Genomic DNA, 72,089 nt, shown 5'->3' with positions numbered 1-72,089 from the left:
GTTAGATTGTTTAATTATATATAATTCATTTGTGTGTGTGCATCCATGCACCAAAACTACATTCATTACTTTCTTTATTTAGTTGAGAGCGTGAGGTGAGTTGTAATGATAACAATGAGAAGCAAGGTTGTGGGTTCCCTATTGAATTTACGGGAAGAGATCAGAGAGTAGCTGAAAGTTAATTTCAAGAATTAACTAGAACGAACATCACGTTGAGAAATCAATGAACTGGAGCTTTGTTTCTGTTTCAAGAATTATTGAAAGATATCTTTGCAGTAACGTGCCCTTTTGTTTTTTCTTTCCCTTATCTCCAATAAAACTTACAAAATTAAAATATTTGATCAAACCAGTCAAGCTACCTCATTTTCAAATCCTTAACCATGGTTGTACCCTTCCCACCAAAAACCAGTCAAGCTAGCTAGCTGTTATGTTTTGCCTCCATATTTGTTTCTTATATGTATTAGTCAGCAGAAAGTAATCATCTGATACCAAAATAAGAAAGCGGGCACTGGTACTGGTAGCATTAGGCATGTATGTGGTATTATTAATTTGTCAAAAATAGATCTAAACTCAGAAATACAAAGTTGCATGCAGCAGGAGGAACCTCATTTACAACTCTAGCTAGCAAAGGTGGGGAAATCATTTTGGGGATCCCAATCCATCCTGAAATCCAGAAAACATTTCGGGAATCTCGAAATTTGGGAATACAGAAATTACAGTTTGGAATCGGTATTCGGATTCCCGTCCCGAAAATGATGGGTTTGGGATTTGGGATCCCATTTTCAGTTCGGGATCCCATACAGAACCAGCCCTACCAACAATGTACTTGCATGAACAAAAACAAAATTAAGTAGCGGAAGTGTTTCATGCACTCCAAAATCTGAAACAATACATGTTTAAAACTTGTATATTTGATAAAAGGATGCATTTTTGCTCACCCACGCTAATTATAGGGTATGCTCAATGATGTATATTTAAACTAACCTAAATAATAGAATTAATTTAAACCAAATTAAACTTGCAAGTCAATTGTAGTAATATATGCAAATACGAGGTCGATCCCACAGGAATTGCTTTAACACTAATTTAACCGATTAACCACGTTAGACTTCATTAAACGAACAAAGGATATATAGAATTGAATAATTGAGTAATTGATTAAGACTAAAAGTAACAAGAAAAAGAAAAGACAATTAACTAAAACAAACACACGACACAAGAAAGTCTAAGGTTATGAATCCACCAATAACAATCCCATTTACTTTTCCTAGAGCCAATTACTATCCAATTACCATGCCAATGTTAAAGGTTGTTCTTTCTAAGGTATGAATTAATCCGTGGTCAGGCATCAACTCTTGTATCTCTACATGATAATTATATCTTATTGGTTAGGCATACAATTAAACACATAAAAACCCATTAAGCGTAGAAGAATCATGTCAAACAAGTAGGACTAGCATGATATTGGTCATCCTCACTAGTTTGTCTACTCTTCTTAATCTTAGTTCCAATAAACCTAATTGATTGGTCATCCTCATAGATTTATCTAAATATCTAGATGCAAAATTCCTAAAGGTTATAGTCATTAGAAATTCAAACCTAGAATAAAATACCCACGAAGATTAAGAATCTAACATGGCATATAATCGGATAATAATTAACAAAGTACTTCACAAATATTCATGTCATGGCTTCATCATAAACCTTAGAAAATAACTTAGTTACACAAAGATATAAAAGTAAAAGAAAGATAGAACCCGGAGTCCATGGCAAAGCACATCCCTAAGCTCTTCTTCACTAATTGTGGAGATGGTGAACGGTAGTATGATGTGGGTGATATGAGGGATGCAGTGGTGGATGGATGATGGATCTTTTAGAGAGAACTTAGGGACCTTATTTATACTAGAAAAATCCTAAAAGGTCTGGGAGAAAGTCTTTGCACGCCAGTTTTGGGGTCGATTTATCTTTTGGAAAATTTTGTAAAAATATGGAAAATGTAGCTTTATCTCTTATCTTTCATCACTAGGAAAAATCGGGAAAGCCTTCAAATCTTTTTTCTCCTATAGCTGCGCAATTCTGACGGGAAAACAACTTCTGTGGGATTCATTTGTGAAACTGGAATGAATGGCTCCATGGAAAATTATGAAATTCGGACACAACGATCTTCAGCCTCTCAACTTCCTTCTCCAATTAGCCTTGCATCAAAACTCCTCCTGAAAGTTGAATTTATCACCAAAAACGTCCTAAGTGCCAAGAAGCAAAGTTCCTCCATCCACATCCATGGAGTCAAGGAGCAAAGAGACTAAGGAAAGACGACCCTCACATGGGTGAATATCCTTCACTAAGCAAAGAGATGCTTCAAAGGAATAAAAGTTTCTCAACTCTTCTCTTTAAGATTTGGGTTGAGTCATGGTTGATAGGAGCATATTCATGCTACTTAAATGGCTAGTTCTCGTGCATTTACGTTATGTTTCTTTAGTTATTTTAGTCCTTTATGCTTATTTTGTGTGTTTTCAGGTTCTAAGGGCTTAGGGAGCAAGAAAGTGCATTTTGAGGCTATTTGGAGCATTTTTGGGCATGGATTGGATAGCTTAATCATGGAGCAAAGAAGATGGACGAAATTGAAGCCTTGCATGCTCTTTAGGACATAAAACAAAGGGCCTAGCCCAATCAAACAATCCTTTGAGCCATGCAAAACCCCTAGCCCAATCAAACAATCCATCAATTCACATGCAAAACCACCATTCACACACATGCACCCAAACACTTCCTTGTTGCCGTGCCTTTCCCTTCCACTTTCCAACCTTTCCAAATGCAATTTCATCAACACATGCATTATTTATTCACTCTTCATCATTGCACTCATCACCAAAGAACTCCCCACCATTGCCGTGCATTCCCCCTAATTCCATCCATCCTCCACACCTTTCCAACCTAGCCACATCCTTTAATCATCCCCCCTTTAAGTTATGATTTTATTTCCTAACCCTACATGCATTATTTATTAACTCTTCATCATGCATCCACATTTTAAATCATCAAAAACTTCACCCTTTGCCGTGGCCTTCATTCCCATTTCAGCATTCACATGTTTTTCCAACTCATCCACAAGCCTTTGCCGTGGCCTTCATTCCTAGCATTTCCAGCTTTTCCCTTTACATTTCACATGCATTCACACACACTTCACACAAACAACATTCACATGCAAACACAAGCTTTAACCAACAAACAAAACAGCCAACACATGCACCAAAACACCCATGCCGTGCACTTCACATTGAAATTCCAGCATCTTCACATGCAATTCCAGCTTTCACATGTTGTCCTAGCTGTTTTTCCATCATTCCTCCACACAAACACCTTAAACAAACAGCCATATACACCTCCACTCCTCCTATAAATACCCTTGCATTCCCATTACCTAAAGACATTCCATTCACAACACAACACACAACACAAACACACATCCTTTGCCGTGCATCACCTTCCATTTCTGTGCAGTTTTTCTCCTCCATTGCAGCCACTATCCAACCACTTCCCATACCTCCAAAACACTTCACATAATCCCTAAACATCTCCTTAGACCTTGTGCTACATCAACGAGGAAGATAAGAGGGCCTAAACGTTCATACAATTCAAGTTTGAGTTGTTAGAATGTTTAGGTGTTTCTTTGATTTCAATGTTTAAATTCAATTCCCTTTTTCTTGTACGTATGAGGAACTAAACCCCCTTTAGCTAGGGGGTGATTCGAAACTATGTTTATGCTTTCAATATGAATTGATTACCTTTGGTTGGAATTTCATAAGTTATGAATTCAATTTGTTTAACCGTTTGATTGATAACTTATTTATGTATGTTTATTGAGAGTGCACGCTTAATCTTCATGCATGAATATGACGCTAGAATATAAGTGAGTTTCACCTAATCGTTACGAACTTATATTCACAAGTAGTGAAGGTTGCTTATAAACAATCGCGTTAAATGAATTCTTGGCACTAGTTTCATGCTCATCATAGTAACGAATGCCTCGTCAACACTTATAGTTTTCATGATGCTTAATGATCTTTGATTGTATCTTTATTGTGCTTTTCACGTAAAGGACTTTTGAAGAATGTTGTGAATTGCGTTGCGCAAACCCATCCAATTCATTAACTTAAGGAAAACTTGACGGTTAATTTAAGCGGACCTAATTAACCCGGAGTGTTGAGTTTCATAATTTATCGAAAGACCAACTGAAAATCATTTTGTATGCAAGTGTAACATGTGTGGAGAAGAACCCCTTGGCTATTCCATCATCCATATTTCCATCACATTCATATTTACGTTTTGCCCTTAATTATAATCTTTCCATTTAATTTGATCTTGCCCAAACACATTTCCCCCATATTTCGTTGAGTCTTAATCATTCGTATTTGTTTTATTTTTGTGTTTTAAGTATTTGGAGTCTTGTGTACTTGTTTTGAATTCTTGTTAAGTAAGTTAAGTGTTTTAAAAATTAGTTTTATTTATTTGAGTCAAGTGTTTAGCACCCCTAGTTAATCCCCGGTTAGAATGATCCCTACTTACATCATTACTACAATTGTCACAAATAGGGTTTAATTTGTGTACGTATAAATCTCGTATCAATGGTTCACCACAATTAGTAGGCCTTGAATTTCATGGGTAAAGTTTTGTTTTTGAGTGCATACAAGCATGATTCCGCCTTTTAATTGTTAATTGCATGCATAAATGTTGCTCAAATGAACTAGTTTTAACAAATATTTCCTTCACCAGCCAAACCATGGCCTCTGCCACCCCACCTACTCAGCCCATGCCGAGCCAACTCCTAGCCCCTACTAGTCGATGTGTCGCACCACCACGATGGCTGCCTTGGGGCAACACCACCCAAGAAGAAGACAAAGAAAATTAAGTTTTTCTTACCTTGGTGCATCGCTGAGAAGACAAAGAAATCAATGGAAAACGATTCTTTGCACAGGCAAGTGAAGAAGAATGCTACGGGATGGGGAACAAATATCCTCTAGGTTTCTCTTTCTTGTAGGGATAAATAATTGCCCTCCGAAGTTGATTTAATCCCCTACTTAAGGTAGGCCAAAATAGGCTCTAGTGGCGATTTATTTCTCATTCCTAGAAGAATCTAATTCCAAATCCAAGTGGGAATCTACATCAAAGTTAGAGATCTCTATACCTACTGTCCTTTCCTACGAACAGCCCAGCAAGTGTGGGGGCATCTGTGGAGCCAAAAATATCCCAAAAATTGTGGAGATGACATGTGAATTTTTGGACAAGAAGGACAAGATTACCCTCAAGGCACACCGAAATTCCCACGCGTATGCAACAAACAATAACGACTCAATCAAGGAAGAGTCAAAGGTGATCAATATGGAATTTATTTCATATTCCTCACATTACTCCTCATCAATCCCTTATTCATTTTAGTCACAAGGTAACTCCCAAAACTTAGGAGTAATTGCCAAGTTAATTGCAAGATATTATTTCACATAATAACTTACAATTATTCACCCATTATCACCAAATATGGTCGGCCACTCTCCACCCAAAGGGTCGGTCACCCTCCTATAAATACCCCACTTATCCCACTTAAATGCGAAGCCATTTTCTACCCATAAACTCCTAAACACATTTTTTTCATCCATTCTTGAGTTAGAGTCTGAATCTATAAAACGTCCATTTTTACTGGATCTCCTTAGGGAAGTTGTGTGGAAGTTAATCGAGTATGCCGGTTATCCACAATAGATATGTTGCACCATAAATTGGATTGTGATTCGTTGTTGTTGGACCTATTGAATTATGATGTAATATTTGGAATGGACTTGCTTAAATGATTTGAAGCTATTATTGATTGTGGAAAAAAATTGGTGACCATGACATCCCCAGACGGAAAAAAGTTTAGTTTTTATGTGATAAAGAGGTCTCAAAACCTGGTTCGATTTTGGATAAATGATTGTTGAAGGTATAAGTGAATCCAAAATTGAATCGATTCTAGTGGTGAGGGAATTCATTGATGTATTTCCCAAATACTTGCCAGGATCACCACCCATTTGGGAAATAGAATAGAATTTTCCTTTGAGATGTATCCAGGTACATCACCTATTTTCTACACCTCTATATTGTATGACACTAGCAAAATTGAAGGAACTCAAAAAGCAACTTCAAGAGCTTCAAGTGAAAGGTTTTAATCAACCTAGTACAACACCTTAGGGTGGTCTTGCCTTTTTTGTAAAGAAAAGTGATTTAACCCTTAGGTTGTGTATCGATTATCCTTTACTACATAGAATCATGATAAAGAATAAGTACCTTTTTCCTAGGCATGATGATTTATTTTGATCAATTGAAATGTGCTAGATAATTTTCGAAGATTGATCTTCGTTCTGGTTATCACTAACTTCGAGTCAAGGCAAAAGATATACCAAAGATTGCTTTCAGAACTCAATATGAACATTTTGAATTTTTGTCATGCTGTTTGGATTTAACGAATGCGCCAGCAGGATTCAGACTTAATGAATCGAGTTTTCCAGCCATATTTGGACCAGTTTGTTATTGTCTTCATTGATGACATTCTCATTGTAAACACGAATTTTCCTGAAACCCCAATCTCCTTTACAATTTGATCCTCTGGTGCTATCTTTGTAAGTGTAGATCTGTGGATGGGCTGTTGATCCAAAGGGCCGTCGGGGCTTGATCTTAGGATGGACGGTTGATGAACGAATCTTCAAGGGCTTTTGGGCTTGATTTTGAAGAATGGGTGTGTGGATTTGTTGATGTTGTTGATCCAAAGGGTCATTGGGGCTTGATCTTAGGATGAACGGATAATGAACGGATGATGAACGATGAACACTTTCTTCAAGGGCCATCGGGGCTTGATCTTGAAGGTTGAGGGAAGTTTCTTCAAGGGTCGTCGGGGCTTGATCTTGAAGGAGGATGTGACGAAGAACGAAGAGGGCTTTCTTGATCCTTCGGGATTTGCTTGAGAGCTTTAGAGTTTCAAAGCTTCAAGGTTTTGGTGTGATGTGAACTGGTCCAGTGAAATGAATGAAATTGGCTTCTATTTATAGACTTTTTCAAGGCCTAATTTTGAATATAATATTCAGATGAAATAAATCATTTCTGCCAGGTGTTGACACATGTCATATTTGATGACTTTTCTGATTTATAACGAAGATAATTAAAGACAATTAAATAGTTTAATTGTATATTGCAATGATTAATTAAAAGTTAATTAATCTAGAACGAAAGGTTCGTTTTAGGCCTTAAATTAGTTTTGGGTTTCGGGACACAAAAGCATTTTGGTCCACAAAGCATATAAGATTTAAGTTGTGTGACAACTAAAACAAAATGGGCAATTAACCCACTAACAATAGGGAGGCCGGCCATGCTTAGAAAGGGAGTGGGTTTTGGACTTATTATAAGTTTGTCACTCCAATGAAGGTAGGTATAAATGTAACTTTATAGCCTTTTCTTCATTAGGGTTTTCTTTGAGGAAAGATGAGAGACCTTTGGCTCTCTCTTTCTCTCTAGAGAGGTCAGCCACCATGGGGGAATTTACTAGCATCTAATTCTTCCATGGTCATTCATCTTCTTCCTCAACCATCCTTGGTGTCGGAACTTAGAAGTCTCCAACTTTGGGGACTTTTGGAGAAACCAATTCTTCCATCCACATCCAAGAAGACATGGAGCCAAGAAGCAAAGTTCCTTCATCCACATCCATGGAGCCAAGGAGCAAGGTGACAAAGGAAAGAAGGCCCTCACATGGGTGAATATCCTTTGCTAAGCAAAGAGGTGCTTTAAAGGTATAAAAGTTTCTCAACTCCTTTATTTAAGATTTGAGTTGAGTCTTGGTTCACCACAACTACTAGGCCTTGAATGTCATGGGTAAAGTTTTGTTTTTGAGTGCATACAAGCATGATTTCGCCTTTTAATTGTTAATTGCATGCATAGATGTTGCTCAAATGAACTAGTTTCACAAATAATTTCCTTCAATCTATTCTACTCTCCCGATCGAGCTCAATTGCTAGTTTGTACGCCCGCATTTGCAAGAAGGACGTATTTAGCTCATAGTTACTCGGCATGTGCGCCATGTAGGCTTTGTAATTTTTAGGATCAACAGTAACATAACACACGAAAGTTTTGTTAATGGTGTTACTAGTATTATGGTATAGTGATAATCCTTTTAACTTGTAAGTAAGAGCTCTTAGGTTAGACATTCATGGGTGATGAGCTTGATACAACATTACTATGACAAACTTATAATGTGGAATAGCCCAAATTTCTTTATAACTTAATGAAAAATATCGTTATGAAAGAAGAATTAAAAAACACTTTTCATTAAAGGTTTAAGACTACAGTAAAGTTCAATGGCATTCCTATTCATTTATAAGTAAGATGTTTTAAATTTGAATCTTGTAAAACACGTGTTGGATATATAGACTAAAAATGCTTTTTTTTTTTTTTTTGGCTAGAATGCCTTTTTGTTTTATGTATGGGAATAAAAGATCATTTTGGTGTGTGATGTATGCTTTTGGGTAGTCGTGGGCACGATCCGGTTCGACACGGCTCCATCTCAAATCAGATCCGAAAAATAACAACAATTCGGTTCAGTGTGGTTCTGCTCAAATTTATTTCTTATATTGTGCAGTTCGGTTCACGTCGGCTCTAAACCTGACCAAAAATGATTGAAAAGAAGAAGAGAAACAACCTTCTTTTTGAATCTGTAAGGCTTTTGTGATTCTTAGCTCAAATTGTTGACTCGAGGGGACACATATGACCGTTTCTTAGCCATGACTGTTGAATCTGTAAGGCTTTTGTGTAAGACTTTGTTTCTATAAGTCTTTTTTGTTTATAGTTATATGGATATTTGGATTGAGCTTTCGGTTTAATGAGATGAGTCTAATAGCAATGATTTGAGCTTAAGAAAAACAGGATGGACTCGGACTTGGAAAACAATGGGTAATTAAAGTTGGGCATAAAATGTAATAAATCATATAAATATCATCACGGTTCGGTTCAATTTGGAGAAATTAGAATCCACCGCTCCATTTTTACGATGTTTTGACTAAATATCTAGGGTATTTTTGTGACATCCCGTCCCGGGATTATTAACACGTACGCGTGGAATTACAATTTTGCCCCTAGTGTGCTTTTCGTCACGTTGTGGGGTTGTTTTGTGTGTTGTGGCATGTGTTGGGCCACACACACACCTGCACACTCTCTGCCCTTCCCTTTCCCTCTACCTCTCTCTCCCGTGTCTCTCTTTCTCTCCCCCGAGCTTCCACTTCCCCTGTAAACGTACGGACACAAACCAAGGACCATTAAACCGTAGCAGATCGAAGGAACCAACTACACCATTCGACTCGTGAGGTCGAGACGAGCTCAGCCATACCCTTTTCAGGTGAGAAACACTTCGTTTTCACGTCGTTTCATCAATGGCCGAATTGAGTACTGTTCATGCAAGATTTGTACATTGAGTTTTTGGGCTTTTGAAGCTTGTAGATGTGTTGGTGAGATCCCAAGGAGCCTCGGAGTGCTTCGTTGGACAAAATTGGACGTCGGGATCGTCCTGTTCGAAGTTGGCCGGTTTTGAAGATTTTGCACAGGTATAATCTCTTAGTTTTAGCCCTTAAAACTTGTTGGGACATGTTCTACTAGTCTAGGGCTTTCATTTGGTCCAAGAATCACGAAAAACGGATGAAAAATGAGCGAGAAAACCCAAGTTGCAGGTTTTCCCAGTTTCCGGCGCCGGCGACGTCGCCGGCGATCGAATGAGGAAGGCGACGGAATATTCCGTCAATTCTGACGGAATATTCCTAACGCCATTAACGGATCCGGTTAGTTTTGACGGAATATTCCGTCAGTTTAACGGAATATTCCTGACGGTGTCTGTTGACACCGTCAGTGTGCCTGGCACGTGGCCGCGCGTGGGGGCGCGTGGGTCCGTGCCTGTGCTGGCGCGTGGGGGCGCGTGCGGGGTCCAAAAATTATTTTAAAAATATGGTTGTGATCCTGAGGTTGTGTAGAGCACGTTGGTATATTCATTTGTCCATTTTGAGCAATGTATGAGAAGTTTTTACGAGAAACGGGTTATGTGCTTTAAAATTAACGTTTTTATAGTTGTTTCGCATTTAGGTGACACGTACCCCGAGGACGAGCGTGCACACGCGAGACAGGGGGGCTACGACCCTTCTACATACCAGTGAGTGGGCTTTTGTTTTCCGTATATACCTATATACATTTATATTCCCAGAAATTGATTTAAAAAGGGTTATTTACATTATGCCATGCACTTTATTATTATCGTTTACGCATCATTGCATGCATTATTGTGGCATACATATATATATGCATATTGGGTGCTGTGGACGCACAGGTAAGTGCCAGGTAAGTGGTATTCGCATTTACTTTCAGCAGTTGTTTGAGATGTTTAGAGAGCTCATAACCTGCACCCCCGGTGTTAGTGCTCCCGCCCTGAGCAGGGCACAGGCTTTCACGTGATGTTCACCTCTCGCACCTTAGGCTCAGCTTGGATCCAAGCTAGGTGCACAGGCCTGTCGTACAGACCACATTAGGTGGTTCCGACTTGTAGGTGACCCGCGATTATTCGCCCAGGCTTCACGTGATCGTAGCACTTATTTACACCCAGTCCTGTCGTACAGACCACTTTAGGTGGTTCCGACTCGTGGTCAGGTTCAGATATTGAGATTGAGATTAGAGCTCTATATGCAGCCGTACAGGTCACGTTAGGTGACTCCGGCTGCCAGATTACACGATGTTGATATGATTATACCTGAGCACTTGCATATCTTTATGAGATGTCGGCATGGCATATTATCGAGCATATGGCATATATTTGAGCATGCTTAGCACTTGTACTATGCGTATATATATTTTCTGGGAAGTATACAGGTTTTACGGCGAGGGGTTAGAAAGTATTTTATAAATGGTTTTCGAAAGCTTTGTTTTTGCCCACTCACGCTTTTGTTTTGCGCCCCTCCAGGTTCTAGTTGCTTAGCCGTTGCGGTGGTTTCCCCAGAGGGTTTTTCGGCGTTTCTGACAGACACTCACCATTGTAGGGTCGCCTTCGAGCGTACCACTATTGTCGTTTCATTTGGACTGCTATAGACCTGCTCTGAATTATTGTACCACACATACTAGCACTTATTCTAGTACTTTGTATGCTAGTTTTTAATTATTCGTACCTTTTATTACTACTTTATTAGCTTCCGCACGTGCACATGGCTACGTCACCTTCGTGTGACGGCCAGCACGCTCCGATCTCGGTCGGGGTGTGTCAATTTTAATTTTTTTATTAAAGTTTTTTAACTTTTGATTAAGGTGCTTTAATTTGAGGCCACATCAGTATAATTGAATTTAAGCTATTTACATGTCATTTTTATATATTTAAACTCATAATGCTATGTATTGGTTTCTTAATTTGCCCTTATGGAGCATTTTTTTTAGGCATTATCGGGAATAACTTATTATCAAAACCCATTGCCTTTATTATAGGAACCATCAAAACAAACTTTACACTTTTTATCTCTTTATTGATATGTTTAACTTTTGTTGTGGTTCTGGATTTCAAAATATGTTATTTATTTATTTATTTATGTTTACACTTCCTAGTTTTTCTATTGTGTAGTGTGGGTACGTTTATGGCTATGTTTGTTTGGGGAACTGCTGAAAGTTTACTAATGTTTGGTACATTTGACTAGTGAACACAATATTAATGGGTACAATTAATTATGTAGATATTATACTTGATTTGTTCAGTTTTCTTTTTGCTATTTAGGTATGTTTGTTGGTATGTTGTTGGTACGCTTAATATGAAACTAAACAAACTCAAAATTGTGGTATAACAAATTATTGGTACGTAAACATTGCAGGGATAAGTTTATCTGTATATAGTTGGTATGTTTGTTTGTACATAATTGCTATGTTTAAAATGAATGTAAACACTACCAAACTGAATTTGATTCCAATGAAGTATGATACCTTATATACAAACTATTGGTGCGTACCATTGGAGAGAAACATTTGCTTTTGCCAATTTTTTTATTTTTTTTTACAAAGGCTCGTACAAGTTTGTCAAGTTGGTAACAATCACTTTGGGGAATTCATAACGTACCATCACATTGGTATGTATCAAAATAAACATTTCATAGCCTACCAACATATATTATAGCTTACCAACATACTAGCAAGTCCCAAAATAAGCAGTTTATATGTAACAACCCGTCCCCAATTATTATGATTTTTATAATTTTAAAAAGTGAATTTATGAAAATACCCTTTGAGACAAAGTGTTGACTTTTGTTGACTACCGTGTCGTATCACGAAATGTTCATTTTCTTGGCGTATCCTCGTGGTACTCGTCGCTACAAATGTGTGGGCGCAAACAGATCGTGATTTGGAGTTATAACGAAGGAGATATTAATGTTTAAAGTTGGGGGCATTTTAGTAAATTGGTTATTTTCTAGAAAGCTCCAGATTTTTGGAGCATAATCTGGAGAGCCACATGTGTGGCCCAGATTTAAAGACAGAAAAGATGGGCGGTGGAGATGGAGTATAAAGGAGAGAAATGAGGGAGAAACCGGACCAATCAGGAAAAGAAAGATGAGAGGGTGACCAATCAGAGAAGAGAGAAAGGACGGAATGGAGGGAGGAGAAGAAGAAGGGGAACCGAATCGACAACCCTGCTCAACCTGGTTGGTTTTTTCAACGTAATTCATCAAATTTCCAATGAATTGAGAGAATCCACCCTCACCAATCATCATTACATTACTCCCTCTTCAGTTTTCCACCTAAATTTGAGAGGAATTGGCCCTGTTTCCCGACGGGCTTGCACCGAGGGTGTCCCGAGCCACGGCGGCGGAATCCGTCGTTTCTGTAAGCCCCTCCATCGACCACTACCATCCTCTAGCTCCTCTTGAGCCCAGTAGCAAGACCCAAACAAGATTTGGGACGTCGAAGCACTAGAGAGGAAGAATAGAGGTTCGCCCATTTTAGGAATCCGATGGGTTTTCGTGAAATTGGGGCTTTTCCTAACCAAATTGGCCTTAGTCACAGGTATGGAAGTTTCTCCACTCATTGAGATCTATATTTATGTAAAATTTGGTAATTTTTAGAAATAGTTGAATTTTCCGGCGAGTTGGGGCGGCCGTCGCCACCTGCGGCGGGGCGTGCAGTGATGCGTGGGCCGAGACATCCCCTGGCCTTTCTAGACTAAATTTGAGTACCCTGATTCCATGGGTGAAGTCCAATTGATGAATTTCTGTCATTTGAATGTAGTTCCCTTAAGGTCCGCTACTTGATTATTATATCAATCAACAATCCGACCGCTGGATCGTCACCAAACTTTGATACATTATAATACATAATATTTGAGGATATTAGAAACTTATAGATCAGAAATCCATGTACGGATCTTCCCGAATAGGATATGTAAGTTATATGTTATATTGATAAGAATTCTAAGACATGATTTGATAATTGTTCTAGGCGCCGATCGCTCGTGACGCCTTGATATTGTGCTAGGGAGTTGTAGCACGAACTCCAGGTGAGTGGGCTTTTGGTTTTCTATATATACGTATATATATGTTTTCCATTTTTCCCAAAAATTGTTTTAAATGGATTTACGTTTTAAGTGCCATGTCATGCTTGCATTTCATTTTATTATACGCATTGGTAGTATATGCATACTATTGTATGACGCTACAGAGGCCAAATAAGTTTCAGGTGAGTACTATATGATGTTAGTGGTTGCATTGGTTATGGTTATAAGTAGAGGTATGTAGAGCTCATTATCCTGCACCCCGATGTCAATGCTCTCACTCGTGGCCAGGGCAGTCTTTCACGTGATGTTCACTCCCTGCACCACACACTTACCTTGGATCCAAGTTTGATGCACAACCCTGTCATACAGACCACAATAGGTGTACTTATTTACAACCAACCCTGACGTACAGACCACAATAAGTGGTTCCGACTCATGTGCAAGCATATTTAATGAGCTATAGGTTCAGCCATACAGGTCAAGTTAGGTGACTCCGGCTGGCATATCATTTTACATTGATTTATTTCACCTGGCTTACTTATTTTATTGCTAAGATACTTGACACAGCATATACTCGGTTTTCACTATTCTTGAGCATGATTTCTATATACGTACGTATTATTATTTTCTAGGAAATTATACGGGTTTTAGTGCGAGGGGTTATAACGTTTGCACATGGTTTTTATTAAAAACTTTATTTTTAGGCCCACTCACCCTTGTTTTTGCACCCTTCCAGGTTTTAGCTGTTGAAAGTTTGTATCGACGAGGATTTGTGACGAATCTCAGTATAGGTGGCTACCTCTAAGGGTATGATCCTTACCTACACTACTATACTTTACTTATGCTCTGACGTCGCGTGTGAAATGGGTTCATCCCCGCTCACAGCGCACTCTTGTCATCAGGCATTTTTAGGTTTAAATTTATTCACATTTTCCACATCATTAAACTTTATGGCTTCGTCACCTTCCAGGTGTCGCCCAGCACAGCTCGATTTGGAGTCCTAGTGGACATTCCGAGTCGGGGTGTGTCATTATATCATACTCAAGTTGGAAATGTATAACATATGAGTAGTTTGTAACACATCAAAATTAACGTTCTATAGCGTATCCAATTGAAAGGGATAAATTAGAATTAGATGCCTCATTTTAGATTTTTCTAAATTAAACATATGTTACTTTTCAACTTTTGATTAAAGTACTTTTACTTTTAATTAAACTTTATATTCCAAGTATATTCTTAATTTAAGTATTTTATAAATTCTTTTAAATCCATTTCTATGTAAAAAAATGCACTCAATAATATTCATTAATCTATTGCTATTTTTATGGAATCTCAACCCTTCCTCAATTTAAGGATTCAATTATATCTACTAGGGTTCAAGAGTAATTGGATGAAATATAGTTTTTCCAATTTCCAACTCAACATTTTATATAGATTATAAAAAAATAAGAGTCGTATATAATTAAAATTGAGATGTAGACTAGACTGCCTAATTTCATGCAACTGAAAATAAATTTGAATTTTTTAACAACTACTTATAGTAGAAACGTGAACTAAGAGTTTTCACATTTTTATTTTTATTTAAAATGTGACAGCCCGTTCCAGATTTTCGAACTGTAGGGGTGAAATGATGGTTTTGCCCCTAGTATGGTTCTTTCGTTGTGTGGTTGTTTTTTGAATTTTTGTTGGCAGGTTCTGGATCACACACACTCCCCCACACCTCCCTCACCCTTTCCCTGCCCTGCACCCCTGTCCCGAGCCCTTTCTATCTCCCATTTCCATCCCCATTTGTACGGACACACACCAAAACCCTCCAAATCTTCACAGATCGAGGAAACAAGGTACATATTCAGGCTTGTGAGGTCCATAGAAGTTCAACCATACCCATTTCAGGTAAGGATACCTTCGTTTTCACGTCAAACTCGGGATACCCCGATTTTGTCACTGTTCATGCACATGTTAATTGTTGTATTTTTGGGAATTTCAAGCTTGTAGGAAGCTTGGTGAGGTCCTTAGGAGGCTCGGGGTGGTTCGTTTGAAGGTTTTGGACGTCGGGATCGTGAGTTACAGGGTTGGCCGGAGTTGGTGGTGTTTTCTCGGCGAGTTTCCGTGTGTTTTAGCACTTGAAAGTGGTATGAATTTGCTCCTCTTGTTGTAAGCTTCATTTTGGTACCAATTTTGTGAAATTTGGTTGAAAAACGAAGAAGATATGAAGTTTTGAAATTTTCACGATTTTCCGACGTCGGCGACGGCGCCGGAGCCTCGCCAGAGAAGACGACGGAATATTCCATCAGTTTGGACGGAATATTCCTAACGGCGTTAACGGAATATTCCTGATGGTGTTAACTGATGCCGTCAGTGTGCCAGGCGCGTGTGGCCGTGCCTTGGCCGGCGCGTGGGGGCGCTTGCGGCGGTGGAAAATTTTTCTAAAAATATGGGGATGTTCCTAAGGTTGAGTAGATCATGTTGGTGTATTCATACACCCCATTTGAGCATTGTATGAGAAGTTATTTCATAAGGTTGGTTATGTGTTTTAAAATTAACGTTTTTATAGTTGTTTCGCATATAGGTGAGACCTATCCCGAGGACGAGCGCGGTCACTCGAGGCAAGGGGTTACGACCCTTCTACATACCAGTGAGTGGGCTTTTGGTTTTCCGTATATACCTATATACTTATGTTTTTCCCAGAAATTGATTTGAAACATTATACGTTTATATGCCATGCTTATTGTTTGCCATTTATTTACGCATTATGAGTCGCATATGTTTATATATGTTTGGTGCTGCGGACGCACAGGTAAGTGCCAGGTGAGTATGATTTATGTTTACGTTCAGTAGTGACTTGAGATGCATAGAGAGCTCATAACCTGCACCCGCGGTGTTAGTGCTCCCGCCCAGAGTTGGGCACAGTCCTTCACGTGATGTTCACCTCCCGCACCACACGCTCATCTTGGATCCAAGCTAGGTGCACAGTCCTGTCGTACAGACCACTTTAGGTGGTTCCCACTCGTAGGTGACCCGCGATTATTCGCCCAGCCTTCACGTGATCGTAGCACTTGAGCGTACTTATATTACACCCAGTCCTGTCGTACAGACCACTTTAGGTGGTTCCGACTCTTGTGCAGTTATAATTAGTGAGATGGAGATCTGAGCTCTAGATTCAGCCGTACAGGTCACGTTAGGTAACTCCGGCTGACAAATTACATGGCATTGATTTTGACATTACCTGAGCACTTGCTTTTATTCGAGGCATTTGGCATGGCATATTTTCCGAGCATGATTTATATATATATGTATATTATATTTTCTGGGAAATATACAGGTTTTACGGCGAGGGGTTAGAATCTTGTTTTTGTAATGGTTTTTGAAAAGCTTTGTTTTTGCCCACTCACACTTTTTGTTTTGCGCCCCTCCAGGTTCTAGTTGGCTTGCAATTTTGGTGGCTTCCCAAAGATTTTCCCCGGCATATCTGACAGATTATTACCAGTGTAGGGCCACCTTTGAGTGTGTTTATGTAGTATGCTTTCTCTCGGACTGCATTAGGTCTTCGTGCTTTGAACTTTGTTTTCACACTTACGCTTGCACATGTATGTTATTACCTCGTGTAAAGCTGGATTTTATTTATTCGTACTACTTTTATCATTATTTTTTTAGCTTCCGCACTGTGCACATGGTTACGTCACTTCCACGTGACGGCCAGCATGCCCTGATCTCGATCGGGGTGTGTCATAAAATGAGTCCTTATTCCAATAATTAATTATTAAGAGTTGACAAAATATTTTTTAGTGCAATGTTTTAATGTGAAAAGTTATCTTTTTTTTGGGTTACACAACTTACACATAACATACTATAAGTTTTGTAAGTATTAAAATAAGGATAATACAACGTACTAATAACTTGGTACGTACTAAATAAAGAATTGCATAACGTACCAAAAACAATATTTTATAACGTACCAAAATACTAATACGTACCTAGATTAAGTTTATATAACGTACCAATAATGTACCAAAGGATTGGTAAATTATATTTAATATATTTGTTTGGTACTTTATATTTAATATATGTGCATGCTATATTTCATAATTGTATGTTAATAGGATGTTTATGTGTTTTTAGAATTTAAAACAACAAATTATTTGAATAAGAAAAATTCATTTTAAACGAAGTATGATAAGATAAGATAGGATGTTTGTGGTGATTTAGAATATTTGTGATATTATTTTCTGAACTAGTTGGTTAATTAATACAATAAAAATCATAATTTTTAATTAAAAATTAGTAGAAGAATGTTTGATCAAAAGTTTAAAAGTTATAGATGTTTGATTAAAAAAATTCAAATTTGAGGCATCTATATCAAAATGCCCCAATTGAAAGTGTGACAGCCCGTCTCGAGAAATTTTAAAAACGTACGCGTGACATGACGAAATTGCCCTTAGTTCAATTTCTTTACGTTTATTGGTTGTTTTTGTGTTTTGTTGGCATGCTTTGAGCCACACACACTGACACACCCCGACCGAGATCAGGGCGTGCTGGCCGCCACGCGGAGGTGACGTAACCATGTGCACGTGCGGAAGCTAATAAAATAGTAATATAAAAAGTACGAATAAATAAAAACTAGCAACAAAGTAATAAAAACAAGTGCTAGCGTAAGTGAGACACAATTTCAGAGCGTAAGCCTACAGCAGTCCAAAAGAAAGTGATACGACAACAGTACACCCGAAGGTGACCCTACGCTGGTGAGTGTCTGTCAGAAATGCCGGGAAAGCCCTCTGGAAAACCACCGCTACCAGCTAGACAACTAGAACCTGGAGGGGCGCAAAACAAAAGCGTGAGTGGGCAAAAACAAAGCTTTTCGAAAACCATTTAGTAAAATACATTCTAACCCCTCGCCGTAAAACCTGTATACTTCCCAGAAAATAAACATATATACGTATGTATATAGATATGCCAATCATGCTCAAGAATATGCCATGTCGAAACCTCATAATGAAATGCAAGTGCTCAGGTATAAATCATATCAATAACAAATAATCTGGCAGCCGGAGTCACCGAACGTGACCTGTACGGCTGCATGTAGAGCTCAAATCTCAAACTCAATAACTGAACCTGCCCACGAGTCGGAACCACCTAAAGTGGTCTGTACGACAGGCCTGGGTGTAACATATATATACGCTCAAGTGCTATGATCATGTGAAGGCTATGCGAATACTCGCGGGTCACCTACGAGTCGGAACCACCTAATGTGGTCTGTACGACAGGACTGTGCACCTAACTTGGATCCAAGCTGAGCGTGTGGTGCGGGAGGTGAACATCACGTGAAGGACTGTGCCCTACTCTGGGCGGGAGCACTAACACCGGGGGTGCAGGTTATGAGCTCTCTAAGCATCTCGAATCGCTACTGAATGTAAACATGAATAACACTTACCTGGCACTCACATGTGCGTCCACAGCACCCAATATGCATATGTATATATATGCAACTAATAATGTACTAACAATGCACAACCAACGATAATATAAAGCATGGCATATAACTAATAAACATTTAAATCAATTCTGGGAAAATATAGTATATAGGTATATACGGAAAAACCAAAAGCCCACTCACTGGTATGTGAAAGGGTCGTAGCCCCCCTGCCTCGAGTGACCACGCTCGTCCTCGGGATACGTATCACCTATATGTGAAACAACTATAAAAACGTTAATTTTAAAGCACATAACCAACTTCTAGTAATAACTTCTCATATATTGCTTAAATTGGACAAATGAATATACCAACGTGCTCTACACAACCTCAGGATCACACCCAAATTTTTAGAAAAATTTTTCACCGCCGCACGCGCCCCCACGCGCCGACCAAGGCACGGCCACACGCGCCGACCACGCGCAGGCACGTGCCTGGCACGCTGACGGCGTCAACTGACGCCGTAGGGAATATTTCATTAGTTCTAACGGATTCCGTTAACGGCGTCAGGAATATTCCGTCGGATTTGACGGAATATTCCGTTGGATTTGACGGAATATTCCGTCTCCTTCTCCGGCGAGCCTCCGGCGCCGGAAAACTGGAAAAATTTCAAACGTTGATATCTCGTTCGTTTTTCACCCAAATTTGACAAAATTACTACCAATTTGAAGCTTAGACCTAGGAGAACACGAATATACCACTTTTCAGGGTTAAAAACCACGAGATCTCACCTGTCACCACACTCTAATTCCGGCCAACTTCGAATACGGCGATCCCGACGTCCAATTCCTTCAAACGAACTACTCCGAGACTCCTTGGGACCTCACCAAGCTACCTACAAGCTTCATTTTCCCTAAAACGTGAGAAATCACGTGTGCGTGAATAGTACCCCAAATCGGACTTCGTGAAATCGACGTGAAAACGGTGGTTTTCTTACCTGAAAATGGTACAGCTGCATTCCTCCCAGCCTCACGAGTTCGAATGTGTACTCAGTTCCTTCGATCTGTGGAGATTTAGTGTGCTTGTGTGTGTGTCCGTACGTTTTCGAAGGAAGAGGAAGGAATGGGGTTCTCGGGACAGTCACAGGGAAAGAGACAGAGGGGTAGGAAGAGTGAGAGTGTGAGTGTGTGGCCCAACACATGCCAACACCACACAAAACAACCAATAAACGTAAAAGAAGCGAACTAGGGGCAAAGTAGTCTTTTCACACGTACGTTTTTGATATTTTCGGGACGGGCTGTCACACACACCTTCCCACACACTCCACACCCTTCTGTCCCTTTCCCTGTGATTGTCCCGAGCCCCATTCCTCCCATTTCCTTTGAAAACGTACAGACACACTCACAAGCACACTAAACCTCCACAGATCGAACAAACCAAGCACATATTCGAACTCGTGAAGCTTGTAGGAGTCCAACCGTGCCATTTTCAGGTAAGAACATCATCGTTTTCACGTCGAATCCACGATGTCCGATTTCGAGTACTGTTCATGCACACGTGATTTCTCACGTTTTAGGGAATTTCAAGCTTGTAGGTAGCTTGGTGAGGTCCCTAGGAGGCTCGGGGTGGTTCGTTTGAAGGTTTTGGACGTCGGGATCACTAGTTTTGAAGTTGGCCGGAGTTGGGTGGTTTGTACAGGTGAGATTTCGTGGTTTTTAACCCTTGAAAGTAGTATAATTGTGTTCCTCTAGTTCCAAGCTTCATTTTGGTACCAATTTTGTGAAATTTGGGTGAAAAACGAAGAAGATACAAACGTTTGAAAATTTTCTAGTTTTCCGACGCCGGCGACGGCGTCGGAGGCTCGCCGGAGAAGGAGACGGAATATTCCGTCAAGTCTGACGGAATATTCCTGACGCCGTTAACGGAATCTGTCAAAACTGACGGAATATTCCCTACGGCGTGATGCGAGAATTATACGCGCACAAATTAAACCCTCTTTTTGTCAATTGTAGTAAGTACGTAAGTAGGGATCGTTCTGGACCGGGGATTAGGAGGGATTGTTAATCACTTGGATTTGACTCAAAAACGTAAAATAACAATATGAAACACTATACTAGACTCAAAGAATGCAAAACTAAACTTTAAAACACTAAAACAAACCAAAAGACTCAAAACAACACAAACATACTCAAATCTGCCTAAAAACCACTTTCTGGGCAGATTTGAGCTCAAACACAAATTTGGACGAAATTAAGTAATAACTTGACTCAAGACTCTTAAAAACACAAACTAAATGTATTTCTAACTAATCTAACACTTTAAAACACTAAAACAAACCAAAAGACTCAAACATCACCCAAAACACTCAAAACTGCCTTAAAATCACTTTCTGGGCAGTTTTGAGCACTTTGGTGAAATTTGGACGAAATTGGGAAATAAATTGAATCAAAACACTTTAAAACATAGACTAAACAAATTCTAAGCACTAAAGAACAAGAAAGTAAAGGGTTTTAAATTGACGAAAATTGAAATAACGAAACAAGTTAATAAACTAGACAGAATGTAAAGATGAATTTGATGGAATTGAATGGATGGGAACCTAGCTAAGGGGTTCATCTCCACATATGTTATACTTGCATAATAAAATGATTTCCAATTGCATTTCAATAAACCATGAATGCTCAACACCCCAAGTTAACCGTGATGCACTAATTAACCTTCAAATCTTCCTAACGTTATTGAATTGGATGGGTTAGCGCATACACAATTCAAAACATTCCCCACAAGTCCTCAACATGAATGCATAGAAGAGATACAAGCAAGAATCATTACGCTCTATGAAAATTATAAGTGTTGACGAGGCATTCGTTACTATGGATTGCATGAAACTTATGCCAAGAATTCATTTAACGCGATTGTTTATAAGCAACCTCCACTACTTGTGAATATAAGTTCGTAACTATTAGGTGAAACTTACTTATATTCTAGCATCATATTCATGCATGAAAATTAAGCGTGCACTCTCAATAAACATACATAAATAAGTTTTCAATCAAACGGTTAAACAAATTGAAATCACAACTTATGAAACGTAATTAGAAGTAATCAACATCAAAATGCAAGCATAAACATATATTTCGAATCACCCCCTAGCTAAAGGGGGGTTTATTTCCTCATAACTTTGAAATCAAAGAAACACCTAAACATTCCAACAACTCAAACTTGAATTGTATGAACGTTTAGGCACTCTTCTCTTCCATTCCTCATACGTACAAAACAAAGAGAATTGAATTTAAACATTGAAATCAAAGAAACACCTAAACATTCCAACAACTCAAACTTGAATTGTATGAACGTTTAGGCACTCTTCTCTTCCTCGTTGTTGTAGCACAAGGTCTAAGGTGAGGTTTGGTGGTGTGAATGGTTTGGGGAGTGGTGTTTGGATTAATAGGGAAAGGCACGGCAAGGGTGTTGTGGTTTGATGTCTACATTCTGAAAATGGAAGAGTTTGTGACTGAAATGTGTATGAATGAGAATATGGACGAATTTCTGCAATGGATGAGTTTCTGAAATGGAAGTGTGTATGAGAATGAATGAGAATGAATGCAATGGATGCTTATTTATAGGTGAAATGGGGGGGGGAACATGACAGCTAGGAGGGAATGTGGCTGCATGTTTGAATGATTAAAGGATGCATGTGGGTTGGAATTGCATGTGCAATGAATATGTGGCTGCATGTGCAAGGGGACAATCTGAAAATGCATGTGAAAGCATGTGTTGGCTGCAATGATGAAATGGATGGGAGTGCATGTGGCTTAATTAATTAAAGGGAGTGCATGTGCAATGTTTTAAAGGATGGAATGCATGTGAATATGATGGAAATCTGATGGGAATGGGAGATGCATGTGCTGATTTATGCATGTGATTAAAGGGAGAGAATGTGGTGTAATGATGAAATGGAATAAGTGCATGTGGATGTGGCTGATTTGATTTATGAAAGATGCATGTGCATTAAAGATGAGTGAATGATTATGGGTGCATGTGGATGAATGTGCATGTGCAAGGTTGTTGTTGTGATAAGTGATAAGTGTATGGTTATGATAAGTGTATGATATGATAAGTGAATGATATGATAAGTGAATGATAAGATAAGTGGTGATAAGATAAGTGGTGAATGATAAGTGGATGATAAGATAAGTGGTGAATGATAAGTGGATGATATGATAAGTGGTGATAAGATAAGTGGATGATATGATAAGTAATGGGAGCATGTGAGGGAATGAATAATGAATGCATGTGTATGGTTTTGGGAGAAAGGTGGAGATGCACAGCATAAGGGATTTGGAAAGGTTTAAATGTCCTAAAACTAAAGGGAGCAAGGTTCCAACACTTTGGTCTTCAATTAGGTCTTCAATTTCGTCCAACACTTTGGCGCCAAGCATAAGCTATCCATCCTTAGCCCAAAAGTGCTCCAAAAGTCTCCAAAATGCATCTTTTTGCTCCTTTAGCCCTTTGGACCTACAAACACACGAAAATAGCTTAAAGTACTAAAATAACTAAAGAAACATAAAGTAAATGCACGAGAACAAGCCATTTAAGTCGCATGAATATGCTCCTATCACGGCGTCAGTTGACGCCGTCAGCGTGCCAGGCATGTGCCTGCGCGTGGCCGGTGCGTGGGGGCGCGTGCGGCGATGGAAAATTTTTCTAAAAATTTGGGGATGTTCCTGAGGTTGAGTAGATCACGTTGGTATATTCATATACCCCATTTGAGCATTGTATGAGAAGTTATATCTAAAGGTTGGTTATGTGCTTTTAAAATTGACGTTTTTGTAGTTGTTTCGCATATAGGTGATACCTATCCCGAGGACGAGCGTGGTCACTCGAGGCAGGGGGGCTACGACCCTTCCACATACCAGTGAGTGGGCTTTTTGGTTTTCCGTATATACCTATATACTTATATTTTCCCAGAAAATGATTTAAATTGTTTATTCGCTATATGCCATATATTATATTGCCGTTGGTTATGCATGGTTACTGCATTTATATATGTATTGGTGCTGTGGACGCACAGGTAAGTGCCAGGTAGGTGTTATGCATGTTTACTTTCAGTAGTGTTTTGAGATGCTTAGAGAGCTCATAACCTGCACCCCCGGTGTTAGTGCTCCCGCCCAGAGTAGGGCACAATCCTTCACGTGATGTTCACCTCCCGCACCATACGCTCAGCTTGGATCCAAGTTAGGTGCACAGTCTTGTCGTACAGACCACTTTAGGTGGTTTCAACTCGTAGGTGACCTGCGATTATTCGCCCAGCCTTCACGTGATCGTATCACTAGAGCGTATATATGTATTACACCCAGGCCTGTCGTACAGACCATTTTAGGTGGTTCCGACTCGTGTGCAGGTTCAACTAGTGGGATTGAGATTTGAGCTCTAGATGCAGCCGTACAGGTCACGTTAGGTGACTCCGGCTGCCAGATTATATGTTATTGATATGAGTTATACCTGAGCACTCGCATTTCATTATGAGGTTTTGTCATGGCATATTCTTGAGCATGATTGGCATATATATACTATACGTATATCTATTTTCTGGGAAGTATACAGGTTTTACGGCGAGGGGTTAGAAAGTATTTGTAAATGGTTTTCGAAAGCTTTGTTTTTGCCCACTCACGCTTTTGTTTTGCGCCCCTCCAGGTTCTAGTTGAGTAGCAGGTTCGGTGGTTTCCCAGAGGGCTTCCCGGCATTTCTGACAGACCATCACCAGCGTAGGGCCACCTTCGGGTGTACTGTTGTCGCATCATTTTCATTTGGACTGCTTTAGGCTTGCTCTAAACTAGGCGTCGCACTTATTATTACTTATTGTAAAACCAGTTTTTATTTATTCGTATTACTATTTCCACTATTATTTTATTAGCTTCCGCATTGTGCACATGGCTACGTCACTTCCACATGACGGCCATCACGCCCTGGTCTCGATCGGGGTGTGTCAGAAAGTATATAATGTACCAATCGTTTATTACATACCAAAATTAGCATTCTATAGCGTACTTTAGAATTATATAACGCACCAAATTAGAGTTCTATAACGTACCTTGAAATTGTATAATGTATCAGTGGTTTGTCATAAAAGTTTGTTATGTACCAAAATTAGCATTCTATATCACACCTAAGTTATATAATGTACCAAAATTAGCATTCTAAGCATTGCAGAATTTGTATACAGACATTGAGCAATTTGCTTAACTTGAATGGCATTTGGATTGTGGCCTGATGTCCGATACTAGGAAGCCTCTCTTTGTACATGACACATCCCGACCCAGAAAGTCCACTTGGACCCTGAATCGAGCTGTGCTGGCCGACACCTGGAAGGTGACGAAGCCATAAAATGTGATAGTGTATAAAAAGTGAATAAATTTGAATCTAGAAGTGTCTAAGTACCAGAGTGCGCTACGAGTGGGAGCGAACCCATTTCACACGCGATGTCAGAGCATAAGTAAGGTACAATAGTGTGGGTAAGAATCATACCCTCAGAAATATCCATCAATACTAAGATTCGCCACAGATTCTTGTCGATACAAACTCAGCAGCTAAAACCTGGAGGGCACCAAACAGAAGGTGTGAGTAAGCAATAAAACCAAGCTTCCCAAAGTTATTACCTCTCTAAAAGTAATGCCCCTAAATGTAAAACCCGTATCGTTTTCCATAAGACAGTACAACATATATACATATATCCAAACCATACTCAGAAATGACCAAAACCACGGTTTGCCATCAACTCCGCCATACATTAATAAGTAGGCCAAATGAACTAAATCAATACAAAGTGATATATCAGTCAGAGTCATCTAAAATGACATGTACAACTTATCCATATCTTATCAATCATGGCTAGCATATAAGTCGGAGTCACCTATAGTGACCTGTACGACTTATCCATATCTCATCAATCATGGCTAGCATATAAGTCGGAGTCACCTATAGTGACCTGTACGACTTATCCATATCTCATCAATCTTGGCTAGCCAATAGCTCAATAAGTATACCTGCACAAGAGTCGGAACCACCTAAAGTGGTCTGTACGACAAGACTGGGTGTAAATAAATACGCTCAAGTGCTACAATCACGTGAAGACTGGGTGAATAATCGCGGGTCACCTACGAGTCGGAACCACCTAAAGTGGTCTGTACGACAGGACTGTGCACCTATCTTGAATCCAAGGTGAGCGTAAGGTACGGGAGGTGACCATCACGTGAAAGACTGTGCTCTGGCCACGGGCGGGAGCACTAACACCAGGGTGCAGGTTTATGAGCTCTCAATGCATCTCAATATAACATGTGGAACTCATGGCAACCAGTACGACAGTATCGAAGTTGCCTAACACATAACTGTAGTCATGCTATAACTCTATCGATTCAACTAATACCATAAACTCACCTGAACTTACCTGGGTGTCCTGAGTTCACCTTTGCACTTTAAAGTATTCCCAATAATTATATGCAAGTAATATACATATGGATATACCATGATGCAATCTAATACTCAACCATGTCGTAGCATTTTCAATTATAAACAATACAGTGAGAAGTGTACAATTAATAACGCCCTACTCCCAAACTACTTATTTTCAGGGATAATTATCCATGACAACCCAATTAACACTAATTTAACAAACTAATTCATAAAACTAAAACTTGCCTTTACCAATTTCCTTCGCATTACTCAATTTCCCAAGCAAGGCTTTTGTCTCAAATATTTTATGGCTGCATCTAACGTCTCGTTAGACTGCCTACGTACCCTAGACAGGGATCAAGCCATTCGTAGTTCATATAGGTACTTCAAGCATTCACAACAATTATACGAAGGTAATATACCTAATCAATTTAAAAGTGTCGATAGAACTCTCAACAATATGCACGATAAAAAGGAAAAGATCCACTCACCTGGAGTCCACGCTATGATTCTCTAGCACACACATCGAGGCGTCCTGAATGATTGGTCCCTGTGACCAATTATCAAATCACATCTCAGAACTCTTATCCGAAGAATACATAATTCACATAAAACACAACCTCAACGACATTCTAAAATAGTTTGAGACCCATTGACCACAAGTCAACCGTTGATCAAAGATCGACGGTAGGGTTTACAACCCTGTATAACTTGACTCGGAAGATCCGCATATCAGATTTCCAATCCGTAACTCCCAACGATCCACAATATGTTTCTAGAATAACATATTAAAATTTCATTACGATCCAACGGTCAGATCTCCGCCAATTGCCTAAAACAAGTGGCCGTGAACATTTATTTTACTAACTTACAAATCCAATTTAGGAAGATCCATAAGTCGGATTCCCGATCCATAAATTCCTATGATCTTTAAATATTACGTATTATAATGTATCCAATTTTGGTGACGATCCAACGGTCGAATCATCGATTCACATTTTTATCAAGTAACATATCGTAACGAATTTAGGTTCCAACTATCAACCTACGTCATTCAAATGACAAAACTGAATTCAAGACATTTGACATAGCCTAAAAATAGCATTGGCGGCCCACTGGCCACGCGTCGCCGTGGGTGGCGGTCGGCCGCCCCGACTCGCCGGAAAATTCAACTATTTTAAAAAATTCTCAAACTTCACAAAAATGAAGATCTAAGTGAGTGGAGCAACTTTCATACCTGCCACGAAGTCCAAAAGTGGACGGAAGATGGTCAATTTTGCCCACAAAGCCGGCCGGTGCCTAAAACTTCCCGACGTCGATTTGTCGTCTACGGTGGTCCAACGGGGTCAAGGTTGGTTGGGTTTTTCTCCTGGGATGATGGGCTACAAAGCCCAAGTGGTGGCATCGGCCATCGCTTTGCCGATTTGCCGATTTGCCAGAAAATCGAAAAGGGTGGCCAGAGCACCATTGATTTTTGTAGAGGGGAATGAGAGCTTCAAGATGGTGGTGGTGGCATCGAAAAACTCCACCGGAGTTGGCCGAAATCTACCTTGGAAAATGGACCCGTGGTGGGTGCGGGTGGACGGGAACCACTTCCTTTTCTTCTTTTTTTTTTTCCTCCCTCCATTTCTGATTGGGCTTCCCCCACAAAGTGGGGATTTAATTTAAATAAACACTAAACCTTGAATAACCAATTTCGAGCGTCCGTACCTATACCGTTATAATCCGGACTCGCAAACGGCTTTCGCCTATACGTTCGTACCAATGAGTACTAAGAGGATATGCTAAAAGAATAAGTCTCACATCTCTCAAGTCGATGGTCAACGGAAGTCAAAGTCCTTGCCTCTAGGGCAATTTCGTAAATTCACGCTTTTAAAATAAAATAAAAACGTAAAATTTGGAACGGGTTGTCACAGTACATACCAATTTGATTTTTTTTTCTCTTTTTTTTTTTTCAAAGAGATATGCAGTGCTAGCAATTGGAACCTTTTAACGAGTAAGGGTTTTTTTTTTTTTTTGGACGAACAAGCCAGGTTTTGTATTGACACACTGAGGTATATATCAATAGAAGAACATATCAAGTCTGCTAGGTTTTATAATTAAAGACTTTTTGCTGAAATTGAGTATTGGAATATATATATCTACTAAATTGTAGGAACATTGGATAATAATTTGAGAATTAATTGGTCCATTAAATATGATGGCAAATTATGTAATTTTGCATTAAAAATTGATTAGTTATAATATGCGTGGCACCTAAATAGTAAGGAAAAGATTAATAAAATTTCAAAAGTAATAAATGTTTAATCAAAGAAGTAGTTCAATAAGGCACTTAAATCAAAATGCCCCAAATCAAAACCAAACCGGAATCGATTTAGACGGTTCAGTCTGATTTTCAATTAATGTTTGACCGTTTTTGGTGAATTTTTTTACCCGGTTCGATTTAGTTGTTAACCGGTTTTTATGCCCCCCCCCTTTGTGGGTCGACGAGCAAGAGGTTGGGGGAATTAGAGATTCGATCTCATCCAATTATAAACCACTCCAAATATCTCTCTCACACTCCTTACTCCCTCACGCCTCCACTTCGATCTCACCGACCCCTCTCTCTCGTCTCTGACACCTAAATCTCAGCGGAGGCAAAGCCACAGAGCAGCAGTTCCTCCAGCTGAGGAGGAGGAGAAGGAGAAGAAGAAGATGGCGCCGCCAGTGGCAGCGGCAGCGGAAGGGCAAGTCCAAGGCGAACAGCAGCAAGGAAGAGGAGGAGGGTTTGGTCAGAGTATCACTGGAATCATACGGATGGCTGTGTTTTGGTACTTCGCTTCCAAATTCTTTTCTCCGAAGAAGGCTCCTTCTGACCCATCTCAGCTCAGCTCCAATCTCTTCCAGAAGGCTGAACCCTTGGTCTGTATCTCTGTCCATCTCTTTTGTTTTCACCCATCAATTCCAAGTTCCGGCCTTTGTTTCCTCAAGAAATTTACAAATTGAAGTTCATGTTTATTACTTGCCTGTTGGCTGAAAACATTTATAGCAGTTACGAGTTTATATATACATAAATATAATGTATGGATTGGAATATGGATGTTGAAGTGCAACTTTGTCGCGCTGCGGTTTAGCGTGTATGGTTTAAAACAAGAATTCCTTGTGAATAAGGAGCCTTTTTCTCGAAACTGATCATTCTTATGTGTCAAGGAAATGAACACATACATTAGGATTGTTATGGAAAAAAATAGCATTTCTGGTTTATATCTTTGTATTGGTATTCACGGTTAAAAGGGTTAAGTCAACACTGGTGCTAAGTGTTACTTTTTTCTAGAGTTAGCCTGATTTTGCTTTTAGTACTATTCTTTCCTTTCTTATTATTGGAGTTAAATTTATCCTGATTTATGTATTTTCTTCAGGATATGTGGCTGTATCTTTCCGAATGTGAAAAGTTCAGTGAATTCGGCAGTGAACGTGAACTTATATGGCATGAAACTAATATCCCGTATGCTGTCTGGAGGCCAGAGAGTACCCGGACTCTGTCTACGAAGTACTATCCATCTGAGGTATTACTTTTAAATTCCTGTGAATATGACACAATCCATGTGCTTCTCATGTACTATTATCCAGTAGGTTGCCAAATTCTAAGGTATAAGGAGAAATATTTCTTCTTTCAGGCATTAAAGCACAATGGAAGTCTCTATGCTCATGTGTTCTTTGCACGCTCTGGTTACCCTCCAGACCCATCTGATCCGGAGTATATCCCTCTTGCTGCATTTGGAAAGACACACTGTAAGATTGTCTCCTAGAGTTCATTTGTACATTTACTTTTCAATTCCTTCTCTCTCATCATGAATGCTGGAGTTAATTACTCTTTCCGTCGATGTCAGCTATTGTGACACACCTACCAAAGTTAAAAGCTGACAAAAAGAGGAGTTTGCTGGGGGACTCGACAGAGTCTGATGAGAAGGAACCACTTATTAAGGTATGTTCTTTTCTTTTCCATTTACTATTTACCAATGTTATAAAAAACTTGCCTCGGGGCGCACCTAGGCGCCCTTGGAGGCGGGGCTTCACCATTTTCGCCTCTGTTTTGTGGGAGTGGGCGAAATACTCGCCTAGGCTCATCGGGGCGCGTCTAGGCGCCTGAGGCGTCAACTGGGCGTCAACTGGGCGCCCCTTTTTCTTTTTTAGGTTGCAGAAATCTGGATTTCTTTTAGTTGTAGGGCTGTTTTTGAGTTGTTGACCAAGAAACTAGCAAAGGAGATGGAGATGGAGATGAAGACAGCGGCTAGGGTTTTTTAGGCTGAGTTTGTTTTTTAATTTGTCTTTAAATACCCTATAAATACTCCACTCAACTCTTTATTTTCGTCATTTATTTCATTTTAAATACCTTATAAATACTCCAGCCCATTTATTTCATTTTAAATACCCTATAAATACTCCACTCAACTCTTTATTTTCCTCAAATTCCCATAATTATTGCTTTATATCATTTTAAATACCCTATAACTACTTCACTCAGCCTTTATTTCCTTTTAAATTACTTATAATTGCAACATTAAGCCTTTATTTTGCTTGAAATTTTCCTATAATTGTGACCATTCATCCTTATTTTCTTTGAAGTTCTCTGTAATTGCTTACAATAAAATAAATAATTATAACATTTAAAGACTATATGACATAGTTTCCAAGTACAACTAGACTTGGTAATAAAGAAGATGATATTATCTTTGATTTAGTTATAGTGATATTTGTTTTTACAAAGTATTATATTGTTATAAATATACTTACATAAAATATATATTTAAATTTTAGGTTCCATGAGGCTTCGCCTCACGCCTAGGCCGGGCTTCCCCTCGGATGCCTTGCCCACGCCTCACGCTTTTAATACATTGCTATTTACAGAAATTGTTGAGATTACTACGTAGCACAGTTGCTTGTTTGCAGGCTTCTCTTTTGTTTTTTTGTTTTTGTTTTTTTTTTGTTTTCCCTGCAGTGGTCTTCTTGACCATTTCTTTATTTTTACTTTTTTGCTGTGTAGTGCTATTGTTTGTTAGCTATAAATTTTTCTGTATCTCAAATAAAAGAAAACAAAAGGATTACTATTTATAAGTGAACTTTGAAATTTGATTACTAGAAGCTCATATCTATATGTTTGGTCCTTTTTATTGGGAGAAGAAGCAGTGGTTTTATAAAGAACTACACCCTGAACAAGGGGTTGGGTGGACTAGAAGTCCACCTGAAAGATTGAAAGTGACTTTACTGAATTTTAATGGGAAATATGGATACCAATGTAGGAATGAACGATTGAGTTCTAGACTTAATGGACCTAGAAAGAGCTTCAACTGACTATGGAGGTTGGAATGTTGTGGACACGAGGGGAGTATTCAAGGCTAGAAGGCTGGTGATATTCGATCAGGGAGTCGGATACTGTGGCTGTTGCTGGGGTGATTGGAAGAATGAAGAATAGCCTAATTTGTTTCTGAGCTCTTGCAATTACTTCAAGTTTGGAGTTGTTTGACTAGTCAAGAGAATTGCCTAAGGTGCATGGGTTCCTTTTTTTTTTTTTTTTTTTTTTCATTTTGTTTTTGTTTGTTCAGAGGATACAGGTCACCAATGGTTTCTACAATGTCAATATGTTCGTCCTCAGTAATAACACAGTGATTTGTCAATATTGAGATATTAGAACATCAGTTTTGAGGATCTTTGTGATGGAGTTCGGTTTTCATTAGCTCTTTGGGCATCTGTTTCCAACTTTCCAGAGAGTTTATAGGAATTTCACTCTCCGTAATTTCTCTAGATTGGAAGGGGGCTATTTTCAAATTTGTCTTAGTTTCTTTTGTCAGCTATATAGAACTGTTTGTTTTTTCTGAGCATTTGGTGTGTTTTATTTGCTCAGGTTGGTCTCCTTGACCAACTTCTTTGTAGCTTTGTCTTGGTTTTCAATATATTTGTATGTGTTTAAAAAAAAGATATATGAATGGTAACTTCAAATTGTCATAATAAAAAACGGCAATTTCAAAGTGCTATGGTTATTTATCCTAATGAAATTCATGTTGGTTACTCTAGGTAGTTGATGATACTCAAGGTGATTCTGAAGATGATGGTCCTCTGGAGTGGGTATCATATTGGAAACCAAATATTACTATTAATTTGGTTGATGATTTTACACGGTATGCTTTCTGAGTATGATGCAACTGTAAGGTTTTGCATGTACTTGACAAAATACTTTATATTGCGGAACTTGTTTCTTAATTCAAAAGTAAGATATTGTAGGTTAATTTCAATGGTATTCCATTTTGCTAGTTCCTAAGATAAACTATTTATAAAATACGCTTATTCCATTTTGGCAGCATTTCTTTCTCCCACGTACAAGCATATTATTCTCTAATGAATTTTCCATTTCTTGACTTTATTTTTTCCTCTGCAGGTACCCTCATAATGCTGTTCCACCTAATGTTGCCCCTTGTATCCTTCTAACATGCCATGCTGTCTTTCACAGCCATACTTTATGGTTTTCTATGAAATTTGTTGGGTGAGTATTTTCTGTATAGGAATGCTTGTTAATGCAACAGTTCCTTGCATTACATGTTTCTGTGGCATATACTAATTTGACCATGAAGTATGTTGAAGTGTCCTTTTTTGTCTGCGTGCATGGACATGTACAGACACCAATTACTATTGGCATATCAGAGAATGTACACTTCCCATGTTAATTTGGTTGCTGGTGATGGGGATCGATTGGACCACACCAACAACAACAAAGCCTTATCCCACTAAGTGGATAACCACATGCTGCAACAAAGTTATGCCTGCAAGTTAACAAATACCAGTTAAAACATCTTAATTTTCTGCCACTGCACACAAACTAGACATGTGCCAACATTATCATTTTATTCTGTTTTTATGACGAATTACAGCTACCAATATGTATGGAATCCTTGCTGGGGGATGAGGGTTGTGGCTGAGAGATAAAAATTATATTCTTGGTGGTTATATGCATATGTATGGGTCTTTTCAGGAAAAAAAATAATTGGGAATTTGTATTTTCATTGTTAGCTTTATCGGTTGAAAATATGTGATCTTCAATATGCTTGTTCATAAGTTCTTCGATTTGTGTTTATCACCTTTGTCTTTTGGATGTATCAAGCATTAACTTGACTCAAATGTGGGGTGTCTGAGGTAAAACATCCTAAGACTGGAGCTTTGGGTTTCTTAACTTTAGATTTGCAGACTTGAATGTTGAGCCTAGTTCTGGGGACTACTTTCCAACTATTTTCTTCAATGAATTTTGGCTACTTCGAGATAAGATGATACCAATTAATGAGACGGTGAAAGATTTGCCTCTAAATCTGGAGATAGATCCCATAAGCATGACCAAGTGGCAACTATTCTTGCAGATTGATCAGTCTTTCCAGATTCACCGTAGTTATGGAAGCATGCTTGAGGGTGAGGCTGATGAACTGAAGGTATTACTTATTTTGGTTCCTGTAGGAGATTTCTAGCGTTTGCCTTTAATAAATGCAGTTATCAGATTTTGATATACTTCCTACAGTGCTAATTTGCAGTTGAAATTTGTTGCATTATTCCACACTCCCCCCCCCCCCCCAAAAAAAAAAACAAAAAAAAATCCCATCGCAAAGCAAGGGGCCCCTTGTTGGCTTGCGGTCGCCCTTGAGATTTTTTTTTTGTGGTTGATAAAAAATATTGGGGAGCGTTTTTTAAAAAAAAAAAAAAAAGATACGTATTTATTGTATTATAAGCATTGTAGGATGATTGGATGAGAATGTTAAGATTCCAATCTTATGATTAGGGGTAAAAGTGGCTGCCCATGGATATCAATTCTCTCTGGTGAGGTTTTCGGAGTAGTGTTCATTTTGGAAAACTGCTTTCTCCCATTCTTTTTCCTTAGGTTGTACAGTTTATCACTATCCGACACCACTTCCATTGGTAGTATGTGTCTTCATCCTCTTTCCTATGCACTGATGTGGAGTTTTGGGTTTCACTTTCACATGGATCTTAATGATGAGGCAATGGGAGATTTGCTTTGTTCTTATCACAATGTAGTGTTTCACTGCATCGTTCTTGCAATCTCAGAACTGGAAGTTGGATTATTCAGGGACATTTTCTTGTAAATCTTACTTATGAAGGTTCTTTTTATTGGGAGCAGTGTTTTAAAAGACGTGCCTCGGGGCGCACCTAGGCGGCCTTGGAGGTGGGGCTTCGGCAATTTCGCCTTTTTTTTCTTGGATTGGGCAGAAACTTGCCTAGGCTTGGTCGGGATGCGCCTAGGCGGCTGAGGCGTTGACTGGGTGTTCCCGTCGTCCAAAATCTTGCTTGAAATCAGAAATTTTCTGGAAAACTCTGCTTTGTAATTTTGTTGCAGCGGCGTCTTCACGAAGAAGACGACCACGCGAGGAAGAAGAAAGGTTTTTTATTTTTTATGAAGACTTGGCCCAAAACGACGTCATTTTGGCCAAGTCTTTTAATTCTTTTTAAATGACTTGGCCCAAAACAACGTCGTTTTAGCCAAGTCTAATTTTTTATTTTTTATTTTTTTAAAATAACTGCAGTCCTTCTCTGCCAATTCTCTGCTATTTTCACCACCCAATATCCCATTTTCGCTGTATATTTCACCAACCAATACCCAATTCTCCCCGCTATATTTCACCCCATGCCCAATTCCACAATTCCCCAATTCCTCAAACCCTAAATTCTCAATCCCAATCCTATATTTCAATTTTACTCCAAGCTGGTACCTCAATTTGTTTCAAAATTCTCCAAACCACCATAATTTGTTTCAAAATTCAAGTTTTTTAGTATTCTAATCTCAATATATAATTATATATACAATATATATTAAATTATTTAGGTCCCGTGAGGCTTCGCCTCACTCCTAGGCAGGGCTATCCATGGAACGCCTCTGCCTTTTAATACATTGATTGGGAGGGTGCTGAGAGTGAAGATAATCTGTTTCTGCACTGCCTTGACTGTTTTGTGCCTATGGTTTAGGCGGTTTCGGTAGCCAAGAGCTGGGTTGTTCCAGGATTGTGTGGCTTTGTAATGCAAGATGCATAAGTTATTTTAGAGGGAGGGTTGTGGTTATGGGGATATGTGCTGTAGTGTCATTGTTTTTCATGAATCTTGCTACTTGAGGACCAATGTACACAAATGAATATTTTATTGGTTTTCTTGTCTTTTCAAATGCTGATTGATTTATTATGCTTTCCAGAGAGTATTCTTGGAAGGAAATCCTTACCTCCTTGGAATCACAATGGTTGTTTCTTTGCTTCATTCAGTGTTTGACTTCTTGGCATTCAAGAATGGTAAATATTCTCTTTTGTTTTGCTTACTTAGAAACATTTTGAGGGTATGTGATGGCTTTTTAGTCTAATATTTCTTTCTGCAGATATTCAATTTTGGAACAAAAACAAATCTATGGAAGGACTGTCTGCAAAGTCTGTTATCGTGAGCTTTGTATGTCAGCTCATTGTCTTCCTCTATCTACTTGATAATGATACATCGTGGATGATACTTGCAAGTTCTGGAATTGGCTGCTGCATTGAGTTTTGGAAAATTGGGAAGGCCATGCACATAGAGGTATCAGATTAAATTTGCATAATGTCACAAAAGTATTAGGGCAAACAAATTACCTCACTTTGTCTTTCATATTGTCCCCTCGTATTTTCTTCTGGACATTGTAGCAACTGTTTGGGAGTTATGCTCATGAGTTAGGAAAGAGTGAGTAGAATGTTTGTTTGCATCTTCTTTGAAAAATCATTTCTGCAAAAGATCAAGAATCCCCTGTCCGTTTGATTATCATTTATTGTAGAACAATTAGATAAACACAATAATATGTGGATATTGATAATAAAATGGAATGTGTGTACTTAAATAACGGACAAACGCAATGCTGGTAAACACAGAACTGATGGTGACGGTAATCCACTGGAATACATTTATGCATGTATGTAAAACATATTGTTTCAAGGTGTTTAACTATGTTCAAAGAGTGCTATTATCTGATACAAATATAGCTCGTAGAAGTATCTGTGCTAGAAAAAGAGGTTTTATGTGAGTGTCTAAGTTGACATATTTTATTTTGTGTCGATTCCCCAATGTCTGATTTTCACTTATAAGGCTATAGCACACATTACGTTATGCTGTTATCTACTAATGTTTGAAACTCTGTACATTTGTAACTCAGTGACATAACAAGGCTATTTTAAATAATTATCCTGATCTTTAGCTCAGAAGATTAATGTATTTGTGCCCTTTCCATCTCCAGATTGATAGAACTGGGAGGATACCTATGCTGAGGTTCCGTGACCGTGAGTCATATGCAGGGAATAGGACAAAAGAATATGATGATATGGCGATGAAGTATTTGTCGTATCTGCTCTTCTTCCTTGTTGCATGCTCTGCGATTTACTCACTTAAGTACGAGCGTCACAAGAGCTGGTATTCTTGGATTCTCTCTTCGCTCACAAGCTGTGTCTACATGTTTGGTAAGTTCTTGGTTCCCGCCATTGTTTTGTTATGCTAATAATTGTCCCTAGTTTGTTACCGTAGTCGAAAATTGCACAAGTTGGTCATCATTTTAAACTATTTTAGTACTCTGTATGATTGTATCAAAGGCCATATTTGTTGAAAAAACCTGCACACTAGACCTTGTTCTTTAATGTAACCAACGACAATAGACTAAACTAGCAAATATTAGAAAACTTAGAAACACACACAAGAATTATACTGGTTGGGCAGAACTTTTGCCTACGTCCAGTTGTGATTTCTCTACCTAGAGAAATCACTGCTCCTTTGATTAATAATAGAGATTACAGAACTTATGCAAATGCTAGAACTAATCTCAAAACTCTTGGCTGTCTGGCTGTTTTCTCTCTCTAAAAATCAGCCTTGCCACTCTATTTATAGGCATAGGGTAGGCTTACATGTCCTAAGGCTGATTGAATTCCTATTTCTAAGTCGATTAGGAAATTACACTTATCCAAAACCAAATAGACTTCTAGAAATTCAAACCTAAATTGAATAAGGAAACTGAAATTCTTTTCTAATCCCTCTAGGACAAGAATCAGTATACCTCTAGGTTTCCTAAAACAATCCTAAACCAACTAGGACATATTTGACAAGCCAAAATCCTAACAATCTCCACCTTGGTGAGTCAAACCAAGTGTTGATCGTTGCACCCCAGAGTATCTTTGAACCTTCTTGAAGCAGCTCTGGAAATCTTCAAGAGTCTTCACCTTGGCAATCTTCTTCTTGCCTGTTCGCACCTCAAGTGAGGAGTTGCTACACTTTAATCAATCAATGAGATTGATCAAGTTCAAGCAATGCTTGAACTTCTTGGCCGGCACTATCTTTGTAAGGAAATCTGCGGCATTGTCATCCGTATGAATATTTTCTATCCAAATTTCCTTAGACTCCACCCAATCTCTGATTTTGTGATACCTTGCTTCACTGTGTTTTGATTTTCCAGAAAAAACCTGATTCTTTGTCAAGTGAATGGCACTTTGACCATCACACTTAAGCTTCACACAATCTTGAGTGATTCCCATTTGACTTACCAAGCCACTAAGCCAAATCGCTGCCTTTCCAGCTTCAGCCAATGCAATATACTCTGCCTCTGTGGTCGACAAAGCTGTAATTGGTTGCAGTAGTGCCCTCCAACTGATTGGTCCTCTTGCGCATGTAAACACATAACCAAAGGTTGACCTTCTCTTGTCCAAGTCCCCTGCATAATCGGCATCCACATATCCTAACACCCCTGCATTTTCTTTTTGCTTCTCAAACATAATCCTTTGTCACCAAGAACCCTTCAAATAAAGCAAAATCCACTTGACTGCATCCCAATGTTGCTTTCCTGGATTTGCCATGTATCTGGAAATGACATTGATTGCTTGAGCTATGTCGGGACGTGTGCATACCATTGCATACATGAGGCAGCCCACGGCATTAGTATAAGGCACATTCTCCATTACTTGTTGCTCTTCCTCGGACTTAGGACATTGTTGCCCACTTAACCTGAAGTGAGCCGTCAAAGAAGTTGAAACTACCTTAGCTTCTTGCATGTTGAACTTCTCAAAAACCTTCTGAATATACTTGGCTTGTGATATACAAATTCTTCCAGCGATCCTATCTCTCTGAATTTCCATGCCAAGGATCTTCTGTGCAGCACCTAGATCCTTCATGTCAAACTCCTCGCTCAACATCTTCTTCAAGTCTTGAATTCTAGACATGTCTTGACAAGCAATTAGCATGTCATCCACATATAGCAATTAGCAATATGACCATCCCATCTTGGAACACATGATAGTACACACAACAGTCATATAAACACCTTCTAAAATTAATTTTTAGCATGAAGGAATCGAACCTCTTGTACCACTGTCTTGGAGACTGTTTTAGGCCATACAGGGACTTCTTTAGCTGACATACTAGGTTGTCTTTCCCATATTCAACAAACCCTTCTGGTTAAGCCATGAGTATCGTCTCCCCTGGATCCCCATGAAGAAACGCTGTCTTCACATCCATCTGCTCAATCTCCAAGCTGCCATTGCTAAAAGCAATCTAATAGAAGTATGCTTGACTACAGGAGAAAAGATCTCATCATAATCCACCCCTTCCTTTTTTGAGTACCCCTTAGCCACGAGCCTTGCTTTGAATCTCACGGCATGTTGTTCATGTAGTCCTTCCTTTTTCCTAAATACCCACTTGCATCCAACTAGCTTTCTGTCTTTGGGCTTAGGAACCAACTCCCTAATAGAGTTCTTGTAAAGAGACTTCATTTCTTCTGTCATAGCACTTGTCCAACTATCTCGCTCATCACTTGCTAGAGCTTCTCGATAAATAGTCGGATCTCCTTGACTAATTTTAAGAGCATAATTAACTTCGTCTCGGTCAAACCCAAACCTGTCAGGTTTCTTCTTGTTCCGCTTAGGTTTGTCCAGTGCTATGCATCTCTGGAATGCAGGTGGATTGTTGGTTGGAGTTTGAGCCCTTTGGGATATCTGACGGATTGGAGTGCCTTCAATCTGTCCTTTTTCTTGCTCCACCTGATTCCTAACTGGTGAACGATGCTAATGCTCTTCTTGTTCCTCAAAACCATCAGATTCGGCCTCTTGCTCAATTTGCTCCACCTGAGCTTCTTCTTCATCTGAATTGATTATCGGAATCTTTGTTGCTTCAATTTCAACATCGTCCTTCTTCTCCCTACTGCTCGACTTTATTCTGAGGCATGGTTGTCTCATCAAAGACAACATCTCGGCTGACAACCTTTTTCCTGTTGTGAATATCCCAAAGCTTGAAACCCTTGACTCCTTTCTCAAAACCTAAGAATATGCAATGCATAGACTTTGGTTTGAGCTTGGACCTTTCATGGAATATGTGCATAAGCACTACAGTCGAACACCCTGAGGTTGGAATAGTCCACCGGCTTCTCAGACCATACCTCTTCTGCACTCTTAAAACCGAGAACTGTAGATGGTTATCTGTTAATCAAATAACTTGCATGATTAACAGCCTCTGCCCAAAAACTATCAGGCAATCCTGCATGAAATCGCATGCTCCTCTCTCTCTCCATGAGAGTTCGGTTCATCCTCTCAGCAGCTCCATTGTGTTGGGGATTCTTCTTTATTGTGAAGTGCCTAATGATGCCTTCCATCTTGCAGTAATCGGTAAACTCATTACTTGTATATTCACCTCCATTGTCACTTCTCAAGTACTTGATCTTTCTTCCAGTTTGATTCTTGATTTCTGTTTTCCATTCTTTGAACTTTGCAAAAACCTCAGATTTCTGCTTCATGAAATAAACCCAAACCTTCCTAGAAAAATCATCCATGAAAGTAACAAAATACCTAGCTCCACCATTTGATTTAGTTGGAGCAGGACCCCAAACATCTGAGTGAATATAGCTAAGTTGCTCCTTGCTTCGGGTATCTGCACTGCTACTTGCGAATGATACCTTTCTTTGCTTCCCAAGAACACAGTATTCACAGAAGTCCAATTTGCAAGATGACATGCCTTCCAACGGGCCTCGCTTGTGCAATTCTTGCAACCCCTTCTGGCTTATGTGCCTGAGCCTATGATGCCGGAGTTCAGTCTTGTCTTCTATACTCTGTTATATAGAAATAGCTGCTCCCCCGACTATAGTGGTCCCAATTAACTTATACAACTTATTGGGTTGTAGGTCACCCCGCATTACCACTAGCGATCCTTTGGTTACCCTGAGTCTTCCTTTTTTAGACTTGTACCCATAACCGGCCTCATCTAAAGTACCCAAGGAAATCAAATTTTTCCTTAGTCTAGGGACATACTTGACGTTCCCCAAAGCTCGTATCATCCCATCGAACATTCTAATTCGAACAGTGCCGATTCCTTTTACAAGACATGCAGAATTGTCCCCCATTAAAACTTCCCCACTGCTGACATCTTTGTGGGTATCAAACCATTCTCTTACTGCACACATGAAAAGTGCATCCGGTATCCAAAATCCAATTTGTGAAAGCCTTGGAGCCTGATGTTACTGAAAGAAGCTCCTCGTCACTCTCATGCTCGGTGACTGCACTAACTGAACCTGAGCTTCCTTCCATCATGGCTTTCTTCTCTTTCCAAATCTTGCAGTTCCTCTTCCAATGATAAGCTGAACCACATTTGAAGCAACCTTCCTTCTTTTCTTTTTTCTTCTTGGATTTTGACCAACCTCTGTTGCCTGTTTTCTCTTCCTTTGTCTTTTCCCGCCCCCTCCTTGCCTTTGGCATAAAGGCCTTGAGAGCTTTCGGTTATATCATCTAGTTTAGCATATGACTGAAGAGCTTGAATTACATCTTCAAGCTTCAGGGACTCTTTTCCAAACATTAGAGTTGTTCCAAGGTGCTTGAAAGACGAAGGTAGAGACCTCAGCAAGATGATAGCCATATCATCATCTTTGTAAGTTTCTTCGACCTTTTGAAGATTAGCTATGCAATTCTAGACCTGCATACGTGATCTTCAATATCACCTCCTTCTAGTCGAAGCCCAAATAGTTCATTCTTTAGAAAAAGTTTATTGGACACGGTTTTTCCCATATAAACATTCTCCAACTTTTCCCATGCTTCCTGGGCAGACATCTTTTCGGTGATGTGTGACCGAACTGATCTTGTGAGATGGATCTCGATGGAACTCTTGGCCTTCTTGAGAACCTTATTCCATGCTGCTTCTGTCATGCTTTCCAGCTTCTTACCATCGAGCGCATCATCCAAATCTTGCTGTATCAGTACATTCTTCATCATCCTTTGCTAGTCCGTGAAGTCATCCTTGCCGTCAAAGGGCTTTAACGCAGGTCCTTGATCCGCATTCATCTTCCCTTTTGACATCGTAGAACACCTTGATCCTAGCTCTTGATACCAATTGTTGAAAAAATCCGCACACTAGACCTTGTTCTTTAATGTAACCAACAACAATAGACTAAACTAGTAAATATTAGAAAACTTAGAAACACACACAAGAATTATACTGGTTCGGCAGAACTTTTGCCTACGTCCAATTGTGAATTCTCTACCTAGAGAAATCACCGCTCCTTTGATTAATAATAGAGATTACAGAACTTTTGCAAACGCTAGAACTAATCTCAAAACTCTTGGCTGTCTGGCTGTTTTCTTTCTCTCTAAAAATCAGCCTTGCCATGCCACACCCTATTTATAGGCATGGGGTAGGCTTACATGTCCGAAGGCTGATTGAATTCCCATCTCTAAGTGGATTAGGAAATTACACTTATCCAAAACCAAATACACTTCTAGAAATCCAAACCTAAATTGAATAAGGAAACTTAAATTCTTTTCTAATCCCTCTAGGACAAGAATCGGTATACCTCTAGGTTTCCTAAAACAATCCTAAACCAACTAGGACATATTTGAAGAGCCAAAATCCTAACAATATTAGGAGGGTAGGACCTCATACCGAGGCTGCACTAATCTTTACAACTGTATTTCAGGATAGCTTTATATGTTTCACTTTCTAGTGAGAATTAAGGTAGAACTACCATTTTCATTAATTTTGGTAACCCTGGTTTAATTGACTTTTAAGAAGTATGCCTGCATTCATCATAATGAGTTGACGTAAATGTCAACCTTCCGATACTGCATATGCTGGGTCGTTAATCTCATATGTGGTAAAAATTGATGACTGCTGGTGTGACTTGTTTTTAATACATTGTCACTGCAGGTTTTATTATGATGTGCCCTCAGTTGTTCATTAACTACAAGCTTAAGTCAGTGGCTCATATGCCGTGGAGGCAGATGACATACAAGTTCCTGAACACCATCATTGATGATCTATTTGCCTTCGTCATAAAAATGCCAATGTTACATCGCCTTTCCGTCTTCCGTGATGGTGAGATGTGGTTTGTTTTCTGCAATAGTCATGTACCAAACAATTTGTATTCTTTTTTGGTCCATAAATCTGTATGTTTGGGGTTACCTTGTTACCTCGTTGAAACTTGAGTGAGCTAGTAAACATTGGTGGCGGAATGCTGTTCAGTTTACCATCATGTTGATATTTTCAACCAGTGACATAGCTCATAAAAAAATAGTTCAGTCTTAAAAGCTATGTTGAACTGAAAACCCAAACAACCCATAATCTTCTTGTTTGGGAAGCAGTGTGGTGATACTTTAATTATGATAATTTGAAATGCTGTTAAGATTAATCTTTGGAGGGGATACTGTCGGTGATTTTTGTGTTTGTTCTGGGTTCTACTTTGGTAAAACAGTGTATTAAAGCTAGAAATTTGTGGCTAGTGTTTTTTCTTTCTCAAGTTCTCCCATTCTTGCACCTAGGCTAGCGTGTTACATTTAAGCAACTATATCTTATTCTGAAGGCTTACTTGAAACTAGTACTAGTAGCTTATTTTGTGTCTGTTTGAATGTTGGTTGGAGTTTGGTTCGTATATTTGTCTCCCCTTTTTACTGATTTTCGTTGTTGGTTGGCAGATGTCATATTTCTGATATACGTATACCAGAGATGGATCTACCCAGTGGACAAGAAGCGTGTTAATGAATTTGGTTTCAGCGGTGACGATGAGGTCACAGATGGGGCAGATAACACTGCTGTTGTTAAGGAAGAAGAGAAGAAAACCAAATAAGCTGTGATGTTTTATAGATGATTTTGAAGTAGTACAACACATTTTGAGTCTCAATTATGGTAAACATTATTCTCATAATCTTGTTTTCCTTTTGGTTTACGTATTTAAATTGGGTTTCTGTTCTAGTATATAGGTTTGGTTGCAGGCCATGCGACCTCTTCCGGAAAGCTTATATATAACCGAATGTTGTGGGTTTTTTGAAGGAGGTCAACATTTTTTTTGGTCTGGTTGGAGGGAGTGATCTAAGGTCGTTTGTTTCTTTTTAATGCACAGATTTTGATCATTTCTTCCTTTTTGTAATTTTCTCTCTTTGTTTATTTTATTTATTTATTTTTATTTTATTTATGTCACAGTTATCGTGGCTGGTTGCTTAGACTGGTAATGTTCCACGCGTTTGAACAATTTGAATTCAAATGTAAATTTCAATCCTTATTATCTAGGCGATGTTACACGTATTTGAAGACGCCGTGTAATTGAAAATTGGAATGTGTGGAATGACATTCCAATATTGGAAAGCTTGTTTCCGATTCGACCCCGGTTCCAATCCGAATCCGAATCCGAATGCTTGGTAGGGGTTCGAGTCGGGAACAATGGAATCTTGATTCAGAGTGTATCCATCCTTGACGATTAGGAGTTGTGAAAACCGTTTCAATCTTTCCTAGTTTACAACTTTCGTGTTTTGGAACGATTACCAGCACCTAATGAGCTAAACTTGAACAGTCAACTGGGCGGAATTGGACGCACACGGCAACATTTGAGGGTGTTACTAAGTGCAACATATTAGGGTGATGCAAAGCGCAGCGTTACATGTACTCTTATCTGAAATGTATATCGAAGAAATACACGAGCAAGTGCTCCATGGGCAACGGTTATGGCAAGCGGGTAATCATGGTTATTAATCAATAACCGTTTATATTCATACCCGTATAACCGTTAATGTTCATACCTGTATAACCGTTTACCTATTGGGTAATTACATAAACTGTTATACTTATACCCATAACTGTTTATAAACGGTTAACCATACTCATAACCGTGTACCCATTTAACCATAATCATTTAATCATTTAACCCGTTTTTGAACCCATTTATCCTTTTTTTACCCATTTACCCCTTTTTCATCCGTCTTCATGTATGTTTTTTTTAACAACTTGAAAATTACAAAAGAAAATTTTGTCATAATTTTTGTTTCTGATAATTAAACACCGTTATAGGTCCATTTTAGCATGTATTTCCTTATTTTAATCATTTAAGTCGTCATACAATTCCAATAATTGAAATAATAGTTTACGATCAATATTTTTCTGCTACACCCAAGCAAATCTTTAATTATAATCCATATGATTACAAAGTAAAGCTTCTAAAAACAAAAAGTAGTCATTATCTTGAATACTAGATGATTCAAAGCTCCAAAATATTCTGAAACTAAACACTTTCGAATACTAATGTTTTAGCACGTTCAATCACAAAGTCTCATTAACTCATTGTCACCAAAAGAAGCCTTCAAAAGAAATGTATAAATTGAATTAGTATCCCATTTAGGAACACCAACACCAGTTCGCATGAATCCAACATAAGTAAGTGATCCCAAGAGGTTTACATTGTACACTCAATTATTAGGGAAAAAAAAAAAAAAAGTGGAATACCAATCCAATTGAGTTAGTATCACCATTCATCAATATGCATAAACAAAAGGTTACATTCCATGATTTTCACACACCCATATGCATAAATTGAATTATTATCACCAATAACTCCAAAGTAAAAAACAAAAATAAATGGGTAAATGGATACCTGTTATAACCGCGGATAATACTCATAATTGATAGATACCCATTATAACCACGGGTAATACCCATAACCGTCCATTTAAATTTCATGGATAAACGGTTATACTCATAACCGTTTGTTCGTCTAAACGGTTACCCATAACCGTAACCTTGAACTTTAAATGGATGGGTAACCGCAGTTACCCAAACCTATGGGTATTTTGCCCATCCCTACCCCTGCAAGCTGCTACTGAGCAATCACATTTAGGCCCATTTAGTGGGTTGGATGAGATTGGGCCTTAGAAATGATATTGGTTTGGCATGAATTGGTTAGGCCGCATTTTCTAAGGTGAAGACCAAGTTTTGCTGTCCATTTGTGCGGACAAACTATAGTCCATTGGATTTAATCTCAACTTTTGTAAACCAACCAATCAAACAGAACTTACAGTGAAGCTAGTTCAAAAATGCACTGTCATTAGAACCCATTAGACAATTCGACAACAATATTTCTTTTTCAACTAAAAATGTCCCTCATTTCATAAATGTGTCATCTCCTCCGCCCAAAACTCCCCTACGAACAATTTCAAAAAAAAAAAAAAAATTATCAATGGACTTCCACACTCGTTTGAAACTTGTCGCAATTATTTAGTGTTTGTCATCTTTGGAGCTATGAAATCCCGTTTCTGGATTTCACTATTTAAATTTATGTATTTGGTGTTATTATTATCAATGCATTTATATTTGCAGAGCATGAATTTATTTTAGTAAAAGGGCGAAAACGCTCTTAATGGACTAAACGGAATTTTAAGGACGTATTTGAGGTGCATATATTTTCCTACTTTTCTTTACGTATTTGGATAATACTCATCAATACGAGCGCGTTAGTGCATACGGAATGTAATTTGCAATTATAACGAATAAAATATAAATGAACAAAGGCTAGGGGTAAAATGGTAATTTTAGTACCATTTGCTGGAAGGCTCCAGAAAATTTTTTCAAGAAGGGGAGGAGGAGGGGGGCTGTTCTTGTTTCCGTTTTGGCTCCCCAAAACACAAATCTTATACCTCTTTCATTTAATTACCGATTTTGACCAACCTTGTATCTAAACTCAAGTCCTCGTCGAGCCCATCACATTTGTCACCTCAATTTTGCCAAAAACCACCAAACAAGCCAGAAGTTCGTAGCTTTGTTCACAGGGAGACTTATCAGTGTTCCTCCATGGCAGCCCGAGCTGGTTCTTCTTCTGCTTAGGAAGACCCATTTCTAGAAAACAAGGAAGAATTATTTTGCGGAGCTGAATCAGGTTGGTCGAGGCACCAACATCTTGCGATCACCTTGCTTCCCTGTCCTCTGATCTTACTCACATTCCCACTTCCGATATTGCCTACTGTTTGGGTTAATATTTAACTTTAGGCTTAGAGGAGAGAAAGCCCAAAAGAGTTCAATAAGAAGAGTTTCTACCTAGAGCCCAGCACCAAGTCCAGACCGTCAATCTCAAGACCAATTGGTGCTCACCCATTAATGCAAAGGCTAAGTGCTTATAAGAGAAGTGACAACTGATGAAAATCAACCTACTCTCAGCCCAAAAGTACTTTTTAGTGGCAATACATGTAAAATATTGATGAGTCACTACCCTTCAATTGCTTTCGGGCAAGAATAAAGCTACAGGTAGTCGGGCTAATTCGTCTAGAAAAGGTGGAAGAGGGTCCAAAGACAAGGACACTCAACTAATCAAACAAACAAATATACAATTTGCTTCTCAGTCAAGCAAATACCCAAAAAGCCGTGCTTTGTCCAGACTCTGCACCCTTTTAGCTTTAGATTTCCTTAGAAAGACATCATTTGTCTATGTAAAAGCTCTGCTACCTTTTCCTAAATGTTCTAGTATCAAATCTCCCATGTATAAACTCTTTTCCAGTCATCCCCTTTAACATACAATCCTTTCATAACTGCCAAGAGAAAAGACCGCAAGACGTTTAACCTTGCCCGACTTTCTTCATTTTGTCTTTCAATTAATAGATCTAGTGTTATAATGCATTCCCCAGTTTATATTCAAGTTGTTTCTAGTCTTTTGATGAATCAAAACCCCATTAGTTCTCAGATCTGGTTCATTTAATGGTTTTATCATCATAGGAAGATTGAAATAGATTAAACTGATGACTTAATCAGATCTGGACCTTCACCCTTTAAGCATACAAGATAACGAACTAAAAGTCCTTGGTCTCAAGGCATAGAAAAGAACTTAATGTGGACTTAACCCATCCACGACAATCCTTTGATAACAAGAAGTCAGAATAACTTGGGGTGCAAGTAATCGACTTAAATACATTTCTTCTACGTTTGTCATATAGAAGATGGCAGTGGCATGTCTACGCACTCGGTTAGTTTTGATTGTGAGTCTCAAGGCCTACACCTAAGGCCCCACAAAGACACCTTTCAACACTAATTTTGTCCTCCTCTTGCAGCATCCCGACAAGCAGGAGGCCGACAAACAACCAAAGTGCCAACTCCTCGGGTAGCTGTGTGCTCGAGACAGGGACCCTTCCCAGTAAAATTCATGTCCGAACACCTACAATAGAAATAGAAAGACATGATGCCGCGTCAAATATACCAATTGCTGTCTTAAAGCCATGCCTGACTTTGTCAGTGGACAAGGCCATAAGGGAAGAAAGCATGCTCGAACAGGTACATGTTCTTCTCCCCATCCATTGTCTTTTCAATCGATTTAAGTATTTCTAAATTTGAACAAGCCTGGAGATATGCATGCCAATCTTCCTCGTAGATTAATATTAGTTATAAAGTAAGCTAGCTATTGTATATGTGTATATGCTTGAATCATGACCACGAGGGTGAAAGCTTGGACGAATTAACGAGTGGCTAGACAATTGCAAAATGGTTGAGATAAATAATTAATTGTAGAATTATATGCTTACATTCTTAGTCCAAGAGAATACGACAGAGACGATGATTCTTAATAGACTACTTAAACCATGATCACCTGATTCACAATATATCCTCTCTATTTGACTCATAATATTATATAATTAGCATTAATTATTATCCGATAGCAAAGTTATACCCTATTGTAAGATGTGGGTTAGGCCAATCAGCTGAAGCATGTACCCTCTCTTCAATAACGGAAGAATTTTCTAGTCATCTTATTAATATTCGTTATCTTTATGTTTGTTAATAATTCATTATCGTAAACATCCGTCCAATTACTGCATGCTGATGATAAGTGCCAACGTCTTAACAAATTCAGGATAAATGAGTTTTATTCTTTTTATGTTTTATGTTTTATTGGTTGCATTTCCTTTCTTGTGTTCTACTCATAAAAGAATTATATAGCGTGCTTATGCAGTTTTGATGCAATGACATGGAACTTCATGTAGCATTAGGCAAATATTCAATAAGACATCTCCACTCTTTTCTATGTCAATGTCATGGCTGATGATTTTTGGGAAGATAGTGTAAGGGCGGGATAATTTAATGTTCTTGTATAAAGGATTCCTAAGGTTTAGACCGTGGATTTTTATATGAATTGACAAGGAAATGTGTTACGCTTTGCGATGAAGGAAAGGTAGTACAAAGAAGATAAAGACTAATGCAAAGAAGATAAAGACTAACGGTACAAATAGCGTAGTTGAAAAGAGAGTAAACTATGGGAGGGTTGTACCATTTGAGAAAGATGTAGCAGCGGTAGATTCCTCCAAGATTGAGATGATCGGCTTTAGGGTATGGCATTGTGCTCAAGTATAATTAACCAAAAGCATTCCATTAGAAGTATATATAGTGAAATCCGTCAACTAGCCCGAGTTCCTCTAGCGTACCTCTGAGCTTAGAGTGTGGTTGAGAGATTTCATGGAACTTGACGGGCTTATCGTGATAACGTGTCTCCTCAATTGACGTGTGACTCGATTCATGTACTAGTGGCACCGTATTATATTATACTTGTTTATTAAGTATGTTTTGATTTGTGCATTGAAATGTTTGTGGAATGTGGTTTGATTTGTATGATTAGCATGATGTGATGAAATGTGAGGGCTACAAGTGGACCTTTAACCCGTTGCCATGGGGTTTGTTACTTCGGAGCTTGTTTCATATTCCGTTTCATTATTTCATTTCTTGTTTTGTTGACCGTCCTAAATTTAGTACTTGTACTTTGTTTCATTTAGTTGAGCCTTTGTAAATTGTGCACTTGATTCATGTTTTGTTTCTTTGAGCCATTGATATGTTCCTTGGCCTCCGCTCGGTTCTGTTGAGTGATCCAGAATTGAGTATCTGTTGAGATTCCGTTGAGTGGTTCGGAACCCCTCGTGCTCCGCGATTCCGTTGAGTGGTCGGGAATCGTATCCACTCGGATTCCATTGAGAGGTCTGGAATCCCTTCTACTCTGCAATTCCGTTGAGTGGTCCAGAATTGTATCCTGGTTTGGATTATGTTGAGTGGTCTGGAATCCCGCTTGGTGTTTTGGTTCTGTTGAGTGGTCTGAAACTTGATGTTCTTGGATTTCGTTGAGTGGTCCGAAATCCCATTTTTCAGAGATGTAGGCTTCAGCCGAACTGTGTCTCTTTAGCCCTGCATTTCGGTGTTTTGTATGTGTTATTGATGATGTGATTGTAGAATGATGTTGGTTGTGATTGTTGGCATTATGATTAGACTTGATGATCAATATGGTTAGAGAATATGCATGTGCTTCGTCGTTTGTTCTTTGAAATATTGCATGATATGCATTGTGGTATTATGTTGAGAGAGTGATTTATATGATAATTGTTCGAGTATAGTGAAGGATGAACTACGAATGGCTTAATCCCTGTTTAGGGTACATAGACAGTCTAACAAGGAGGTTAGATGCAGCCGTAAAGCATACGGAGAATTATTATGCAGTTGGATCTTGAGTTATGCCTTGTACATATCCCGGAGGTGGGATTGGTTAGATATACAGATGCTGGTGACGTCATGTGAACCTCGTTTGAAATTGGTTTGTAATTTCTCCACTTGATTCGATAGAAAAGACGTCGTGCTTGCTTCCTTCTAGTTGCGTTCAGAGTCCTTGCTACCACAAATACACGACGTTGTACTTCCTTCCCCAAAGTCATTTTGACATTGGGTGAGTTTGTAATTTTACAAAACCCAAAATTTCCAATTTTACCAAAATGAGGTTCAAATAATGAAATTTCATTTCAAAGCATACTTCTTTTTTGATTTTGCCATTGAAATATTTTGAAAGGATGTGCAAATGCTGGCATGGAAATTTTTTTTTCAAATTTATTGAAAGGATGTGCAAATGCACAACACAAAACCTCTGAAAATATATAGAATGGATTCCAAACTTTGAGTTAGTTGGAAATGGGGTGGAAAAGGGTAGCATCGACTGGAAAACAGGGTTGAAAAGGTTGTGTTGGTCGGAAATGGGTGGAAAAGGGTCACGCCGTTTGGGGTTAGGGTTTGGGTGCCACAAATTTTTGAACAAGGAGGTCCAAAATGCTGATTGGGTTTGACAAATTAACCCATTTAATTACAAGGGCAATTATGTCATTTTAAGGTGCAGAAAAATCTTATTTCTGTTCAATTGTTGTGCATAGTATGTGCATATTCGATAAATCATATTTCTGAGAATGAGTCATTTTTGTTTATTTTCCTATATTATGCTAGTGTTCCGAGTGTGTACAATGGAAAATTCTCTCGATGTGATCAAGTGGAAGTGCGTCACCATAGTGTTGATCGAGACGACTTTGGCCGTTGGATTGGTATTGAAAAAGCAAAATAAAAAAGAAAAAAAAAAAAAAAGGGCAGGGGAGATATCCAATCCCGCTTCGGTGTTGGCGGAAGTCTCTGTTTCTCTCCCTCTCGACTCTCTGTGTGTGTCTGTCTCTGCCGCCGTGCGCTCGCAAGAGAGAGAAATGAGCGGCCATGGCGTGTTACATGTATGTATGTATGTAGAGGAAGCTGCTTTTGAGTTCTAATGAGCTCCCGAAATTTGTTGTTCATTTGTTTTTGTCATGCAGCAGAAGAATCTATCAACTTATTAGGTCGATTTTGGCAGAGTTGAATTAGGTCGATTTTCAGTTGGTTTATTACTCTTGTGGTAAAAGAATGGCATCAACCCAAAAAGGTGAGTGATTTTTTCAACTTTTTCAATGGACGAAAATTGAATTTTCATAAAAATGCTCTTCATTTTCTGTTTATTATCTGAAAAGTAGGCAACTAATCTAGTTTCTTATTCTGAAATGTGTTTGGGAGCTAGTGACTCATTCAAGTAGTTTGAATTTTATTCCAGAGCTGCGAAATGAGGCAAAGCAGCTGGAGTTTCTAGAGTTAGAGAAATACAGAATTACCCCTGTATGCATATCTAAACTTGATAATCTACTCCATGACTTGTACGCCATTCGTCGTCCAAAGTCGATTGATTATCATAATCGGAGAGATGTGATTCGTATCTTCAATGCAATCGCGAAGGAATTATATGGTAACTTTTCTTTTTTATCTTTGTTCATGTTCATGTCAGTCTCTTCCCACTGTTTGCATCCATTGCAGTTATATTTTATTAATTATTGATGACTTCTTTAGGCTATTATTTACGTTATATCAATTTGTTGGACTGCCTCAGTAGGATTGAATGGCTGGACAATCCAAATCATCTACATTTGGTACCATATACTCTTAGATTCATGGACAATTGGCATATTGATTCTGTAATACCCAGATTATTGCACTTCGTCATTTGTTTAGCATTCGTAAACTATGAAGTGGGCTTCGAATCGCATGGTTGATTGCCCCCACTTGCTTGATTTAGTGGCACAAAATGCTTTAGCAATTGAAGCACAACAACTTAGTTGTCACTTCACGCTATATTTATCAGATTTGACAGGTATTCGAAAGAGTATGTGAGAGATTAGACGGTAAGGGGACTTTATAACTTTTTCTTGGTCTATTTTCAAGTCCACCTCAATTATAATTGTTAATTGTACTTCCCTACATGTACCATTTGATATTGAACATATTTATTTCCTTTCAGGTAATTCCGACAATTCTCCTGTTGTGGAGGTATTCGGCTCTTTTGTAATGGACATGTTCAGTGTTGGAAGTGACCTAGACCTATCTGTTAATTTCGGTAACATTTCAAGAAAATTTCCACGAGAGATGAAGATCAGAACCCTGCGGAAGTTTGCTAAAAAGTTTTACTACCTTCAAAGTAATTTTTTAATGTTTGCTTCCACTGAAACTACACTCCAGTACCCTTGGATCAACACACACACACACACACACACACACACACACACACTCTTACTTTTTTTATCCAAGTCAGTTCTATGCCAACCATTTATTTGTTATGCGACCGAGTCCAGTTCAATGCGTGTACATACAAATCAGATCTTATAAGAAGCTAAGTTAGTAGGTACTCTTGATTTGTTAGGTCTCCTTCAATAATTGTGATTACCTTGACCATGGTGGTTTTAGTCACAAAGCTAACAGTCAATTCAAATACACCAACAAAACCACATAATTGTTGTTTTCACACATCTTCAGCCCTTAGATGTCTCACTATCTGCTGGATAAAAATATATATGACAAAATTGGTACTCTCTTTTACTATCTTATATGGAACATTAATTACGTAGTACAGTGTGCTATCTTCTTCACTCACTATCTAGTTAATTTCATCTAGTGAAATGATGAAATGCTTGTAGGAAACCTTAGGACCATTTATCATGTACCTTTTGGAATTAATCCATGAAAAAATTGGAGAAAAGGAGACCCGTTCTGTATTTCGTTGAGAAACCCTTATTTATGTTCAATTTTCTTCAACTTTGGTCCTATTTATTGTCAAGGCTGATTATTTAGATTTTAAAATGGTCTGTTAGAGCTTTGATTTTAGGTAAGTATAAAATTTTTTGATCACAGCCAAAATTTGAAAGGCAAACTAATTTCTCTTAAAAAAAATAATAATTGATTGGTAGATGTTTGCTTTTTGTAAATTACATCGGTCTTTATGATTGCTGATAGTATGTACAAATATCTGGATGATGGCTATTGTAATATGGACATTAAGGTAAATGCATGTTTTAATATCAGGAGTGTGAGCAACTTTTGAGTTTTGATGTCATTAAGTATGATAAAATCATATGTTCTTCTTATATTATTTTCAAATATGTTTTTTATGTTGTAGGGGGAGGGCATGTTGTTGGTGTGCAAACAATCATGAGTGCTAGGGTGCCAATTATTAAATTTATTCATTGTGGACTGGGATTCAGTGTGATTTATCAGTTGAGAACAGGTATGGCATTCAAAAATCCCAGATTCTCCACATAGTTTCTGGAATCGACGAAAGGTTTCAGAAACTGAGCTTTCTGGTAATTGAAATATATGTGCACTTCTGATCCCTTATTATTGACTGTTAGAAAAGTAGCAACTTTTTTCTTACTGTTTATCTTGCCCACCTGATAAGGTTTTAAAAAACGTTCGGCGCTAGTCGGACGGTGGGTGGGGCCTAGCCCTTAGGCGGCTAGGCGGGGTTTAGGCGGATTTATGTAAATTTATTATATATCTTGTAAATAAATGCCTATTTACACTTAAAAAAACTATATTTGTATGAATAATAGAAGAATGATAAAATGTAAAATAGAAGTAGAAGAATACACAAAGTACATCCATCCAACAAGTTCAATATTTAAAAAACAGTAAGCATATATAGGTAATGTAACACGTTATTTTTAAAAAAAGGAAGAGATATATATAGGTAATGTAAAGAATTTTAAGTACATAATTTGAAAAAAAAAGTAGATAATAATATATAATATATTTGTTTAATAATGAAGTAGGTAACATTTTTAAATATAATTCATAAGCCTAGTGCTTTCCTTTTGATGCCTTGGAATTTGATCTGACAGAGGGGATGGTTTTTGACAGAGGGCAGTGACTTTTGACACATTGGAAATTGGTAAGGCCCTTAATTTGGGGTTTCTCGTTTCCTCTCCCTTCCATTTTTCTTCGATTGCTCTGCCCGATTCCCCATCTTCTCCACCTAATTAAGTTTCTCGTTTCCTCTCCCTCCATTCTTCTTCGATTGCTTCGCCTGATTCCCCATCTCTCCGCTTAATTTCCATCTTCTTGCTCTGTATAATTTTCCAAAACCTAATCATAAGTCCAGTCAATTTCCTCAAGCACAACGAAGAAATCCTCCTTGGCGAAGAAATCTGGGCTTCCAGTCAATTCCCTCACGCTCTCAGTTTCTCTTTCATCACCATCGCAGTGTAGTGAAACAGAATATTTTAACAGAACCTCCGTGGAGGCCACTTAGCCCGGCGCCTAGCCCGCCTAGGCATTGCCTAATACCCTTGCCAATTTCTTGAACGTTTTTGAAATAATCACGGCGGCAGCCCGACGCCCAGCGCCTAGGCGTAGCCTAGGTGGTCGCCCGGACCACGTTTTAGAACACTGTTTACATCTAATGTTTCTCTTTTTTTATATCTAAGTCTAAGTTGATACATAAGATTTTCTTTACACCTTGAAATTCAGGTTTTAGCCTCTCACTATAAGTTAAAAAAAATTAGAAATTTATAGCTAAACATTTATATATATGAGTATTAAGTTAATGAGTCCTACAATGAAGCTCTGGGAGAGGGTAATTGAGCATAGACTGAAGCAAGAGACAAGGGTCGTAGAGAATCAATTCGGATCATGCCAGGGTGCTTGACAGTGGAGGCAATCTATCTCTTGCGAAGATCGTTGTAACGATATAGAGATACAAAAAAGGATTTGCACATGGTCTTTATAGATTTGGAAAATGCATATGATAGCGTCCCAAGGGGAATTCTTTGTAGGATTTTAGAGAAGAAAAGAGAACAAGCAGCATATATCCAACCACAAGGATATGTATGATGGAGCAAGGGCTGAAGTAAGAACTCATGAAGGTCAAACTGAAAGCTTTTCCATAACCATAGGGTTACACCAAACCTTAACTTTAAGTCCTTACCTTTTTGCTTTGGTAATGCATGAGTTAACGAGACATATTCAAGATGAAATCCCTTAGCGTATGCTTTTCGCAGATATAGTGTTGATGGATGAAACACATGATGAAGTAAATGCGATGCTTAATCTTTGGCGGGAAGTGTTGGAATCTAAAGGTTTTCACCTTAGTAAGTCAAGGACATAGTATTTTCAGTGCAAGTTCAGTGGGAATGGGTGCCCAAATGAGATAGGGGATAGGGGTGAGGATTGGAGATCAGGAAGTACCAAAGAGTGAATGTTTTCGTTATCTTGGATTGTCTTGTAAAATAACGGAGAATTAGATGGAAATCTCAACCATAAAATACAAGTTGTATGGATGAAGTGGGAGAGTGTATGAGGTGTGTTTGGGAGATGAAGTATAAACTTTTGTCATTTCAAGTGGATGTACTAAAATAACAAACTTGGTCGAAATGTAAAGAAGGCAGGGAAGTCCTTTGGAGAAGGACCTTGAGTTTTTGAGGGAATGAAAGATACTTGTGTTATGTACTGATATGAAAAATGTTATTTAGAAGTAAGAAATTCAGAATGCTAAGGCTAAAAGGAATATTGTTTATCGGTTTAAACTTTTACTAAAAATATGTAGGAGTGCACAACCCAAGAGGTTTATTGAATGTACAATCCATTTTACTTGAGTGTGCACTAATGAATGTCTGAGTCCAAAATAGGTAGAACCCTGGAAAACAAACAAATCCCTCCTTTCTTTGACAAGAAATAGGCTTCTACTGTATACCTTAACCTACCGCACCCTAGTTCAAATCCATTTCTTCATGCTATATCCACTGCTTAGGTAGGGCACTATCACACTTATTTCCCCTTATTGTTATATCTTCCACAACAACAACAACAACAACAAAGTCTTTTCCCACTAAGTGAGGTCGGCTGTATGAATCCTAGAACGCCATTGCACTCAGTTCTGTGCCACATCTTCCGTTAGATCCAAACACTCTAAGTCTTTTCTTAAGAGTCTCTTCCAAAGTCTTCCTAGGTCTTCCTCTACCCCTTCGGCCTTGAACCTCTGTCCCGTAATCGCATATTCTAACTGGAGCATCAGTAGGCCTTCGTTTCACATGTCCAAACCACCGTAACCGATTTTCTAAAGCTCAAATCTCCATCTCACTAACTACACCTGCACACGAGTCGGAACCACCTAAAGTGGTTTGTACGACAGGACTGGGTGTAAAATAAGTACGCTCAAGTGCTACGATCACGTGAAGACTGGGCGAATAATCGCGGGTCACCTACGGGTCGGAACCACCTAAAGTGGTCTGTACGACAGGACTGTGCACCTAACTTGGATCCAAGATGAGCGTGTGGTGCGGGAGGTGAACATCACGTGAACTACTGTGCCCAACTCTGGACAGGAGCACTAACACCGGGGGTGCAAGTTATGAGCTCTCTATGCATCTCAAATCACTACTAAACATAAACATAAATATAAACCATAACTTACGTGGCACTTACCTGTGCGTCCGCAGTACCAAACATATATATATATATATATATATATATATATATATATATATGCAACTAATAATGCATAATTAAACGGGCAAACATAATGCATGGCATATAAAACATATAAACGTTTCATTTCACCTTTTGAGAAAAACACAAGTATATAGGTATATACGGAAAACCAAAAGCCCACTCACTGGTATGTAGAAGGGTCGTAACCCCCTGGCCTCGAGTGACCGCGCTCGTCCTCGGGATAGGTCTCACCTATATGCGAAACAACTATAAAAACATAAATTTTAAAGCACATAACCAACATTACGAAATAACTTCTCATACAATGCTCAAATGGGGTGTATGAATACACCAACGTGATCTACTCAACCTCACAAACATCCCCATACTTTTAAAATAATTTTCTTGACACGGCACGTGCCCCCACGGGCCGGCCAAGGCACGGCCACACGCGTCGCCCACGCGCAGGCACGTGCCTAGCACACTGACGGCGTCAGTTAATGCCGTCAGGAATATTCCGTTAAGTCTAATTGATTCCATTAACGCCATTAGGAATATTCCGTCCAAACTGACGGAATATTCCGTCATCTTCTCCGGCCAACCTCCGGCGCCGGAAAACCAGGAAAAACTCCAAACTTCATATCTCACTCGTTTTTCATCCAAATTTCACAAAATTGGTACCAAAATGAAGCTTACAACAAGAGGAACAAATTCATACCACTTTCAAGCACTAAAACCACCGGAATCTCGCCAGGAAAACACCACCAACTCCGGCTAAACCTGAAACTCACGATCTTAATGTCCAAAACCTTCAAACAAACCACCCCAAGCCTCCTAAGGACCTCACCAAGCTTCCTACAAGCTTGAAATTCCCAAAAACACAAGAATTAACGTGTGCATGAACAGTACCTCGAATTACACTTCTCGGGTTCGACGTGAAAATGAAGGTTCCCTTACCTGAAATGGGTATGGTTGAACTCCTAAGGACCTCACAAGCACAAATATGTAGTTTGTTTCCTCAATCCGTGAAGATTTCAAGGGTTTTGGGTGTTGTCTGTACGAAGAAGATAGGAAAGGGATAGAGAGAGGGACTCGGGACAGGGCAGAGAGAGAGAGAATTGAGTGTGGTGTGTGTATGGTCCAAAATCAACCAATCAAAACCCAAAAACAACCACACAACGAAACAACCATACTAGGGGCAAAACCGTCATTTCACCCCTACGGTATGAAAAGTCCGGGACGGGCTGTCACACCAAGTCCTAAAATTATTGAATTTTATCCCTCGACACTATGAAATTACGAAAAACCCCCTACATGCTAAATCAAAATCCTTAGTGGACCTCTAAACTCTTTTCACCTTCTATCTATTTTTTTGTCTTATTTAAGTAGTACTCGTCATCACGAACACGTGAGCATGAACGGGACATTAAGTAGACGTGTATTGAATAATTTGTGCATGTTTCAAGTTGAGTGGAAAAAATTGTAACTTTGCACCCTCAGGAATCCACAACTTGTTTTTCGAGACATCAGCGGACTGTCAGCAAGCTACATATTTTGGTATTGTTGGTTTGCTAGTTGGAATTGTTAAGCAAGTGGGCAAGTTGCCCATTCATCTTTAACCATGTTCTGATTAGGCCTAGTGCCTAATTAATATATTGTTTGGGTCTAGCCCAAACCTACACACACACACAACCCACAACCCACAACCCACAACACACACTCATCTAACTTCCCCCAGCCTCACCTCTCCACACGCTCTCTCTTTTCCTCTCACTATAGCTGCTCTCTGTGAAGCTGGGAGGCGCCGAGACCATACCGCCACCACCCACCAATTCGACTCACCGAACCACCATCATTTTCGTCCTTGACTCACCAAGAGTAAATCAACAAATTTGAGCTCCAAAGTCAGTTCGACGAGCTTCGTCTCGACTCCAATTTCTCCGACGAGCTTTCGTGGCGAATCCGACCGCGACTGACCATGAGAGTGGTCTTAATCGAATTGTCATCACCTCAGGTAACCTTTGGACCTATTGCATGTGAAGTTTGGCTTCACATTCGTCAATTTCGAACTAAGAAATTACCGTTTTCTGTTTCGGCAAGTTTCAGAAATTTTCGACGAGATTACGGCCTAATCTCGTCGAGTTGGACAAATTTCACAGAACAAATCGACTCGCCATAGCCCCATGACTCAACTTCGAGCCTTACATGCACGGATCTGCCTCGTCAAAATCCAAGAACCTCCACTTGGAGCCAATTTCCGGCCAGCGTTCGGCCTAGAAATAGGTATAATCTCATTCCTCGTCTCTTGCTTCATTTTGATATATGGCACGTGAAAATTGGTTGAGATTTGACGAAGACAACGATGGACGGAAATGCCAGTGACCTGTCTCATCGAAGAAGACAATGATATATTTCGACAATTTTAACGGAAAATTCCTGGCGGCGTCAACTTCTTCTTTAGGAATGAGGTATATTCCATTAACTTTAACTCTGCAGTCACCGTTAGCTGTGACTGAATATTCCTCTTTAGGTAATGGAATATTCCTTCTAGCACCAGAATATTCCTTCTCCAGCGCGTGCCGGTACATTTTGGCATGTGGCGACTACAACCAGTGCGTGGCGGCACGTGACGTCATGCAAACCCCATTCCAATCCCCTTCAATTTCTGAAAGAAGCAAACAAGGGGAAACATTAGGTTCTTTACGTTATTGTTTGTTAGTGTAACGATTAGTGTGGTAATTTCTCATTTAGGAAAAACTTACCCTGAGGTCAAGCTAAGCAAGGTAGCTATGACCTGCAACGTACCTGTGAGTGGGCTTTGCTTTCACATTATTATAATATGTGTTTTCATAAATGTTTAGTGATTGTGTGACATGCCATGTTTCACTTTAGAAAATAATGTCTTATACCTTATTATTTATTATTATTTTGTGATTTGAATTGTGGCATGTTCATACTGGTACTTTATCTGCTCATCATGATTCACATGCATCGTTACGTTCACTTTGGATCAATGTTTTAAAAGGTTCAACTCAGGGCACGCCTAGGCGTCCTCTGAGGCTAAGCGTGAGGGTTGCCGCCTCTGTTTTGAGGGAGTGGGTGGAAGGCGTCGCGCAGAGCCGCCTAGGTGCGCCTCATGGTTTTTTTTTTTTTTTTTTGTCAAACTCCCAAACCCAAATTTTTGGTAGGGTTTTAATTGCTTCACACCTCTTCCTTGCACAATCGCCTCTCTACCTTTTCTTTTTTTTTTTCCTGATTTTTTTTTTATATAATCGATGTGTGTGTTGTCTGCGTGCGTTGTTATTTGTGTGCTCATTGTGCTTTTCATCCTTTATTATATACATATATATATATATATATATATATATATAAAATAAAACATATGTATGTATATGTGTGTGTATATATATTTATAATGGATGTGTGTGCTCAGGTGATTACTGATTAATAATCTTCTTTTATTTTAATATAATATATGTGTACGCTCAATGTATATATTAAAAAATTTAAGTCCCGTGAGGCTTCGCCTCACATCTCAAGCCTAGGCCGGGCTATTCCTCGGATGCGTTGCCCACGCCTCACGCTTTTAATACATTGCGTTGGATCCAGAATAGATGCTAGCATGTCCCTAGATTGTACTAGGCAACTACTACCCGTATGTGAGCGCTTAGCGCCAGCTTCACCATATTGTAGTACTAGATTGTGACTTATACAGCCAGCCTGTTCATGTAGTTACCATTTACATGACTTCTGTGCTTACATGATTTTGATGAGCTTATTATTGCTTATTATTTCAGTACCCGTATCCTTGATACATTACTGTTATCTGGGTACTTTGTTGTTATACGTACAAGTAATACAAGTTTTGGAAATTATACATGTTTTACAATGAGGGGTTACTAACGAAAACAACTGTTTTACAAACCTTTACTTTTTGGCCTACGCACCTTCATTTTTTGCCCCTCAAGGGCTTAGTGGCGGTGATTTTGTGGCGACAAGGATTACTAGCAAACATTGATATTCACTGCTGATATTGTAGGATGTTATTTCCTTTCTGTATAAATATCCACAATTTTAGGATGAGAATATTCCTTACTTTTGGGTGGAAGGTGTAGGGATTGGTGTATGTGCTTTCTTGTGGGAGGATAAGGAGGATATAGTTTTGTGGGATGCAAAGGGGTTGCTGAATCTTTCCTGGGTAAGTTTTTAGCTTCAGTTACCATAAAGGGCAGAATGGTGTGGAGTGCTGGATGTCAAGGGTAAACGACCCTAGAAGGGCATGGAAAAAAAGTGGATACAACCAGGGTTTGCGATTTTAAAACAATCATGTTATTGTCTCAATTATAGACAGAGGTAGTTTTGGGTGGGGAATTTGCTAAAGAGAGATGAGTTATTTCTTGAGAAGTAGTCGTGTAGGGTTCAGGATGAAAGAGATTCCCAAGGGTTTTTTTTTTTCATCAGGATCCAATAAGGGATGCATGTAAATTGTTGGGATGTTCTAATATTTTTACTCGGGTCTCAAGCAAAGTCCATGGAAACATATATTACAAGGCATCAACTCAATTTCTGCAGTCTGTCAACTTTTGTGGTGGGTAATGGGGAAAGGACTTTAAGTGATTTGGATGTTGGGGAGCTTTTGTCCTTACCATCTCGTCTGTAGTATATAGCGCTGGGTTACACCTAGATATGACTAAAGAAGGCAGATGGAGTCACGGAGTTTTCTTGCGTACCATACTCGAGCATTTGATGGTCAGCCGTTCCCTTCCTCAATTCATTCCTTGTTCGGTAATATATAAGCGTGGTGTGGATGCTAGCTTGGGTTATTGCTCATGGAAACGTAAATACAAGTGATGTGCTTGAGGGAAACTTGTTTGTCTTTCCGCCAAATGGTGTTAATGTGCAAAGGAGGGGCTGAGAGTTTGAATCATATGTTCTTGCACTGTCTGGTAACATTGACTCTTTGGCTAAAGCTTGTTTAGGAAGACAGCTGTGTGTGGGTCCTTGTAGGTGAACGTATTATGTTGTTACCTGAGAAGCAAAATTTGGTAGGAGGAAGAAGGGCCTGGTGGTTGGGAGGAGTGCAGTGTTGGCATCTTTTGGATCATTTGGATGCTGAGAAACAAATACAGTTGTTTAGAATATGAGGGGCGAGGAAAAGGAGCTGGACTACTTGATGCAAAGTTTTCGCTTTGGGCAGGCACTATGGCCTTCAACTTCTTCAGAGTTTAGGATAATTCTTTTTTTATGCGGTTTTTTCTGATTGGAATGTTTCTTTTCTTAAGCACTATTTTACTTCTAATCGTATGTCAGATATTTCTATTTCTTGCTGTATTCGGTCATGTTAATAATATAAGCTGGTTTTCAGCTCTTGAGGCTCAATGGAATATCTTGTCCGCTATATTGCACGACTTTTTCTGTTTAATGAAATTTTTTTTCTTATCAAAGGAAATTTGTTTACCGTCCTTTATCTCAACTATTTATTTTATTTAATTTATTTATTTATTATTTTAATTTACACTTTTACTAGAATCAGTATCTAGTTATGTCTTTCTGAAGGCAGGTTCATAAAATATCCATTTACGTTTTATTTTTGTTTAACATTTATTTTGTTTAAATTTCTTGCAGACTCGAGATCCGCCAATAATACCTCCGTTATCTACTTTGTTTGAAGGTGAATACTCAGTAAAAGTTATAATGATAGAATGAAACAAGTTATTTTGTCCAACTCTTGGACTGATATCTTTTAGAAATTTTTTTCGGAGATTGGAGAAAGATTCTTCCTTCAAATACTAGAACTTCTTTGTCTCATATCCTCATCAGTAATAACAAAGATTTTATTACTGAAAATCAATTGGGTCCTGCCTAGTAATTGTTTTCTAAGTAGCTTGTAGTAGTTACAACCTCTTTTTTTGGCTAATAAATTTGGCTGTACACTCAAAATGAAATATAGAGGTGTGGCAACAAGGATTTTGTTCTTCCCTTATACGAACGAAGAACTGTAAGTAGTGGCACCATAGGTACAAAACCTACAATGAAAATAACTATAATTTTTATTATCATGTTTGGTGACGATAATATTTTGAGTATTTCCCGTTTCAGGTTAAAATATAATTAAGAGGTGATATAAGAAGAGAAAATAGAATGGGTTAGGGGATTTGTAACATAAGATGGGATGAGAAAGTCAAAAGCAGAGGAGGGTTTGGCATAAAAATTCATGCGTTTGGTTTTATTAGGGGAAAAAGGGTGAGACAAATGCTGCGTTAAAGTTTTGAATGTTCGTTTTGAAAGCTGTCTTAGAATATAAAGTAATTGTTGGGCTTAAGATTTTGGGAAAGTGGTGAATCATGGAACCTTAGGATCAAATCAGAACAGGAGTTTCTAAGTTTGAATCACTGTAATTGCAACCACCAAATGTTAGGTTGAATGTCATGTTCATCCCTATTAGTAGCAAGAAACCCACATGTGGTGACGCTGAACTTTATCACATGAAGCCAACAACCGTAGTCAAATGAATCTAAATACTATAGCAAAAGATTCACTAGTAAGTTAATCATGCTTTAGTGTTTTCCGGAGACCCGAACATAAAACTTGTTCTTCCCCATTTGCTTGTTTCAGTATAGTCTTATCATCATCTTTCTCTGGTTTCAAGACTTAAAAACTCATTGGGAGGATTTTCTGTTCACTTCGTTTTTGACAGTTTAGTTTTCTTTTGCATGTTACAGATGGAACGGATCCAGTAATTGTGGTCAAGAGAGTGAAGAATTATTTGGAGTTAGGAAAAAGCAATAAGGAATCCCTGGCAGATCTTTTTGTGACCCTGTTAGTCATGGTATGTTCTGTACTTTTTAACTTGCGGACAAGTTGATGTGTAGAAAAAAGCTGGATTTATAGTGCCAATTTTATTGCTGAGGCAAATCATGATGGTCATACAATAAAGGCCTTGTTTAATGTCCGTGATTTGGATGGATTGGAGAAGTCACTACATTCAATGCATGTAGTACGGAAAAAATGGATGCAACCTTGGAATTTTGCCCAAGTTGAAGGTAGAAGATGGATTAGGCATGAAGAAAACTTATCCCTCAAATCCCCACAAAAATGGTAAGGTTGAGAGGGATTATTTCCTTCATGACTAACCTTCAACTTTGGACAAATCTAGTGAGTTGTCCTATCGTCCCAATCCTAGGCACCGGACAAGTCCTAAGATGATTTGTTCTCTGAATTGAAGTTTGTACTGGTGCTTGCTACTATGCAGATGGCATCTGTTGAAAATCTTTGGCAGAAGGGTCTATGTGCAAGCCTGTATGAAGGATGTTGGACTTCAATATTATCGGATACGCAGTATAATGCTATTAGTGTAACTTCACATGCCTCATCTCCTTTGAAACCAAATCTAGACTATGTTGTTGCCCGCATTGTTGAATGTGTATTAACTACATTTTCTGACAGGTTGAAGATTTCGCAGATCGCTCTCAAAATGTTGCAAGGGCAGTAGGAAGAGAACAATTTAAAGAGATTTATGGGTGTATTCATTCTTCTCTTAGTCACCTTTTAGCCTTTTGTAACGACCAGACCCAAGGACACAAGTTACTGGATCTTTTGTTCAGCGCGGACTTAGTAACTATTCCACGGCATATTGATACTGAAAGTAATGAAGAAATTGAAGCTAACATTTCTCTTCCTCTAAACGGTCACCTGACAAAAAGGAGGCGGGTAAAATAAAGGATGGGCAGAAGGACTCGAAGAGGAAGGTTGTATTGGAAAACAGCAAGCCCAAGGTTGGGGAACAGCGGAGTGAGCAGGAAGTAGGCAAGGAAAACAAGAAGCCGATGGCTGGTATGGAAGACGACAAGTAGATGGTTGGATGTAATTGATCTCTCACATACCCCGCTAATTTCTTATCACCTCGGAACCAAATATGGCATATTTGGTTGTCATATATTGTATCATTAGTGTATTGTATCATGTTAGAAAGTCGAAAGGGTTGACTTTTTAGTGCAGGATTTTATTTGCTGCTTTGTTTGTGTTTACCATGTTTAATTAATGTAAACAAACTTGTGTTCATAAAGAATCATGAGAGATTTATTATCAGCAAGTTAGACATTATGATTATGCATCCCATGCAACTCATTTGTTAAGACAATAATGGATTTGCAGGATTTACAAGTTATTATTCGAACTGAAAACTACTTGGATATCTGAGATGTACAAAGGAACCCGATTCGTTAGATAAAACTGAGTGAAAACTGTTTACGGCTGATCCTGGTTCTCCACCGAACAATTCTCCGAGGGGAAAACTAATGGAAACACCCTAGAAAACTTTCATTTATCCTTTAGGACAAATAATTTTAAAAATGGCAACGTTGTCCTTGAAAACCTTGTGACAGAAAAAACCAAAAGTATTCCAATCTCCAACATCCATCAGAAATCACATGCTCTTCATCAAAGCAAATATAAGAGTTCCAAGAGAAAAAAACTGTGCAGCAGGTTCCCATGCAAAGCAAAAGGAGACAAGCAAATTCATATGCATTTATCAAACAAAGCAAAAGTCAGACATGTTTTCAGAAACAGTCCTGATATTTTCAGCAACAGTAGAAGCAAAGTGACAAATACCAAAGAGATGTCCACACCATCCATTTGTAAAATTTTATACCGTTATAGCCTCATTCAATATATATAAGTGGAGTTCTATTCATTGTAAATATACCTCAGCATCTCAACACCTGAACACCCTACTCTCACCATATACTCACACCATCTTCATACTCTCAAGCATCCGTAGTCTTCATAGCATCCTTATAAACACTTTCTTGTAAACAACTATCTTTGTAAGCTTTCTATATATCAATAAAAGTTCAAGTGTACATATTCAAGCAATCTCCAAGTCTTAAGTAAGTTTTCTTTTCTTTCTTTAGTGTGTTTGTTTAATTAAACTTCTAGTCCAAAACAGGGAAACACTATTGTAGTTATATTATTAAGCTGCTAAAGTGACGATCATACTTTGTTCGAGCACTCTCTTATAGTTGAATGTTTGCCATACAAATAACTGGACATTAATCAGGGTACCTCTGAGTTCTTCGTACCTCTGAGTTCAGCCGTTAAGGCCTTGTACTTATACTATGAGTGACTGTCATGCTGAAACATGTCGAGTTCCATGTGCAAGGTTTTATGTCTAGTTGTTATTATGGTCATTCGACTATTTAACCGGGCCTGCTGTGCGAATCTGGTATCAGAGCCAAGTTTAGCATTTTAATAGTATAATTAGAATAGTAAAGTACCTTGAGGATGGAAGTCATTGATACAACTGATATCATACTTGTTTATTTTGTATGAACAACATATATTATTGTCCTTGTAGACCTTGTCAACCACAACCACCAGGTATTTATTATCCCAAACACCCCACTATAAATAGCATAAAGAGAAGATTAGCATATATATCCAAAAGAATTAGCAAGACTTTGAAGAAGCAAAAGTTTTATCTTGGTTATCTTGAACATCCTTCATTTATTCGTAAATATAATAACACAGAAGTGCATCATAAAGTTTTAGAAGCAAAAAGAGCAACAAACAAACTTTAGAGACCCTGAGAGAAGAAAGAGAGTTTCTAAGAAGCCAGTTAGCCATAATTTTAAAGAAAGGTAGACTGTAATTTATGATAGATTACCTTAATTTAGAAATTAGTGAACCTCAAAAAAAAAAAAAACCCTTAGACCAAAATAGTCTAGTTTGTTATTTTCCATTGAGAAAGCATAATCATATTTTGCATAGTGAAGAAAATCCACTAGCCAATAGTATTGTAGATCTTATTATTAGTCAAGCAGAAAATATAAAACTAGAAAATAATAAGCATAATCATTTGTTCAACCAGTTGTTAGAGTATGTTTAGAAAAATTCCTAAAAAACAATTAGACAAAATTTAGACTATATTACATCTCAATGAGAAGATAATAATAAAAATAGTCAAAAGTTTCCTAGCAAAAGAGAGATAAAAGAACTTGTTGACCTCATAGATAGTAAGCCAAAGCAAGTAGAACTTAGATCATTAGAAGTAGTTGAGCAATTAAAATTAGAAGTCCAAAAAATTCAATTATTGCAAAAAGAGTTAAGTGAACAAGTAGATAAGTTGCATAATAAAATAGATAAATTATTAGTTTAATTATTAATTTAATGACCGATTCTAGAACTAGCAGAAAATATATCCAAGCTTTGAAAGAAATTAGTAAGTTAGACAAGGAACCACTAGGTTTAACAGATTTTTGAACACATAGCCAGTAGTAATATTCCCATTAGACAAAATAATTTAATTATTCAATTAGTTTTAACTTTGGCTGAAAAATTAGTTCAATTTCAAGAACAAATAGCAGAAATAAACCAAGTTTTACATAATGCATTTTCATCACTTCCACCATCTTTGCTAGATAAATTAGAAAATTTAACTTTAAGTGCAAATAATAATATTAGAAGACCTAAGCTAAATCCTTTTGATAATAGAAAATGGAACTCTTTAGGAAAAAAAGGAAAAGAAGTTGTTAGAGCTAAAGATATTTATCTAAATGAAGAAGAAGTACAAGAATTTATTCGAAGAGGTTTTGAGAGAACACAGAAAAATAAATATAATTTGTATCAATTAGGTTTATTTGAAAACAGAAGTAGAATTGTAAGTAGTATCAGTCAACATGAAGTTAGCTGTATCGATAAAGAAGTTACACTTAATTTAATTAGTAAGGAAGAAGTTATGATAGGAGCATATTCATGCGACTTAAATGGCTTGTTCTCGTGCATTTACGTTATGTTTCTTTAGTTATTTTAGTCCTTTATGCTTCTTTTGTGTGTTTTCAGGTTCTAAGGGCAAAGTATGCAAAAGGATGCCTTTTGGAGCCTTTTGGAGCAAATTAGAGATTGGAATGGATATCATATGCTTGGAGCCAAGAGGATGGACGAAATTGAAGACTTGAAGTAGGAAAGTTAAATCCTAAAAGACCTCATGTTTGAGCATCATTGAAGACTCCTACGCATTTTAGAACACAAAAACAACATTCCTTGCAACCTTAGGACAATGCCGTGTGTTTCCTTGTGTCTCCCTTCCTTGCCATGCAAGGAAGGGCTTTGTTCCCTATTTTAAACACTTAAAACTTCCTTAATCATTCAACCATTCAACCATGCAGAAAATTCCCATCTTTGCCGTGCATAACCCACCACTTTCCAACCTATTCCACATGCATTTCCACCCACATGCTCTCCCATTTCAGATTGCATTCCCATTCACACACCAACAACACTACCCATGCCGTGCATCCCCTCACCAAGAAATCATTCAACACATGCATTCACTCTTTAATCCACATGCATTTATCATCATTCACCCTAGCTTTAATTCACATGCAAACACATTCATTCCAGCCATGCACATTCAATCATTCATTCCCATCTCTGCCGTGCACACTCCCATCCCATTTCCAGATTTCCACAACTTTTCCTAGCTGTTTTGCACATGCATTCCCTTCATAAATCAGCCACATGCATTCCCCTTTGCATTTCCAGCTTTCCACCAAGTTCCTAGCTGTCATGTTCCCTCTTTTTCATCTATAAATAAGCATCCATTGCAGCCACAAAAGGGGGACTCTTCCATATTCAGAAATTCACCAAAAAGCCCCCTTTGCCGTGCAAATCCATCCATTCCCTACCAATCCAAACACCATCACTTCCTTCACCATTCCACAAAACCTATCATTCTACATCATCCATAATCCCCAAAACTCACCTTAGACCTTGTGCTACAACAAAGAGGAAGAGAAGCGGGCCTAAACGTTCATACAATTCAAGTTTGAGTTGTTGGAATGTTTAGGTGTTTCTTTTCCTTTGAATTCAATGTTTAATTTCAATTCTCTTTGTTTTGTACGTATGAGGAACTAAACCCCCCTTGGCTAGGGGGGGATTCGAAATATATGTTTATGCTTGCAATTTGATTTGATTACTTCTAATTACGTTTCATAAGTTGTGGATTCAATTTGTTTAACTGTTTGATTGATAACTTATTTATGTATGTTTATTGAGAGTGCACGCTTAATTTTCATGCATGAATATGACGCTAGAATATAAGTGAGTTTCACCTAATAGTTACGAACTTATATTCACAAGTAGTGGAGGTTGCTTATAAACAATCGCGTTAAACGAATTCTTGGCATAAGTTTCATGCGTATTCCATAGTTATGAATGCCTAGTCGATGTTTATGATTTCCGTTGAACTTAATGATCTTTGTTGAATGTCTCTATCATGCGTATTCCATAGTTAGGGACTTTGATTAGGAATAATTTGGTTGTAATGCGTATTCCATTCAATCCAATGAATCTAGGGAAATCTGAAAGTTAATTTAAGCGGATCTAATTAACTTGGAGCATTGAGAATTCATGGTTTATTGAAAGGCAATTGGAAATCTTTTTATATGCAAGTATAACATGTATGGAGATGAACCCCTTGGCTAGCATCCATCCATTCAATTCTATCACAAATTCATATTTACATTCTGTCTAGTTTATTAACTTGTTTCGTTATTTCAATTTTCGTCAAATCAAAACCCCCCTTTACTTTCTTGTTCTTTAGTGCTTAGAATCTGTTTAGTTTATGTTTTAAAGTGTTTTGAATCAAGTCATAATCTTAAATTCGTCCAAAATTGGGTTTAAGGTCAGAAACTGCCTAGTTAGTGTTTTTAGGCAGTTTTGAGTCTTTTGGTTTGTCTTAGTGTTTTAAAGTTTAGTTTTGCATTCTTTGAGTCTAGTATAGTGTTTTAAATTTTATTTTACGTTTTTGAGTCAAATCCAAGTGAATAACAATCCCTCCTAATCCCCGGTCCAGAACGATCCCTACGTACATACTTACTACAATTTGACAAAAAGAGGGTTTAATTTGTGTGCGTATAATTCCCGCATCAAGTTATGCATTTGAGAAAATCACATTTCAGTCAGATTCATATAGGAACAATATTAATTGGAATAGCAGGATTAACCAGAGCACAAGTAGGCACAAAAGCATTAGTATACATATATGACGATAGATGGGATAATTATCAACAAGCAGCAATAGCAACAACTGAAGTAGATTTAAGTTCAAACTTAGCAGTCATAGGTTGTATTCCAAATTATGTTATGACAATTAATGAATTTAGTAAATATAATAAAGTAAGCATAAAAACAAAAGGTTATAATATGAAAGGAGAATATAAAAATTTATGTATTAGCTTAATGTATATTGGTAAAGTGTCTGATAAATACAATCATAAGTTTAATTTAGAATTTCAAAATTTAGTTCAAACATTTGGTAGTAAACATGTAAATATGATAGAAGCAAAACCCGTAGATAATAGCTTTTTAGAAAGAACTCAGTGGACATTACCTAATTTACAAGTAGCAAGAAATAGACAACCAGATAAAGTACAAATATTGAAACAAGTACAGGTCAAACAACAATTAGGTTTAGTAATTACAAGCAATTAGAAAAAATAGAAGAGGATGAAAGTGAAATCGAAAATGAGAGTATACATATGACTTTTGATAATTTAGATATTAATTTAGTTGAGAAATTTTTTGATCATATTGTAGATAAACTTATAGAAGATATTGATCATTTAGATGAAGAAGAGTACTTAGAAAAATATAGGACTTATGATTTAGAACTACATAAAATTTCAGATGAAGAGATGAAAAAATTAATTTTAGAAATAGGAGTAGAACATATTTTAGGATCAAAAGAATATAATAATTTATTAGAATTGAAAGAAGAATTTAATCCAGCAGAAGAAAGTAGTACAACAGGAGTAGAAAACCCTAGACATGCAAGTAGAACTGATCAACAATTTTTTAGACCAACAAATGAACAATATAATGAAAAAGCAAAAGTAGATTACATAGAAGAAAGTATGATAAAACCACCTAGAAAAAATAGGATTCCATATTTGAGAGGGTTAGAATAAATTAATATAGCTGGCAATATATTAAATTTGGATAATGTAGATTCACAAGATTGGGAAAGAACGATTGAGAGATGGGAAAAGAGTTGCGTACATGCAGCATTAATGTTAGATTTTAGTAATTCACAAAATATGTTAGAGTATTTTGAGCATACTTTAGATGGTTTAGTTTTTTATTATTTCCAGTCATGGAAAGTCTAAAATCCGGAACAACATCAGGTAGCTAAAACACATTTTAATATAGATGGTTTTGTTACTTTGATTAAACAAGAATTTCAGATCATAATAGGTTAGATGGCAGAAGTGAACAAGAAAAAATAAGGGCAATTAGAAATTTAGAACAATTGCAAGTTTGTGATTTATAGTATTTAGCTGAGTATACAACAGATTTCTTTAAATATTTAGGAAAAACAGATAGAATTAGTGATATTAATTTATTAGATACTTATATGACAAAAATAAAAGGACCAATAGGAGAAAAAGTTTGGAATGAATGGCAAAAGCATCCAAAGAAAATTGATATCGCAATAGGACCTAGGATTCAACATGTATATGATATACTTACACAAGAGTGTAGTCAAATAAAAGCTAAGAGACAAATTAGGAAACAATTTTACATGAGCTGTAAAAATATAGATTTACCACAACAGTATAGTTGTCATAAGAAAAATAAGCATAAGAAAATATACAAAAAGAAATATAAATAATATAAGCCATACAAACAACATAAGAATTTCAGCATAAGATTTTCAAGAACATATATGAAGAGAAAATGTATTCTAAAACAATTTAAGAAAAGAAGTGGCAGACCTTGGATTAGAAAATATAAAGCGCCAAAAGATAAGAGTAGTTGCCAATGTTATTCATGTGGAGAGATTGGACATATTAGACCTAAGTGTCCAAAATTAGGTAAATAGCCGAGAGAAAAAGTACATTTAATGAAGTTGTTATGTGACATTCCGTCCCATAAATATTACAACGTACGTGTGAAAAGACGAAATTGCCCCTAGTTCGATTTCTTTACGTTTATTTGTTGTTTTTGAGTTTGGTTGGCATGTTGTAGGCCACACACACCTTCCCACACACCACAACCTTTCCTCATGTTTCCTGCACACTGTCCCGAGTCCCCATTCCCTTCCATTTGCTTTGAAACGTACGGACACACCCACACACCCATCAAACCTTCACAGATCGTGGAATCCAAGCACATATTCGAGCTTGTGAGGCTTGTAGGAGTCCAACTATACCATTTTCAGGTAAGAACACCATCGTTTTCACGTCGAATCCACGATGTTCGATTTCAAGTATTGTTCATGCACACGTGATTTCTCACGTTTTAGGG

The 72,089-nt window shown here is 38.2% G+C and overlaps 2 protein-coding genes and 1 long non-coding RNA gene across 12 annotated transcripts; all 3 read left to right on the top strand.

Moving 5' to 3' along the window:
• The first annotated feature begins 28,911 nt into the window (after positions 1-28,911).
• On the top strand, positions 28,912-43,997 carry LOC148699405 (uncharacterized). Of its 6 annotated transcripts, none has more exons than XR_015966494.1 (13): positions 28,912-29,327; positions 29,825-29,971; positions 30,083-30,197; positions 30,296-30,390; positions 32,478-32,581; positions 32,839-32,876; positions 33,642-33,877; positions 35,641-35,734; positions 35,818-36,008; positions 36,697-36,916; positions 42,621-42,788; positions 43,385-43,595; positions 43,670-43,997. XR_015966494.1 is itself a non-coding variant. In XM_088699928.1 (12 exons), exons 1-12 carry the CDS (start codon positions 29,121-29,123, stop codon positions 43,534-43,536), a joined length of 1,767 nt encoding a protein of 588 aa, XP_088556054.1. In that variant the 5' UTR covers positions 28,920-29,120; the 3' UTR covers positions 43,537-43,819. The 6 variants fall into 6 exon arrangements, 1 of the variants encoding a protein (XP_088556054.1); XR_015966500.1 differs by having other exon boundaries at positions 28,920-29,327; positions 43,890-43,997; XR_015966499.1 differs by having other exon boundaries at positions 28,920-29,327; positions 43,740-43,997.
• A 7,056-nt stretch (positions 43,998-51,053) lies between these two features.
• LOC148699404 (poly(A) RNA polymerase protein 1-like) lies at positions 51,054-53,810 on the top strand. Of its 5 annotated transcripts, none has more exons than XM_088699921.1 (5): positions 51,054-51,232; positions 51,352-51,420; positions 51,586-51,774; positions 52,324-52,500; positions 53,476-53,810. In XM_088699921.1, the coding sequence occupies exons 2-5, from the start codon at positions 51,402-51,404 to the stop codon at positions 53,616-53,618; spliced, it is 528 nt and encodes a 175-aa protein (XP_088556047.1). In that variant the 5' UTR covers positions 51,054-51,232; positions 51,352-51,401; the 3' UTR covers positions 53,619-53,810. The 5 variants fall into 5 exon arrangements, with proteins under 5 accessions (XP_088556047.1, XP_088556049.1, XP_088556045.1 ...); XM_088699923.1 differs by having other exon boundaries at positions 51,054-51,236; XM_088699919.1 differs by having other exon boundaries at positions 51,057-51,232; positions 51,317-51,420.
• Positions 53,811-58,298: 4,488 nt separating this feature from the next.
• LOC148699403 (uncharacterized) lies at positions 58,299-64,889 on the top strand. The gene is made up of 5 exons (XR_015966489.1): positions 58,299-59,066; positions 62,409-62,454; positions 63,506-63,612; positions 64,036-64,137; positions 64,230-64,889. It is a non-coding gene; the product is annotated as an uncharacterized LOC148699403 (long non-coding RNA).
• The last annotated feature ends 7,200 nt before the right edge of the window (positions 64,890-72,089 follow it).

The sequence above is a fragment of the Pyrus communis genome, chromosome 1 (assembly GCF_041283825.1).
Source record: "Pyrus communis isolate YQ-2024b chromosome 1, ASM4128382v1, whole genome shotgun sequence".
Taxonomy (NCBI): Eukaryota; Viridiplantae; Streptophyta; class Magnoliopsida; order Rosales; family Rosaceae; genus Pyrus; species Pyrus communis.
The sequence above is the reverse complement of the archived record's forward strand: the minus strand, read 5'-3'. Positions and strand labels throughout refer to the sequence as shown.

Bases quoted from the DNA above. Each gene is read 5' to 3' on its own strand.
- LOC148699404 (XM_088699921.1), top strand. The intron at 51,775-52,323 runs GTAACTTTTCTT...ATTTCCTTTCAG, and splicing joins AATCGCGAAGGAATTATATG to GTAATTCCGACAATTCTCCT. The intron at 52,501-53,475 runs GTAATTTTTTAA...TTTATGTTGTAG, and splicing joins AAAGTTTTACTACCTTCAAA to GGGGAGGGCATGTTGTTGGT.
- LOC148699405 (XM_088699928.1), top strand. From the start codon at position 29,121: ATGGCGCCGCCAGTGGCAGCGGCAGCGGAAGGGCAAGTCCAAGGCGAA. The intron at 32,582-32,838 runs GTATGCTTTCTG...TTTCCTCTGCAG, and splicing joins TTGGTTGATGATTTTACACG to GTACCCTCATAATGCTGTTC. The intron at 33,878-35,640 runs GTATTACTTATT...TATGCTTTCCAG, and splicing joins GTGAGGCTGATGAACTGAAG to AGAGTATTCTTGGAAGGAAA.